The 71,807-nt window shown below is 44.0% G+C and overlaps 1 protein-coding gene and 1 pseudogene across 1 annotated transcript; both read left to right on the plus strand.

Moving 5' to 3' along the window:
• Positions 1 to 18,471: 18,471 nt before the first annotated feature.
• Utp14a (UTP14A small subunit processome component) lies at positions 18,472 to 39,951 on the plus strand. Its single transcript, XM_048439263.3, has 15 exons — positions 18,472 to 18,601; positions 19,767 to 19,842; positions 20,970 to 21,040; positions 21,898 to 21,962; positions 24,562 to 24,704; positions 24,933 to 25,088; positions 31,396 to 31,515; positions 31,613 to 31,707; positions 32,264 to 32,387; positions 32,473 to 32,550; positions 33,364 to 33,751; positions 34,906 to 35,300; positions 36,042 to 36,235; positions 36,349 to 36,448; positions 39,549 to 39,951. The coding sequence occupies exons 1-15, from the start codon at positions 18,576 to 18,578 to the stop codon at positions 39,816 to 39,818; spliced, it is 2,301 nt and encodes a 766-aa protein (XP_048295220.1). The 5' UTR covers positions 18,472 to 18,575; the 3' UTR covers positions 39,819 to 39,951.
• Positions 39,952 to 62,418: 22,467 nt separating this feature from the next.
• Positions 62,419 to 62,519, plus strand: LOC146889267 (U6 spliceosomal RNA; annotated as a pseudogene).
• The last annotated feature ends 9,288 nt before the right edge of the window (positions 62,520 to 71,807 follow it).

The raw sequence follows: 71,807 nt of genomic DNA on the forward strand, positions 1-71,807 counted from the left end.
AAGCAGATTGCAGAACCAAGTGTAGCGCACACCTGTAAAGCCAGCATTCAGGAAGGATGAGGCAGGAATGTAAAGCTACAGGCTGGATGTAGTGAGCACCTACCTTAAAAATCCCTAGTTCCAGGACAGGCTCCAAAGCTACAGAGAAACCCTGTCTCAAAAAAAAAATAATCAAAATTGATTTCAAACTACAGAATATCACCAAGGATCAAATTTGGAATATTCTAAAACTGAAATGGTCAACTCAAGAGAACATAAACTCAAAATTTTCAATACGATTATTTGTTTTCTGTTACTGCTTAACAAATTACTACAAACTCAGTGAATTAAAGCAGCGTGTTATAGCCCAGGGGTGGTGGCACACCCTTAATCCCCACACTCGGGAGACAGAGGCAGGCAGATCTTACTCAAAGTAAGCAAAAGAAATAAAATTAATTACAAATCAACAAAAATTATAAAACTCTAGTCAGTTTCATCAGAATAAAAGAGAAGACACATGTAAGAACGTTAGCATCATCCATTTGGAGCTTTGTGGCATCACCGAAAGCACTTAAATAAAACTCAGATGGCATCACAACAGACTCTATAGACATTTGAAATTAAGGACAATTGATTGATAAATTCATGCTAATGAACATAAAAAAATGAATATAAAACTGACAAATTTAAAAAATACCACAAACTGTCCAAGTTCATTTTAAAAAAATACAAGGGCCAGACTGGTGCGGGAGAATTGTCTGTATTCTGTAAATCATGTTTTAAATAAACGCTGATTGGCCAGGTAGGAAGTATATGTGGGAAAACCAGACAGGAAGTAGAAGAGCTCTCCTGCAAGGAGAGCAGGAGAATTCTGGGAAGGAGGAAGTTGATTCCTCCCACTCCTGCCCAGACACCGAAGAAGATGTGAGCTGCCCTGCTGAGAAAAGTACTGAAACATGTGGCTAGCATAGATAAGAACAATGGGTTAATATAAGCTACAAGAGCAAATAAGTAGCATGAGCTAATGGGCCAATCAGCTTTATAACTTATGGAGATCTCTGTGTGATTTTCTTTGGAGCTTGCCGGTTGTGGGGTACTGGGCAGGACAGAAACCCGAACAAGCAGGCCCCTCATGCTACACCAGACAGTGGTGACCCCCCAAAAAAATCCAAAATCTAATTGGTGTAATTCAGCATATTAACAAACTTTAAAAAAAAAAAAAACTTAGGGCTGGAGAGATTGCTCTGTGGTTGAGGAGTAGCCTTGCTGTTCTTCAGGAAGACCTGAATTCTGTTTCAAGTACCCATCTCAAGTGATTCACAGCCACCTGTGACTCCAGCTTCATGGGAATGTAACACCCTCTTCTGGTTTCTGCAGGATTCTGCACTCACATGTGCACAGGCACTCACATGTGTACAAACACATACACACCCACACACATATATTTGATTTTTCGAGACAGGGTTTCTCTGTGTAGCCTTGGCAGTGCTGGAACTAGCTCTGTAGAGCAGGCTGGCCTCAAACTCACAAAGATCCACCTACCTCTGCCTCCCAAGTGCTGGGATTGAAGGCATGCACCACCATTGCCTGGCCTTGTACACACACACACACACACACACACATATGCCATATAATAAAACGTGGCATATCAAGTTGATATCAAGTTGAGGTAGGACTAAGCCCTTCTCCTTGTATTAAGACTGGGCTAGGCAACCCAGCATTAGGAACAGGTTCCAAAAGCCAGACAAAGCATTAGGAATGGCCCCGCTTCCACTATCAGGAGTCCCACAAGTAGACCAAGTCACACAACCACCACACATATGCAGAGGGCCCAAACTGGTCCCATGCAGGTTCACTAGCCATCAGTTCATACTCTGTAAGATCTCATGAGCAGGCCAGTTGCTTCTGTGGGTTCCCTTGTGATGACCCTGACTCCCCTGTCTTGAACAATCTTTCCCCTCTCTCTTCAACATGATTCACCAGACTCAGCCCAGTGCTTGGCTGGGGGGTCTCTGCAACTGCTTTTCTGGCATCCATGGGAGGCCTACCCCTTTCTGAACAAAGGCAGAGGAGATGTGAGGGGAAGAGAATGGGAGGAGGAAGGAGAGGAAGCTGCAGTCAGGAGGTAAAATAAATGAAAAAAATTAATTAGTAAAAAAATTATATAAAAATCTCTATAGGTACAGAAAAAGCATTTGACAGGTCAAGGTCATTCCTAAGGAGAGATGTGGAGGCAAGGGAAACTTTAGCTGTGCTAGCAGGAGCAACCAGACAAGCCAGCCATGTTACATCCACAGTCAGAAGGCAAAGAGATACGAATACTGGTGTCTGCACTTGCTTTTTTATTCAGTCTAAGACTCAGTTCCATGAGATTGTGCTGAATATATCCAAGGTGAGGCTCCACTCCTCAGTTAAACCTCCCTAGAAACACCTTAACACATCCATCCAGAGATGTGAGCCCTACGTGACTCTAAATTCATCCAAAATGGCAATAAAGATTAACCATTACACTGATAAACCAAATTTAAAAATAACTCCCTACAATTAAATATTACTTAATGCTAAAACACCAAGTGGGTTCCCTAAGAGTAAGAACAAGACATGGATACCCACTTCTACCTCCCTCCTCTATTCAACACTATACTGCATGCAGGTTCTAGCCATACATTAAGGACAAAAAAATAAATAGCATGAAGATTTAAAGGAATAAAGAGTGTTAGGGGTTAGCTTGTTGATGGAATGTTTACTGTGTGCGGTTCTGGCTTTCTGCCCCAGCTTTTCAAAAAGAAAAGAAAAAAAAAAGAAGAGCAGACAAGAGAGACAGGGAGGGAAGGGAGGAAGAGGGGATTGGAAGGGAAAAGAGGGAAGGAAAGAAGGGAAAGGGGAGGAGAGGGAGAGAAGAATAAATCTATTGGTTGTTTTTTTCTTTATAGATAATATGATAATTCATAATAGAATCCTGGCTAGAATATCTAAAAGAAGATAGTAGATCATTGACTGGGTATGGAGGCACAGGCCTTTAATCCCAGCATTTGGGAAGCAGAGACAGATGGACCTCTTTGAGTTCAAGGCCAGCCTGATCTACTAAGTGAGTTCCAGGCTACCAGCCAAGGCTACACAGTGAGACCCTGTTTCATAAGAAAAATAACAAAAACCAGTCAAACAGACAAAAATACTAGACGACCTAATAAGCAACCTTAAGTTATTTCAGGATAAGACAGGCATAGAGCCACACACCTTTTATTACAGCACTCAAGAGGCAAAGGCAAGTACATTCCTCTGAGTTTAAGACAAGATAGCCTATACAATGAATTCCAGATCAACCAGGGCTATATAAGAGTCTGTGTCAGAGAGAAGGTGGGATTTCAGGATAAAAGATTGGTATGCAAATGAAAATTTTGCTTCCATGTATAGAGCAAACAACTGGAAATGTAATTTTTGTTGTTGTTTTTCCAAGACAGGGTTTCTCTGTAGCTTTGGAGCCTGTCCTGGAACTTGCTCAGTAGACCATGCTGACCTCAAACTCACAGAGATCCGCCTGCCTCTGCCTCCCGAGTGCTGGGATTAAAGGCGTGTGCCACCACCATCCGGCCAACAACTGGAAATGTAAATTTTAAAAGCAATATAATTTTAAGCAGTGTAAAAATCATAAAAAATACAAACAAATCTACAAAACCTATACTCTGAAAGAGTAGTGCAATTAAAGAAATATAGGTCAATTCATGGTTCAGATAACTAGATATTGTTTAATGGAAATTGTGTCTTACTTAGATAGGGCTACACAGTGAAACCCTATGTAAAAAACAAAGGAAGAAATTGTGTCCAAATTGATCTAGAAATTCAATAGAATCCTGATGAAAACGACAAAAAGCTTTCTTTTAAAACCTGTACTTAAGTGCAAAAGCGTGAACAGCAAAACAATGGAAAAGCACAACAAAATCCCAGCTACTGGCTTCTAATAGCATTCTGTTACACAAAGGAAAGAGCCAGACAGCCGAACAAAAATGGCTCATTTTAGAGCGGGGACAGGAAATGCACAAGCTCTTATGACAGCTTGTGGGGCCAGAAAATAAGGAAGTGTCCAAACAAGCCAAAAAAGACCACTTTGATGAGAGTTCCTGTCTCAAAGGGACATGAGAATCAGCGGAAAGCATTCCTAGCGATCAAAGGCAAAATAGTTTCAGCAACAAAATAGTGCAGTGTTAGATGATAATCCAACACAGAAAATAGATATTCATGAGTCCAAAGTGTTATAAATTAATAATTGAGTAACAATGGATGCATACCTGCCTGGATGGAGGGGGGAGGGCCTTGGACTTCTCACAGAGCAGGGTATCCTGCCCTCTCTTAGGTCTGGAGGGGGTGGGGGAAGGGTGAGTGGGGGAGCAGGAGGGAAGTGGGAGAAGGGGAGGAAGTGGGAATTTTGATTGGTATTATTTATAAAGTAATAAAAAATTACCAGAAAAAAATAATTGAGTAACAAGATAGGGTACAAAACCTCACATTTTTAAAGAATTCCAACCCCAAATAATTTATAGCAATAGTCAATCCTCACAGAGAGGTAGCATTATTGTCCATTCCTTGAGTACGAACTGTATAGACAGACATCCTTCCAAACAGTACAATATGGAAAATAAGGGGGAAAGAGTCAGTTAACAGTGAATAAAATTTGACAAAGTACTACCCAAGCCAGTGGTTAGGGACTCTATCAGCAGTGAGAAGTCAAGCTGATAACTGTACCTTGGATATAATATTATGAAATGGCGTTCTGCCTCTATAGTCTTTTTAGAAATACTGAAATCTATTCATGAGGAAAACAACAGCCAGGGCAATGCAAGCCAGCAATCCCAGGACTCTGGAAGCTAAAGCAAGAGAGAGAATCACATAGCCAAGGCCAATCTAGACTGCAAAACAAGTTCTAGCCAGCTATACTGCATAGTTAGACTCTATCTCAGAAACCAAAAGAACACAACAGATACATTCCAATAAAGAGATAGTCTACAAAATAACTGGTCAGTACTCCCAAAAGTGTCAAGGTCACTGAAAGCAAGGAAAGTCTGAGAGATTATCGTAAACAAGAGGAATCTAAAGACAGCTGATAAATAAATGTAGTTGGCATTCTGTTAAGAGTCTAAAACAGTGTGCCAATGCCTGTGGTCCCAGCACTTGAGAGGCAGAGGCAGGGGAATCTCTGAGTTTGAGGCCAGTCTGTTCTACATACAGATTTCTAAAACAGCCAGAGCTACATAGTGAGACCCTGTCTCAGAAAAAAACTATAAATAAATAATAAAAAATTAAAATAAAAAATAAAGAAGTGAGGTGTGGTTGTGCATACCTTTAATCCCAGCACTCAGGAGGCAGAGGCAAGTGAATCTCCATGAATTCAAGGCCAGGCTGGTTTACAAAATAAGTTCCAGGACAGCCAGGACTGTTATACAAAGAAACCCTGTCTTGAAAAACCAAAAATCAAAAATAAATAAATTAATAACTAAAAGTGATGTTTAAAGAATCTGGAACAGAAAAAAAGGATAGAAAAGACAAGAAAAGATATTTGCTTTATTCCAATTCAAGCTTGTCCTGGATATCCTAACCAGTGCAACAAGACAAAGAAAAGAAATGACAGTCACTCATTTTGGAATAGAAGAAATGACATGTATGTATGTATGTATGTATTGCTGGAGATTGAATCCAGAGCCTTGGACATGCTAGGCAAACACACTTCTACTGAGCTGTATCCCCAGCCCATTTTAAAATGTATTTTATGGGCTGGGATGATTGCTCAGTGGTTCATACACACTTGTGCTTGCCATACACAATCATGAGAACCTTATTATTCAGATCCCCAAAACCCACATAAATACTGGATATGGCACCTGTAATTCCAGCTTGGGAAGTTGGAGACAGGTCATTGATTCCTCAGAGCAAGCTGACTAGTGAGACTAGTCATATCAAAGGGAGGGCAATAGGCTTGATGGAGGGACCCGGAGTCAATGAATAGGATGAATGAATAAAGAGAATGGTTCCTAGCATCAACCTTGGACTTTCACATGTACTCAAGCATATGTGCACACATCCCCACACACCCATGCAAACATGGGAACACATGTATGTATACTCACTGAAAGAGGGAAATGGGGGGAAAGTATTTTGTTTATTTATTTGTTTGTTTGTTTTTGAGACAAGGTCTCACTGTGTATCGGTGCCTGATCTGAAACTCATTATACAGACCAGGCTGGCCTTGAACTGAGAGATCTGCCTGCCTCCTAAGTGCACCTCTATGCCCAGCAGAAAAAGATGTTTTTATTTTGAGACAGGGTCTCACTAAATTAGCCAAGCTGACATTGAACTTTAGAGATTTCAGGTTTGCACTGCCGGACCTGAAAAACAATGTGTTCACGTGGAGATGACATTGCTATCCACTTGGAAACAGTTATTCTCAGGAGACATCAAAAGAAAATACAAGAACTAATTAGTGAACATAATGATATCACAGGTCACAAGGCAAAAGACTCATTTTTATTATTTTATGTAGAAGTGTGTGTGTGTGTGAGAGAGAGAGAGAGACAGAGACAGAGACAGAGAGACAGAAAGAGAGAGAGATGAGAGAGAAAGAGAGAGAAAGTATAGGTGCCTGTGGAAGCTAGAAGCATCTGATCCTCTGTAGCTGGAATTGCAGATCGTTGTCAGCTGCCTGACTGGGTGCTGGCAACTGAGCCCTAGCTCACCCGAAGAACAGCAAGTGCTTTTAATTGCCGAGCCATATTTCCAGTCCCACTCTCCTTCTTTCGAGACAAGGTTTTACTATGCAGCTCTGGTTGATCTGGCGCTGTGTAGCATGATCTGGTCCGAAATGTTCTGACCTTGAGTCAGTCTTTATATCTCATCCTCAGTGTGCTGGGAGCTCAGCTTATCTTATTCTTTTCAAAACAGCTTGATATGGGATCCACACATCATATACTTTATTTATTTAACATAGACAGTTCAACTGGGCATGGTAGTGGTGCACACCCACAATCCCACCACACCAAAGGCATCATACTGATAGATGGCATATCTGTAATGCCAGCATTTGGGAGATGAAGGCAGGAAGATTAGAATTTCAAAGTCAGATTTGACAACATCCTGAGTTTGAGGCTAGCTTGGACTATGTGAGACACTATCTAGAATAAGTCAATTTCAGGAGAATTGACACTTTTCAATACTTCTCTAATTATTTAATCTTCTTTAAATTCTTTTTAATTTCTCTATATATTGTTTTGTAGAATTATATGTAGACACATATAATTCCACTGTATACAATCCATCCTCAAGGATTTAATGATTTTAGTCTGTTTTAAATGTCAGGTAATGAGATTTCTCTTTTTTTTCCTTTTTTCTTGGTTTTTTTGAGACAAGGTTTTTCTATGTAGCCCTGAAACTTTCTCTGTTGGCAGCACTGGCCTCAGACTCACAGAGATCCGCCTGCCTATGTCTCCCGAGTGCTGGAATTAAAGCCATGCACCCCATCCTTGACTAAAATGTCATTTTTGTGATTCCTAACGATATTCTGCTATAGATCAGTGTCTAAACCAATCATCGTCAGAGAGACTTCCTCCGGAAACTGATGGGAGCAGATACAGAGACCCACAGCCAAAGGGGCAGAGCTCAGGAACCCTGCAGAAGAGAGGGAAGGAGGATTGTAGGAGCCAGAGGGGTTGATAACATCAGAAGAACACAGCCCACAGAATCAGCTAAGTGGGGCTCGAAGGGGCTCACAGAGACTGAAGCAGCAATCATGACGCCTGAATGAGTCTGTGTCATGTTTGGTTGATATCCCTGCGAAGCCTGACCTCTTCTGAAGGGAAACGGAGGAGCAGTGGATCTTGGGGAGTGAGAAGGGGAGGGGAAGGAAGTTGGAGGAGTGGAGGGAGGGAAGGCTGTGGTCGGGATGTATTGTATGAGAAAAGAATAAATAAAAAGAAAAATAGTAAAATTTCATTTGTTTTTGCTCTTGTTTTTATTCTTGATGTTATTAGTCTGTAGAAGAACAATGTTTACAAGCTGTTCTCTAGGGCTTTTCACAGACATTCATATGGACACATGCGCACACATAAACACGCAAAATCAACTAATAAATTAATTTTTAAAAAGGAAAACAAATGCTAGTGAGAATGTGGGGAAAGGACAACCTTTACTTTCTGTTGGTAGGAATGCAAACTGGTCCAACCACTATGGAAATTAATAAGGAGATTCCTCAAAAGATTGAAAGTAGAGCTACCAAATGACCCAGATATTCCACTCTGGGATATGTACCTGAAAGACTCTAAGTCAACATACCACAGAACTAGTTACACAGCCATGTTTACTGATGCAATATTCACAGTAGTGAAGTTATAGAACAAGCATGGATGTCCATCAGTAGATTTAAAAAATGTGTTCTAAGCACAATAGAATTTTATTCAGGTATATAAAAGAGTAAAATCACAGCATTTGCAAAAATGGATGCAACTGGAGATCATTAGGTTAGTGAAGTAATCCAAAAAACTAAATATAGCATGGTTTTCTCATATGTGAGATTTAATTCTTAATTTGTGTGAGGACCAGCGACTGGATAAACAAAATGTAGTATAACTATACAGTGGGAGATTGTTCACTAATAAGAAATGAGGTGCTCAGAGCCAAGATGTCTTCTGGGCCCAAGCTGCTGCTAAGGGCCATGCCTGGGTCTGTGGTCCAACTGCAGCTGGTGTCTGAGTTAATGTCTGTGACCTGTGTCACCTCGGGGGACGTGGAAACCATGCATGATGAAACCAGAAAGCCACGCTGAACCAGCCCCACCCTTCACTGACCAAGGGAGAGATGGCTCTGCCTCTCGCTGGACACTGAAGCATGAGTGGCCCTGACCCTCACAGGAGAGCTGTACCTTGCACTCGGGAGAGAAGGCCCCCACAGACAAGAGGGAACCAACCCCGATGATGCGGGCATAGGGAAGATGGCTCTGCCCCCTCGCCTGAGACAGGTGACCTGAGTGGCCCGAACTGACCAGCTCAGCTATCACCGAGGCCCACAGACAAGCCTTCGGCTGGCCCAGCCTAACATCTATGATCTGCTGGAGTCTGTGAAGTGACTGCTCCTGAGCAATAACACCTGCAGGATCTTCATGGTCCAGGGCAGCCGTGGGCTATCCCAGAGGATTTCCGGCGAGGACTCAGTGATGATGCTGTTCCAGGAAGCAGAGGCCTTGAACCAGACCAGTGACTCACTGCAATGAACATTTGCTAGTAACGCTGATTGGACAAAGCGTACACTATGTGACACACTGCTCCCAATGCCATCAGGATGAGTGGAGAGATGTTTAGAGAGGTGGGAAGGAAGAAGCATAGAGTTTCTGTTTTGTTCTTATTTTTGTTTGCTTGTTTGCTTGCTTGATTTTGTTTTGGTTTGACTTTTAAAATTTCTTTTTGGGGAGCCCTGCAGGGGTGAGGAGAGGATGATGGGGCAGGAGGGGAGCAGAATTGTAGTGCCTGATGTAAAATTTCCAAAGAATAAATAAAGAAATTATGTTTAAAAAATAAAAAAAATACACGAGAAGAAAAAGAGAAAAAAGAAATGAGGTGCTGATACATGCTTATAAAATACATTAACCTTGTAACTGTCAAGTCAAAGAAGCTATATGATTACATTTATATGAAATGTTTAGAAGACAAATCCATAAATAGATACGTGGTTGCCTAAAGTTTGGAAGAACAATGTAAGGTGATGAATATAGGGTCCAAGGTTCTGTTCTCCAGATGATTAAACATACCTCCTGTAACTTACAGCGGTAGAGGTTGTACAATTCTGTGACCATGCAAAGTGAAAAACAAAATACTGCATTGGAGCTGGAGAGATAACTCAGGGATTACGAGCTCTTGCTCCTCTCGCAGAAGACCACGTTCATATCCCTGCACCTATATGGTAGCTCACAACCATCTATAATTCTAGTTGCAAGGGAGCTGACAACCTCTTCTGACCTGCACAGGCACCAGGCATCCATGTGGTGTATATACATACATGCAAAATGTGGTGGTTTGAATAAGTATCGCCACCATAGGCTCATGTGTTTGAATGATTGGCCCAGAGGGAGTGGTACTATTAGGAGGTGTGGCCTTGGTGGAGTAGGTGAGGTCTCCTATGCTCAAGCTATGCCCAGTGTGGAACACATATGTGAAACACAATCTCCTTCTGCTGTCCATGGATCCAGCTGTAGAACTCTCAGCTCCTTCTCCAGCACTATGTCTGCCTTCATGCCACCATGTCCAGACAGGATGATAATGAACTTAACCTTTGAAACTGTAAGCCAATTCCAATTAAATGTTTTCCTTTAAAAGAGTTGGGGTGATCATGGCGTCTCTTCATAACAATAGAAACCCTAACTAAGACATAGGCAAAGCACTTATACACATTAAAAAAACATATAAAAATAAATCTAAAAGAATTTTCCCCTTTAATTGAAAATAAATTCTTTTCTCATATAATATATCCTCATTATAGTTTCACCTCCCTCTACTCCCCGTTCCTCCCCACCTCCCCTGCAATCTGGATCCACCCCATTTCTGTCTCTCATTAGAAAAGAACAGGCCTCTAAGAGATAACAAAACATAAAAAATATAAAATAAAACAAAAATTATCACATCAAAGTTGGACAAGGTAACCCAACAAAAGGAAAAGAACCCAAGAGAAGACACAAGAATCAGAGACCCACTTATTCACAAATTCAGGAATCTTATAAAAGCACTAAATTGAAAGCTATAATATATTGCAGAGGACCTGGTGCAGACCCATGTAAGGCCTGTGCTTCTTGCTTCCATCTCTGTGAGCTCATATGAGTGTTACTCAGTTGATATAGAGGACCTTGTTGTCCTGGGGTCCTCTGTCCCCTCTGGCTCTCACAGTCTTTCCACCTCCCGTTCTGCAAGCCCCTGAGATCTGAAGGGAAGTATTTGATGGAGACACCCCATTTAGAGATATGTGTTTTAAGGTCTCTCTCAGTCTTTGCTTAATGTCTGGCTGTGGGTTCTGCATTTGTTCTCATCTGCTGCAGGAGGAAGCTTCTCTGATGACGGCTGAATAAGGCACTGATCTTTGAGTATAGCAGAATATCATTAGGAGTTATTTTGTCACTTCTTGTTTGAAGAACAGTAGTATTTGGTTTTACTCTAGATCTCTGGGCTATGTTTTCTGGTTCTTAGTCATCCAAGCAGTGTTGGGGATGATTTCCATTTCACAGAGTGGGCCTTAAGTCAAATCAGACACTGGTTGGTTACTCCAACAAGTTTTATACCTTCATTGCCCTAGCCTATGTTTCAGGCAGGATAGACTGTAGATCAAAGTTTTTGTGGCTGGGTAGGAGTTTACATTTCTCTTTTGGTAACCTGCAGAGTGCCTTCCTGTACCAAGGACATTGGAACATAGGGGTGAGGGCTCTATGTAGGCACCAGCTCAATACCTCCATCTTCAATGAGTTGTGTAGCTGCTGTCTTCAGCAATGGGACCTTGATGTCTGTTTGTGTAAAACAACCTGGCAACAAACTGAGTTGTTTGGAGATTTTCATAGGACTACTTTGGCCAGCAACTCAATTGGATGTAACCCAGTCCCGGTACTGAAACTTTCTTTTGATGACAGGAGATGATCAATTGGAGCTCTGTCTCCCTCACTACTTGGAAGCTTCATTAGGATCACCTTCGTTTATTTTAGGAAGTTTCAGGGTTGAAGAGGTGGCTCAGTGGATAAGAGCCCTGGCTGTTCTTCCAGAGGACCTGGGTTCAGTTCCCAGCAACAATAAAGCAGCTCACAACTGTCTGTAACTCCAGTTCCAGGGGATCTGATACCCTCACACATACTTACATGCATTCAAACTCTAAAGAACAAACAACAAAAATTTAAAAATCATTAAAAGATATATAAAATATAAAGGAAGTTTACACTGCATTAGGTTTCCATTCCACCCCTCAAATGCCCCTCAATTCAAGTTGTCTCCCCACACATTCCCTCCCTCAACCCCAGATGTCCTCCCCCTTCAGGCCCATCTGGCTTTTAGAGTCTCCGTTGAGAAGTCGGGTGTCATTTTAATAGGTCTGTTTTTATATGTCACTTGGTCTTTTTCCCTTAGAACTTTAAAATTCTTTCTTTGTTCTGTATGTCTAGTGTTTTGATTATAATGTGTCTAAGGAACTTTCTTTTCTAGCCCAGTCTATTTGGTGTTCTGTATGCTTCTTATATCTTCATAAGCATCTCCGTCTTTATGTTAGGAAACTTTCATTCTATTTTTGTTGAAGATACTTCCTGGAACTTTGAGCTGGGAATCTTCTTTTTTCTATCCCTATTAATCTTAAGTTTGATCTTTACAGAGTGTCCCAGATTTCCTGGATGTTTTGTGTCAGTAGCTTTTAAGATCAACATTTTCTTTGACCAACGCATTCATTTCTTCTCCGTATCTTCAACACCTGAGATTCTCTCTTCTATCTCTTCTATTCTGTCAGTGAAGTTTGCCTCTGTAGTTCCTGTTCAAATTCTTAATTTTTTCATTTCCAGAATTCCCTCAGTTTGGGTTTTTATTATTGATTGTATTCCCATTTTCAGGTCTTGAACAGTTTTATTCGTTTTCTTCCACTGTTTGTGTTTTCCTGGATTTCTTTAACGGATTTATTCATTTCCTCTTAAATGACTTCTATCATATTCATAAAGGCTGGGTTATTTGTTTGTTTGTTTGTTTGTTTATCGAGACAGGGTTTCTCTATAGCTTTGGAGCCTGTCCTGGAACTAGCTCTTGTAGACCAGGCTGGCCTTGAACTCACAGAGATCCACCTGCCTCTGCCTCCCAAATGCTGGGATTAAAGTCATATACCACCATTGCCTAGCTCATAAAGGCTGTCTGCTGTGGTAGAAATGTTAGGCTCTAATGGAGACATATTGTCTTGGCTGTTATTGTGTTTTTACTCTGGCATCTAGGCATCTGGGATTAGGACGATTATAGATATAGATGTTGATATCTGCTTTTATGTTTGTTGGGTAGGTGTTTTGTTCCTTGAGAATGTGATGATTGTGTGCTTCCAGGTAGGAAACTTTCTGTGGATTGATAGGTGTGGCCACTGGAGATTCCAGGTAAAATGTGTTTCTGGGTATTGGGAGCTAACACTTAGGGATGGGGGACAGACTACGGATGTGAAAGCTTTCACAAGAGGGAGGAAAACAGAGTGTTCCACCAGGGTCGGCTTATTTAGTCTCCTTGGAACGGGTGTAGAGAGTGAAGAGGATGAGACTGGGGGATTGTATCTGGAGGAACAGAAGAGAGGGGAAGATCTACAGTCAGCCTACCTGCTTCCCTGGCAGGAGTGGCCTGAGGATTAGGGGAGGGGGCTTTTGTAGTTGGGATCTGCCCACCCCCTCCCCTCCCCTCACCTGCTCAGCTGATGTGTTTCCCTGCTGCTGGTATTGGAGGCTTGGGAAAGGGGCTGTGTTGGAATAAGAAAGGTTGGAGGAGTGATCCACTGAGGATGAGGTCATAAAGGAAAGGGAGACCACAGCAGGTGTTCTGCTACAGAGTTGAGAATGAGACTGGGGGATTGGGTCTGGAGAAACAGGAGAGGTGAAGATCTGCACTCAGCCTACTTCCCTGGCAGGAGCCAATCTAAAATAACGTTTAAAGCATCGAGATGTACACTTAAACAGAATGAGCCACCAGGAGGTGGTGGCGCACGCCTTTAATCCCAGCACTCCGGAGGCAGAGACAGGGGAATCTCTGTGAGTTCAAGGCCAGCCTGGTCTGCAGAGTGAGTTCCAGAACAGCCAAGGTTACACAAAGAAATTCTGTCTTGAAAAATCAAGAAAAAAAAACGCAAAAAAACAAAACAACAACAGGAAAAAAACCAGAATGAACTGATAATCACAATAAGCTGAATTCACAGCAAATTAAAATATCTCAATTGCAAAGCCAGGTGTGGTGGACACGCCTTTAATTCCAGCAAAGGCAGGTGGATCTCTGTGATTTTAAGGCCAGCCTGGTCTACGGAGTGAATTCCAGGATAGCCAGGGCTACACAGAGAAACCCTGTCTCAAAAAACAAACAAACAAACCAACAAACAAAATCCACACAATTATGCTATGTTACAATTCTTGCCTCTGCCTGGGTCTTCTTTGTGAAACATAGTCAAATGAAATTATAAATCTATTTGTGGGGTAGAGGTATACGCACATATTTACACACAATAATTTTTGTTATTTTCACTTGGTTGTGAATTTGCTTCTAGTTTTATTCACTGGCAATCACTTCCATAACTCCTATACCCAACTATACATTTTACCTCTACAATTAAGTGCTTAATTCTTGTGGGAATTTGAGTGAGATGTCCCCCATAGGCTCAGATATCTGAACACCTGGGTCTCCAATGGGAGGTACTATTGGAAGAGTTTTAGGAGGTGCAGCCCTGCTGAAGGAAGCATATCACTGGAATGAGATTTGGGAGTCTTGCAAGTAGTGCAAGCCTTGCCCTACTTCCAATTCACTTGGCTTCTGTTTGCATTAAAAGATGTGAGCTCAAGCTGGGTATGGTGGTTCTTGCTTTTAATATCAACACTCAAGAGGCAGAGGCAGTCAGATCACTGTATGAGGCCATCCTAGCCTACACAGTGAGTTTCAGGCTATCCGGGGCTACATAGCAAGACCCCCATCTTGAGAGCGAGAGGCAATCTTTCAGCTTCCTGTTCCTGTTTTCATTCCTTCCCTTTGTGACATGTTTCCCTGCTAGGATGCATTCTTATCCCTCTGGACCCATAAACCAAAATAAACACTTTCTTCCATAAGTTGCCAGTGACCATGGCATTTTATCATACCCACAGAAAGGCAACTAGCTCTCAAACTACAAAAATACAAGACGAAATTTTTAGTCTCACTCCACTACTGTCTCTGCTCATGCCCTCGCTAGTCTTCTGGAGTTCACAGTAAGTAGCCTACTACCCAGTCACTTGATGAAGTCGGTAATTTTGGCTTAATCTTTCTCTTTCCTCCCACATTCTTTTGGTAGGTCCATCAGTGACTCTGTCCCCATGGCTGCCACCTTCTCTTGCTGTCTGAACAATAGCTTCCTGACTGATCTCTGAATCTTTTTTCTTTTCTGGAGCGGGGGGTCGTTTGGTTTTTCAAGACAGGGTTTTTCTGTATAACAGAGCCCTGGCTGTTCTGGAACTTGAACTCACAGAGATCTGTCTGCCTCTGTCTCCTGAGTGCTAGGATTAAAGGCCACCATGCCCAGCTCTGTCTCTACTTCTGCTCCTGCCCATCTCCAATCCATTCTACACACAGGAGGAAAATGATATTTCTAAAACTTCAAATGTCACTCTCCTGCATAACTAAATATTTGTGACCCATTTTACTTGGCGTAAAATTCAAATTCTTTCATCATCTATGAGGTCATAAATGACCTGAACTCTCTTATTCATAATGATGCAGCCACACTGGCCTTTCTGTTTCTAAAATACTGTAAGGTCTTCTTAACCCTGAGCGACTGTGTGTACATTGTTCATTCTGCCCTGAAAAATTTCCCCTGTTCTTTGCAAAACTGGTTCCTTCTCATCCTTATAGGTTTTAGCTACAACATGGCCTTGCCATTCTTATAAGTCCACATTAGAGGGAACTTGAAGGGCCAGGCATGGTGGTGCATGCCTTTAATCTCAGCATTTGGGAGGCAGAGGCAGGTGGATCTCTGAGTTTGAGGCCAGCCTGGTCTAAAGAGTGAGTTTCAGGACAACCAGAGCTGCACAGAGAATCCCTTTCTCAAAAAAGAAAGTCAATGTTTTCAAAAATGCTCTTATTCATATTATATATAAAATAGCATCTATCCATAAAAACATAATTTGAAGTGTCTTGGGAAGTGACAAGTAATTCAGAGAGGATAGACTAAACTTGCACTTTATTTTTATCTCCTTGATAATAGTCTCTTCACATCTTTTAAGTACATGATTGGATAGAAGACTAGCAACTGAAAAACTGGTTGAAACAATTGTCATTATTATAGCTAACAATTATTGAACCTTTGATGTGTGGCCCGCTACTCTAAGCGTTTTTTATTTATTTTACTGTTTCATGTACATAAGAATTCATTTAGTTTCACAACTACCTAATGTAGTATTATCCCCACTTTTTGAGAAACCTCTCATGTTACTCAGGTTAGCCACAAAACTCTCTATGTCAGCAAGGATGAGCTTCAACTCCTGGTCTTCACACCTTTCCTTTCCAAGTGCTAAAATTATAGGCATGTTCCACCAATGCCTGTCTGACTTTATTATCCCCATTTTAAAAATAAGAAAACAAAGACACTAAGGACCTAAATGGCTTAAGAAGTACCAATCTTGAACAAAAATCAGCAGGTAAAGGTGCTTCCCCCAAACCTGACAACCTGAGTTCAGCTCCTGAAACCCACACAGTGGAAGACGATCCGACTCCCACAAATTGCCCTCTGACTTCCACATACCCCTAACAAACAAGAAATAAGTGTTTAAATATGTTAAAAACTAATTATCAAATTAATACGTGACAGAACTAAATTTCAAACACAGATAATCTAGCTTCAGGATTCATATTCAAAATACTACAATATTTCCCTATTCTATAAGATTACTGCAATACCACAGACCTGAAATTGCGAGAATCTAAATTAACATAAAGACAATAAAGACAGAAAAGTGGGGAGACAATTGAGAGAATCAGGAATTAAAAGTGACTGTGTTGGGGGAAATAACCACGGAAAGGTGAGTCTAAGATGACTCTCAAATGTCTGACTTGATTGGATAGCTTATTGACCAGTTATAGAAACGAAGAAAGAATGTAACAGAATTCTGGTGGGAAATGCAGAAATCAGCGGTCATTTCTATTGTGGCTGTGGGAACAAAGAAGGCAACCAGATACTGGTCTATAGTTTAAGAAAGGCATCTTTCTTAGAAGTGTAGACTTTGAAGTTTACATATTAGTTTTAAAAACAATATACCCCAGGAAGGAATATGGAACAAACAAAGAAGACTGAGAGTAGAATTTTAGGGAATATCATCATTTAGGGAAAAAGTACATTAGATGTATCCAGAAGAGAAAATTGAAGCTGGTCACAGAGCTAAGATACCAGGAGAGAATAGGCAGGGAACTCTGGGATGGAGTTTTAACAACATTGAAATTGTGCTAATAAAGCCCACTGGGAAATAGGATCTATGACGCCAGAGAATATATCTGTTTTGTTCACCAATATATCAACAGCTCCTAAAAGTCTGGCACATAGTCAGTTTTTTTTTAGAAGATGATGAATGAGTAATGAAAAACAAAAAGAACTACCAAATCCCATATCAAATTCTGGGAAGACAAAGACCAAGAAGTATTATTTTACTTAAGAATTTTAGAGCGCCACTGATCCTAAGACGCTCTGGTGGAACAGTTGAGGAAAACAATATGGAAATGACCCAAAAGAAATGGCAAGAATATTTTCAGGCAAGAAGTCTCAGACTGGTAGCGATGTAGCTCAATGAACAAAAGTGATGACCTCAAGCCTGACAATCTAAATTTAATCCCTGAAGTCAAATGGTGGAAGGACAACAAATTGTCCTCTGGTTTTCATATGTGTACGGGGTCATGAGTACGCACACACACAAATGCACTCACATACATACATAGATAAGTTTATAAAAGAGAATTCCTGTGCAGATGTGATGCCACAAGCATATCATTCCAACAGTCGGGACGCTAAGGCAGGATCACCGATTCTTATAGCTAGCCTGAATTTTTATATAGCCTGTCTCAAACAAGAAAAAAAATGTTCGTCAAGAGGTGAGAAACTGTGACTGGACCTTGTGCCTAGTGCCCGTGAGTCAAGCCCTCTGCCAGTGAGCTACAACCAGGATGAAATAACACTGTGTATGTGTGAAGGGGTCTCACCATGTAGCCCCTGATGAAATGAAATGTAAGATATCTTCCTGCCTCTGCCTTTCCAGGGCTAGGAATAATTCAATAACTCTTTCTTGGATGACTTTTTTTTTCCCATAGGAAGAAGGAACAGTGGGCTGCGATCATAGGTACATAGACTCAAAAGAGATTTCCCTTAAGACGGGAGGAAACTTGCTATATTCATGTGCCCTCCATCCTTCTGGCTCAATGTGGACCACTATGCGGGAGTTCAACGGAGCCTGAGGCTGGTCAGTGATCGAGTTTTGTGAAACACAGTTCAACTGGGCACGGACCTGGAGGTTTTGGGGGTGGGTGGCTTTCAGCGGGGCTCAGACACCCTCGACCTCACCTCACTCATCTGGGACAACAAGAAAATCAAGGGTCTGAGAATCGCCATCGCTAATTTGGAGAGCTCCGAAAAGAACGGAGACTGAAAAGTCCCGCCCGCCGTCCTTGCAGCCTGCAGCCAGGCAACCGGGCGTTATGCCAGCCAATCCTAAAGGGACTCAAATTCTTCACCAGCCTCTCCCTGGGCGGAAATGACGCGTCTAGTCGTGCCTGATTGGCGGAAGCAATAATTGCTTTGCGGCAGGCTAGTAACTTGCTCTCTTTTTGGCTTCCGCCCTTGTTCCATGTGAGAGACAGGCTACTGTGATGCACGCGACCAAAGCTGCGAAGGGGTAAGAAGTAAAAGGGAGATCCCGGGTCTGAGGGCTGAGTTTCCTGGATTTAGGGAGGTAGACGCCACCTTGTAACACTCAGTAGTTATCCGTCTCTCAAGACCCTGCCAGTAGTTAAAGTATCTGCTATTCGTCTTTTAAAGCCCCTTAATTTAAGTTGATTTTGCGCCTTTGGTTTTCGGCTCTTTAAGTGCGACGCTGTTAGACCTAATGGTCGATCAGATCTATCTCTTGACAAAGTTATTATTATTCGTTTCCCTTTATTTGTCACGTGCCCATTTTCTGTCTGTACCACGCGCGATCTGCGCAGGCAGTGCCAAATTGTGTGAAAGTCGTCCACAATATTTTCTCCCCAGTGGTATTTCACGTGTTTCCCCTCAGCGTTATAAAATCTAAATGTAGTCCATTTGGTAACGTTTGCCTAGTAAATACCGAGATACTCTGTTAAGTAATAGTAGACTCTTTCTAAATACCAGTCTCCTTAGTTAAACACCCGTACTCGGGTGGTTTCAATTATTCGCCTATCTCCCCAGTGCTGGGTACAAAAATTTTGAATGCACTTATTAAGACATCGGACTGGTAGAAGATGCATAGACTCGCTAATAGAATGTTTAAAAGGTTAATTAGGAAACTGCCTTTACCTCAAAGACCAGCAGTAGCATTGGTGGGAAATGCAGTGTCAATCACTAAGGATTTTTGTTCATTCTTTTTCTTGTGAATTTGAATGGTGTCAGTTACTGTTGCCTTGGAGGTGTTGCCTTACTTCGGTCTAAATGTAAAGTCAAATTGCCAAAGGTGCTCTTACTGTTGCGCTTCTGCACCTCTTTTCGGGCTACTCAGAACTGAAAAAAAAAAAAAAAAAACACAACGGAATGAATTGGTTTAGAACAGCGGTTCTCAACCTTCCTATACCGCGACTGCTTAATTCAATTCCTCATGTTGTCCTGACCCCCAACCATAGTATTATTTTCGTTGCTACTTCATAACTGTAACTTTTCCACAGTTATGAATCGTGATTATCTGTGTTTTCTGATGGTCTTTAGCAACTCCTTTAAAAGGATCGTGCGACGACCTCCAGTGGGTTGAGAACCGCCGGTGGAGACGTTATTTTTAAAAGAAGGGTTATTTCGCGTGCTAATATTTATGTGTTGCCTTTTTAAAACAGCCTTTTGGCTTTGAGCCAGCAGGAAGAACTAGTGGACTTGCCAACCAACTACCCTTTGAGTGCCAGTGAAGATGAGGTGGGTGACAAGCGTTGAACTGATTCAAAATTAGGGCGAACAATGCATTCCTGGAGAGGAAAGGATTGGAGATATATATATATATATGGGTGCGCAGGGGTAGGGGGGAGGGAGGGTAGAACTCCAGCATCTGCTGACTGAATTGTACGCCTAATTTCTTGACAAAATCCTTAAGTCGTTTCCCCTCCTTCTGTCTAAAACAGTAACAGTACCGATATTAACGATAAGGAAAGGTCAGAGGTCATGGTAGTCATCCAAGAACTCAGGAGCCTGAGGCAGGAGGATCTGAGATTTGAGACCAGCCTCGGCTGTTAACCGAGAGCTTGTCTTCTTTTGTTTATAAGGGATTTTATGAAGCTCAGTGGCACACACCTTTAACCCAGCACTTGGGAGGCAGAGGTAGTGAATCTATCTCTATTATTTTGCACGGTCAGCCTGGGGCACATAGTAAGGTCCAATCCTGGCAAGGCTACGTAATGAGACCCTGTCTCAGAAGGGGGTGGGGTAGTTTCTCCTGATAAAAAGCCACTTTGAGAACTGTGGTTATGACTTGAACTGTTGGTCAGTGTTTCTGTATGAAAAAAAACCACTTTTATACAGAAACACTATTTTAAGCTGATTTCATTTCTTTTGGAGGAGGGTTCGAGACAGGGTTTCTCTGCAAACAATAATTAAAATATCAGCAGATTCATTTGCAGTTACTAAGCTGACCAAAAAACACAGGGTGGGGGGCAGTCTCGAGACAAGGTTTCTCTGTAACCACCCTGACTAGCCTCAAACTCACATGGATCCACCAGTGCTGGGTTTAAAGGCATGAAGCATGACTCACCACCGCCTGGTTTAAGATGTTATCTTAAAATCAGTTAGGACGTTCCAAATTACTAAGGCTCTACATTCTTTTTTTTTTTCTTTTTTTTTTTTTTGGTCAGGGATCAATTGAAGGATCTACATTTCTTATAGTGTTTGGATTAATTCCAAATCCAGCTTGGATTAGAGTGGTCATGTAATATCTCATCTGAATCCCCTGTTCTCTGCCAACCAGAACCCAAATTTGTATGTGCTCTTGTTTCCAAGTTGTCTTTCCCCTCCTCGTGTTGTCCTAATGGAGTTTCCTCTTCTGAGTCTAGGGGGACAGTGATGGAGAAAGAAAACATCAAAAACTCCTGGAAGCGATTGGTTCCCTTAGTGGAAAAAATAGGTAACATCTCTGTCAATTTGGACTGCTTATAATTAGGTCCGTCTGTCTGCCTGTCTTCCATCTTTCCTTCCTTCCTTCCTTCCTTCCTTCCTTCCTTCCTTCCTTCCTTCCTTCCTTCCTTCCTTCCTTCCTTCCTTCCTTTGTGTGGGGATATACATATGCCACTTAGCACAAGTGGAGGTTATAGGACAACTTGTAAAAGTTGTTCTTTCCTTCCATATGGGGGATTCAGGGATCACACTCAGTTTGGTTTGGCAGCAATGGCCTTTACCTCTTGAGCCATCTTGCTGGCCCTACTAAGATTTATTGAATAGCTCATGTAATATTAGTACCTGTGTGTAGCAGGTACTAAACTGTATGATTGTTGGCTATTTTCCTTATTGCTGTCAATGTATTAGAACTCGTACATTGGAAGTTTTATTTAATTCACACCTCTAGTCTTTTGAAGCATTGAATACACATTAACCACATTGAAGTTAAAATTTTAACTCCATGGTCAACCATTTATAAGAGCAGGACCTGGATTCAAATTTATGGGTGCTTAAATCTTTTTCATTATATTACATTGTATTTTTTTAAGGGCTGGGGCTATACAAAGAATATGAGATGCGGATTAGACTAAGTCAAAAGTTAGAAACAGTTTGGTTGCTTTGACAAAAGTGGACCATGGGGTGTGGACCATAAAACCACAACTGCCTTTGAAGAAAGAAACATTGTGCTTAAAAATGTAGCTCAGTGGTAGAGCGTGTATGAAACCCTAGACTTCAGCATCTTAGAAACAAAACAATAAATGAAAGTGTTTTGCGTTCCCCATGCAAATGTGTCCATTTCTAGTGAATCCTTTTTCCTAATTTCAGGTGGAAATCGGTTGAAAGATCTGAGGCTAGTTTGAAAGTGTCTGAGTTTAACGTTAGTTCTGAAGGTAAGGAGTTTTTGATATTTTGTTCATTTTTTGTTTCTTTTTTTTTTTTGAGACAAGGTTTCTCTGTGTAACCACCTTGGCTGTCCTGGAACTCTCTCTGTAGACCAGGCTGACCTCAAATTCCTAGAGATCCATCTGCCTCTGCCTCCAGAGTGCTGGAATTAAAGGTGTACGCCACCACTGCCCAGCTCCTGAAGGTAAGTTTATTGGAGCCTTATCAGAGTTGTTTGGTGTTGGTAAACCAATGAGTTTCCATTGTCGTGACTAACAGGAATATGGGTGAGGAGTTACTTATAGGACCTAGCATGACCCCAAATCTGGTGTATTACCGAAAGCCCACTGCAACACTGGTGGGGACTCAAGAATGCTGCACCCCTTGACTTTTTAAGGACCTGACCATGAAAATCTCTGTGGCTGGCTGCTCATAGCTCTTCTCCCCAACAGTTGTTAGTTATTTCTATAGAGCTGTGTCATAGGGGTGGACTTGGATAATCTTGCAAGTTTCTGTGTACCCAGACATGCGACCCTTGTTTTTTTCCTCATGAGCCTTCCCCCTCCGTCATGGGGTGGTTTCAATTCGGAAGCAACTGCCGTATAACAGGCCAACTCTTACTCTCTCTTTCAAGGTGTTCCCTTAGATTTGAAGTGGGGTACAGATAGCCAATTTGGACTAAGCGTTGTGCCACAGCAAGTCACTGGGGTGATTGAGTCTCTGGTCAGCCGCTGTAACAGGAAAGTTTCCTTCTGTGACCAGTTAAGGCTGACAGTGGCCATGATCTCTTAGCACTTCAGGCTTTTGAGTTTCATCTTGTAGTCTTTAGTCTACTATAGGTTGATTTTGATTTTTTTATTTCGGACTTCCTGAACATCAGCATCTTTGCTATGGTTCCCTCCAAAGCAGCATGTCATAGGGCAAAGGGATCAAGACAGAGACTCCTAGGCCTCCTCAGCAAAAAGGAAATGTGGTGGCAGACCCTTACCTGACTGACCTAGGGAGAGGTGTCAGACATTTTTTAACCCCATTGATTTCCTAATCAATAACTAAAGAATGGACACATGTTGAGTCTTGGAAGCTTAGTAGTATCTAAGATTTTATTTCATATACCCTGCCCCCTCAAGAGTCCCTTCTTATCCCGAGTTGGGGGAAGAGGGAAAAATGACAATATTGTGCCTGTTAGAAGTACATGATCTACGAGGTGTGGTGGAATATACCTTTTATTCTCAGCACTCGGGAGGCAGAAGCAGGTGTATCTATGAGTTCAAGGCCAGCCTGGTCTATATAGCAAGTTCCAGGCCAGCTAGGGTTACTTTCTGAGGCCCTGTTTGTCCCCACCAAAAAAAAAATAGGTCTAGTAAGTGGCATAGTTACTGTGTCTAGATACCATTTTATTACCCTTTTCTGAACTTTGGCAGATTCAATGAGTTTGTGCTTTTAGTAATCAACACTAGAACCTCAGAGCAGTTAGCAGTGTACTACCGGTAAGCTAGCTGAATTGATTCAACAGGTTTCTATTGAGCTTCTGCAGTGTATCCACCAAAGCAGCTAAATCAACAGCAGGTGAATATTCTAGATACTAAGTCAGCAATGAGAAATAAGGGGTGATCAGATGGGCTCTACAGTCTAGGAATGATGGGAAGAACTAAAACAGGATGATGCATCAGTGGCCTGTGTCTTTAATCTCAGTACTTGAAAGATGCAAGAAGATCAAAGAGCAGGAATTCAAGGCCAAGCTTGGCTACACAGTTCAAGGTCACCCTGGTCTACGAGAGATCCTATCTTAAAAACAAGACAAAATCTAGGTGGTATAATGACTTAAGGGAATACTTCAGATTGATTGGTCATGAAAGGTCCTTGAAGAGGCAAGGTTGAAGGGAAAGGAAAGTCAACCATACAAAGGTGGGAGAAAGCATTCCTGTCAAAGGAACAGCTTAGGAACACTTAAAGAAAAACTCAGGAAAAGGACTTATATCACTCGAGTATAGTAGAATGTTGTGAGTTAGAGTTAGCTGCAAATGAAGACCGAATCCTATCAGGATGTGTCCTTTGGGTTTATGAGATTCTAGGTACAATTAAGCAGCCTTGAATTATTTTCAGCAGGATTATGACATATTGAAATACATAATTTTAAAAACTTACTGGCTGCCGTGGGACGAATTAATTGCAGTGAGACAAGAGTAGAAGTAAAAAGACAAGGAGAAGGTGCACGGTGGTGGCACACATCTTTAATCCCAGCATTCAGGAGACAGAGACTGGAGGATCTGTGAGTTTGAGAACAGCCTGGTCTGCAGAGCAAGTTCCAGTGCAGCCAGGGCTGTTACACAGAGAAACCCTGCCTTAGCTGCGGGCCGGTGGTGGAGGAGGAAAAAGGTAAATAACTGACTTTTTAAATAACTTTTTCTTCTCCACCCCCTAACATATTTGGAAATGTACAAGATTAGTGACGTCACTATGCCTAAAGGATAAAGGATTGAAATAAGAATAATTTGTACTTATACATTCTTGAGACTATCAACATATTCTATTCAGGCTACTCCCTACCTTATATTGTGAATTTTTTTGTCTCACCTCCAAAACTGACAACTGTTGGCCTTTTCACAGGCTCTGGAGAAAAACTGGCCCTTTCAGATCTGCTTGAGCCTGTTAAGCCTTCCTCCTCATTGACTGCTGTAAAAAAACAACTGAGTAGAGTCAAGTCAAAGAAGACTCTGGAAGTGCCCCTCAACAAAAGAGAGGTTGAACAGGTACATTACATGGAAAGCACCCCCTTATAAAGGGAAGAACTTGAACTGAGAAAGGGAGGAAAAGTAGGGGTGGCTGAACTCTTCAGAAGTGAGCAAGAGGTCAGAGTTTCTGGTTGTTGGGATGGGGATGACAGAGAAAGAAACATTACCTTCTGGTTTCTTGGTAGTCCTTTGAGCTTGATGTGGGATCTCATGGTCCTTTCCTTTTCTGTACTTTGCCTGGTTTAGATCCACAGAGAAGTGGCTTTCAGTAAGACTTCACAGATCCTCTCCAAATGGGATCCTGTTGTTCAGAAGAACCGGGAAGCAGAGCAGCTGGTTTTTCCGCTGGAGAAGGAGCCAGCTTCCTTTGCTCCCATTGAACAAGTGTTTCTTGACTGGAAGGTGAGGGCAACGAAACAAAAACAAACCCTTCAACCAGTCTGAAGGAGTTTAACCCTGAATGTCAGCTTTTGTCATTTTCATTCAGTGATCAGAAAAGAGAGGAGACATTATGTCTTAGCTGTCAGTCAGGAAACAGCCGAGCCATACGGTAGCTCTGCAGTCATTCTGTTTGTGCTTAGGGCATTTAAAACATGAATTTATGAGTTTCAGTGTTAAAACATCTGATCACAAAGATTGGGACATGGTGACACATACCTGTAATCCCAGCACTTGGGAGGTGGGAGCAGAAGAATCAGGAGTTTGAGGCCAACTTGAGCTAGCTACATGAGACTCTGTCTCAAAAACAATTTTAAAAAGTATGTGTGTGCCAAGATAAAAGAAACATACTATGTTTTCTTTTATATAATTTATTTTTGTTTTATGTTCATTGGTGTTGTGCCTGCCTGTGTTTGTGTGATGGTGTCAGATCCCCTGGAACTGAATAGGTGGGAGCTGCCATGTGGGTGCTGGGAATTGAATCCAGGTCCTCTGGAAGAGCAGCCAGTGCTCTTAAATACTGAGCCATCTCTCCAACCCATATTTTCTTTCTTTTTTCATGTTTTTTTCTTATCCCCCAGTTCTATTTTGTTGTGATGCTACCACCCAAAAATTATATTCCCATTTAATGACAAGAACTCCAGTGAGTAACTCATGAAGGGAGGAGGAATACTTTAAAGCATGTTTCCCAAACACTGACCCCTGCCACTATGCATAACCATGGGGGTGTAAGTTGGGTGGGGTTTAATGTACCAATTCTTCTTTATTACTGGGTATTCTTCCCGTTTTAGGGGTTTTGAAATCTTGTAAATGAAATAATGCCTGTAGCAAATGAGGGGGCTTTGGTAGAATGGCAGTTACCCTCTTGGCAAATTGGTCCCTAGAGTCTCTTTTTTACTATATGAACAACCCCTTCAGAGCAGCCAGCCTACTTTCCTAGTATACCAATGGTATACCAACGGTATGGAGTCTCTACTAGAATGGTCTGTCTTAAAGAAAAATGGTCAAAGAAAAGAGTACCTACACCATAGATAGATAGATAGATAGATAGATAGATAGATAGATAGATAGATAGATCTGACTACAAAGGTGTTACATTTCTCTTTGCTTTCTAAAAATCCAGAAATGATAGTGTCTTATGTCAGGAAGTTGAGCTAATTAAAACTGCATTGCTTGCCACCATGACTAAACAAAAAAAGCTCTGTTTTCTGATAGTATTTTTGAAGTCACTACCATTCTCTTTCTAGGATTCTTCCTTTTCTACATGAAAAAGAGATCAGGTATAAAGTGTGGCTGCAGGATGAAGGGAGACTTTAGGAAAAAAATTGAAGAGGTAATAACAATTTACAGGGTTTCAAAAAAAAGTATGAAAGCTATGTAGCAATGTCTCACGCTGCCCCGCCTGCCTTCTACTCAGTTTTACTTCTGTGCCTGCCCCAAAATAACCAGTTTTATAAGTTTTTATTGTTGATTTAGAGTTTTCTTTCTTTCTTTTTTTTTGTTTTTTTTTTTGTTTGTTTGTTTTTTCGAGACAGGGTTTCTCTGTAGCTTTTGAGCCTGTCCTGGAACTAGCTCTTGTAGACCAGGCTGGCCTCGAACTCACAGAGATCCACCTGCCTCTGCTTCCCGAATGCTGGGATTAAAGGTGTGCGCCACCACCACCCGGCTAGAGTTTTATTTCTATATTCATAAATTTTACCCATTTTTTTTTGATGGAGAAAGTGGTTTCCACACTATTTATGCGCCGCACTTTTTCCAAATGATCATATATGAGAGTTAGCAGGAGAGTACCATGTCAATGAAGGAGACCACATTAAGAATGGCCCAGCCTCTTCATCCGTGAGTGGGGCCCAGGTGGTATATTTTGAGAATACTGTGCCATTTATTCTAAGATGTATTCCTGAGAAACTATGCTAGTATGGCACAGAAAGAGAAAAGAAAGAGTTTGGCTAGCAGCTTCCAGTTCTTTCCTTGCAACTTAAGAGTTCAAAGTACCAGAGAGGGTAACAGAACTGCATTTCTGGAGGTGGACATCAAAAAATGCCTGCACTGTAGGAAGTTTCACTTTCTAAAATTGCACTTAACTCTAGCTGAAGAGTTAAGAGAGACAAAGTGGAAGAAAGCGTTTGTAAACTGTACCGTTCTCTATAAAGGATATAAAGTAACCTTTACACCCACCCCACCTCCAACCCCCTCTCTTTTTCTTTTCAGTCACCACCTGCATTTTCCAAAGTGTTCACAATGTATCCTAGCTGTTACATTTTGCTTTGAGGCACCACCTCCTTAGGCTGGCCTTGACCCCTCTTCTCGACCACCCTCTCTGTCCTGGAATGGCGGGCATGTACCACCACGCCTAGTTCCTATACCCGAATTTTAAAGGCTGTGAACAAAGAACAAGTTCCCCTGTTGTACCTAATCTGAACCAAAAGCAGATTTTCTGAAAAGTGAAGTGGCAGGCCGTATGTCATAGCTTTTGCCTTTAATCCTGGCACTCGGGACACGGACAGAGGACTGAGGCCTTGAGACCCATCTCAGGAAAGGGATGTGCCTAGATGAAGCGGTGCATGCCTACAATTCCCGCGTTTGGAAAAATAAGACTGGAGGATTTTCAGTTCAAGGCAAATTCAAGGGAAGGAGGACTGGGCATGATGTCACAGGCTTGTAATCCTAGCTGTTTGGGAGCCTGAGGTAAAAGTTTGAAAGGTCCAGTCAACCAGGACACTTTAGCAACTTTCTGTCTCCAGCTGAAAACTTTTTAAAGTTGGGAATAGAAAAAAATGGCAAAGTTCAGTTGTGTTTTAAGCTTTTTATATATATATATAAATTTTATTTATTATGTATACAGTGCTCTGCCTGCATATGTATCCCTGCAGGCCAGAAGTGGGCACCAAATCTCATTACAGATGGTTGTAACCCACCGCGTGGTTGCTGGGAATTGAACCCAGGACCTTTGGAAGAGCAGGCAGAACTCTTAACCACTGAGCCATTTCTCCAGCCCCCGTGTTTTAAGCTTTTACACAATGAAGCAAACCTACTAAGGACGTGTTTTGGGAAGAGCTGGTCTCCGCTGCTGTTTCTGCTATCTCCCGTTCCCTGTCCTACTGCTGCCTGTCTCAAAGTGCAGTAGTAATGGGCCTCCAAGTTGCCTTATCCTAAGCCCTCCTCGGTTTCAGCCTGTCTGGCAACAGCATGAACAACGGCGTTCTTAGGCACTCTCCCGCCCTTGGCTTCTGCTCTGTACTTCCGCTGCTTGGTTTCTCCAGCTTTTCGTGAGCCTTTCGGATCTTACTCTGTCAACTCTGTGAGTTGGCTGTCACCCTCAATCTCTCCCAAACTCTAGTCTCACAGCCTGTATTTGGGGCATGCCCACACCTCCATGTGAACTGTCCCACCAGACATCACACTTTTAGATTCTCAAGCCTTAACCACCACCTTTATTCAGTTAGCAACCTAACTCCCCACCTGGATCACCTGGGTTGAAAACCTGGCTCCTCTGATCCCTACCCGCTCCCTTAGCTGTCCCCCTCCCTAGCACGTGTGGTAGACTGATCTTATCAAATCTGTTATGGCTCCAGATGCTTGTTCTCTCTTATTTTCAGTTTTGCTGCCCTGGTCAGGATCCACACACTCACCACGCTTTCCATTCTGAACCACAAAATCACTCGGCACGCTCCCTACTTAAAAATCCATCACGGGCCAGGGAGAGGCCTCAGCATTAGGAATGCTAAGTGCCATGCCTGACAACTTGAGTTCTAGCCCCAGGACCCACGTGGTGGAAGAAATTAACTGACTCCCCAAAATTGTCCTGTGACCTCCACCTGTGCCCCATGGCATGAGCGCCTACACCCGTACTCACGTGCTCACACACATAATCAGTGTAAGAATTCAAATCTATTTAAGGCACTCCACTTAAGCAAAATAAGAATGCCTCGTGGTTTTAGCTGTGCTGAGCAGCGCATTGTTCCCTTACATATCACTTACTTCCTGGTACCTGTGTTTTTATGCTCATCTGTCTGGACTTTTCCCACTCTTGAAAGAATTGTGCTTAAGCCTCAAAACCTAAATCTAAGAGTTATTTCCTTCCCTCTCAAACCCACCCACCTCCTAATCAGGATTAACAAACCCTTCATGTGTGCTTACCGTTATAACATTTAACCCATTAATGGGACATTGTTAGTAGCATGTGTATCTCTTTGCTCTGAGCTCTAGGAAGACAGGATCTATCTTAATTAATTGTGTGGTCCTAGCACCCCTCACAAGTGCCTGGAATGTAGCTGAAATCAATAAATGTTGGCAAATTGAATTGGATTTGAAGGGCGATTACAACATTGTAATATAAATCACTTTGTAGCCTGTGATTGATCACTTCTGCAGATACTAAAAATGGAAGAACATGCACCTTTACCATTCGGTAGAATAGGTTTATGGCTAAATCAATAACACCGTGTAACATGTGATGATGTGTATTTATGCGTTTGCTCAGATATTTGTAAGTTTACTACTGACCATGATGCATGTGGCTACTGAAGAAAAACATGCATAATATGTGAGGTTTGGAACTGGCTGTTGCCGAAGGCTGCCTTTGTGCTGTGTCAGGATGGACTATGGCCTGATTGGCCTGATGATTTTAGTCATCCTCACAGTGTCAGTCAAGTAGCAAATGGCATATTTGATTGACATGTGAAATAACTGGTGCAGTTTCTTTCATAGATACCACCTGTCATTCAAAAGGCACTGGAAACTAAGGAGTAGGAGCCAGAGTTAGAAAATGAGTGGAGTTAAGTTTGAATTACAAGAAAGCTTGATAAATATTTGAAAGGGAACACATACCCTGCCGTAAGATAAATTACTAGGCAAAATCTACCTAAGAATGACTGTTCTTGTCTTTTTGGTAATGAATAAAAAGATGAGAGCCAGGCATAGTAGAACAGACCTGGCAGCTCTTGGAAGGCTAAGGCAGAAAGATTGAAGTTTGAGGCTAGCCAGTCCATGCTGTATAGCAAGATTCTAGATCATAAAATCAAAATTGAGGGCTTGAGAATTATAGCTCAGTCATAGAGTACTTTCCTCACATACACAGGCCCCAGATTCAACCCTCAGCACTACCCAAATAAATAGGTACATAAATAAATAAAGTTCTGGGGAACTAGACATATGGTTTAGTGGTTAAGAGCTCTGGCTACCCTTCCAGAGGTCCTGAGTTCTATTCCCAGCAACTAAATGGTGGCTCACAACCATCTGTAATGACATCTGGTGCCCTCTTCTGGCATGCATAAATCTTTTTTTAAAAAAAAGTTCTGGGTTGGTTTTCCAGTTAATATCATCAATGGCAAATAATGCTTAAGATCTAACCTCTCCTTCCCTGTAGAACTATGATAAGACCCTGAGATTCCCAACTATAAGGTAATTAATTGGTGTTTGCTTCAAATATATATATAAAATATCATGGGGTTTTTTTTTTTTTTACTTTTGAGATTCCCAACTATAAGGTAATTAATTGGTGTTGGCTTCAAATATATATATAAAATATCATGGGTTTTTTTTTAACTTTTGTTTTGCTTTATTTGAGTCAGAAGCTTGCTATGTCACACAGCCTGGCCTTGAACTTGCAGCCATCAGCCTGCCTTTGTCTCCCAAGTGTACGGACTATAGGCATGCACCACCGTCACTTTGGCAGTTTTGGACTTTTGAAATTAACATGACAATTTAGTAATGCTCTCTTCCTAGCATTTAACTTGAGACTATCATGCTTAGATCCTTAAGAAAATTGATAACAGAAAATGATCTCCCCAAGTAATATTAAAAAGTCCCTGAGTTCCCTTGTGAAGTTGTCTAAATTATAATTTTTTAGAAGATTCAAGCTGAAGCCAGGCAGTGGTGGCGCACACCTTTAATCTCAGCGCTCAGGAGGCAGAGGTAGGCAGATCTCTGTGAGTTTACGGCCAGCCTAGTCTACAGAGCTAGTTCCAGGATAGTCAGAGCTACACAGAGAGACCCTGTCTCGAAAACAAATCAAGCTGAGTGGAATAGTACCTTCCTGTAATCACAGTACTAGAGAAGTTAAAAGAGGAAGACACTATGACTTCTGGGGCAGCCTGAGCTATAGTGAGTTTCAGGCTAGCCAGATCTAGACAGTAAGATCTTGTCTAAGGGAGGGAGGGAGGGAGAAGAAAACAAATTTTTAAAATTCAGAATAAAATAAAGCTTTGTCTGTTCCTCTGAACAGCTAGATTAGAACCTAAGGTTTGGCATGTTTCATTACCTCCTTAAGGCAAGAACCCCTCTGGAACAGGAAGTTTTTGACCTCCTGCATAAGAACAAACAGCCAGTGACAGACCCTTTACTGACTCCTGTGGAGAAAGCCTCCCTCAAAGCCATGAGCCTGGAAGAGGTAAGTGTTGTAGACTGTTTCGCATACCAGGCAAGCCATGGTTCTCCCAGCATTTGACTTCAAGTCCAGGAGTTACTGTAAATGTCATTCATTGTAGGCTAAGATTCGCCGAGCAGAGCTTCAGAGGGCCCGAGCTCTGCAGTCCTACTATGAAGCCAGGGCTCGAAGGCTGAAGAAAATCAAAAGTAAAAAGTAAGGAAGCCGTGGACCTCATAGAAGCAAGTGGTGTTTGGTTAATTGTGAATCCTTTGGAGAAAACTTTTAACATGATGTTTAGGGTCATGTTGAAGAACTCCCAAGTAGGAATGACGTCACCTTTTCCTAGAGCAATCTCATGTGGTTCTGCCACTTCAGGAATGCCCTCTCCTCTGCCTTTAGCATTTATACTTGACATTGACAAGAAGAGGACTGTTTGGTTACTCTTCTCCTTCCAAAAGACCATGGAGTGGTTCTGCAGAGTGGGCTCTGAATTTCCAGAGCGTGGAATCCAGTAGAACTTTTTTTTGGCCTTTCTGCCTCTCTAGAACTTGTTCTGTACCTTCTTTGAGCTATAGGAACAGGAGAGTCTGCTCTGCAGAAGTCCGAAGGGTTGGAGAGTCCTGGCCATTGTCTCAGGTTCCGTATTGACTGTGGTGGCTGTTCTAGTGCCTGCATAAGGAAACCCTTTGGATCCCGTGGGCACTTTTGCATGTGGCATTCTGCGTTTCAGCCAAGTCTCAGCTCCCATACCTCCTCTCTTACCCTGTAGATACCACAAAATTGTGAAGAAAGGAAAGGCAAAAAAAGCCATAAAAGACTTTGAGCAGCTGAGGAAAGTCGATCCAAATGCTGCATTGGAAGAACTGGAAAAAATTGAGAAAGCCAGAATGATGGTGAGATTGCCTCTTGCTTTTGACACCTTTGCTAACAACTATCCCTGAAAGGCATTAAAGATCTCATTTTGTCCTTCCTTTCTAGGAGCGAATGAGCCTTAAGCATCAGAACAGTGGCAAATGGGCCAAGTCAAAGGCAATTATGGCAAAGTATGACCTGGAGGTAAGAGACAGACCAGACAAAAGGAGATGGAATTGGAGGAAAGAAGAAAATCAGTACACAAGAATGGCAGCAGAAATAGAGTTGGGGGGGAAGTCAAAAGGATTAATGAAAAACCAAGAATATAGAAAGACAGCAGAAAAAAGGTTAAGGCAGAGAGAAAATGACCAGGACAAAGGTGGAAAAGGATGAAAGAAAAATAATATCAAGGCAACCCTAGTAAAAGAGGAAGGAACTTTTTACACTTTTATCTTTGTATTTCACTTGTTGCTTCCTTAAGGATAATTTGTCTTTCTGTTTTATTCTATGGCTACTGTTTATTTTATGTGTACTGTTTAAACAGTAAATGCTAGTAAGAAATGCTAAGTGAGCCAGGCGGTGCACACCTTTAATCCCAGCACTTGGGAGGCAGAGGCAGGTGGCTCTCTGTGAGTTCGAGGCCAGCCTGTTCTACAAAAGCTAGTTCCAGGACAGGCTCCAAAGCTACAGAGAAACCCTGTCTCGAAAAACCAAAAAAAAAAAAAAAAAAGAAAGAAAGAAAAGAGAAAAGAAAAGAAACGCCAAGTGAAATGGAAAAACTGAGTTTGTGGTTTTAATGGGTGAGTACTTACCTAGCATGGTGAAAGCTTGGGTTCTAGCCCAGCATTCTGAAGAAAAAATAAAAATAAAGACAGCAGCTTGAGTTTATTGTTGTTACACATACAACAAACCCAGTGCTAGAAAGGCAAGAATGGAGGTCGCTTTAAGAAATCAGGGGAAAGGTATTGCTATGGTCACTAACGACAAAGCTCCCATGCTGGGAACTCCTTTCTCTAGGCACGCCAAGCTATGCAAGAACAGTTGGCTAAGAACAAGGAACTGACGCAGAAGCTCCAAGTTGTTTCAGAGAGTGAAGAAGAGGGAGGCGCTGAAGAGGAAGAAGCCCTAGTTCCTGATGTAGTGAATGAAGTACAGATGAATGCTGATGGACCCAATCCATGGATGCTCAGGACTTGCAATCGTGATGCAAAAGAGGATGAGGTCCAGGCCGACTCGAAAGAACTGCCTGAGCCTGTGGCCCATGAATTTTCTGATAACGAGGGAAATGAAAAACCAGAGGCAGAGGAAGATGTTTTGTTGAAAGAATTTGAGGAAAGGAGATCCATTAGAAAAAGGTCTAAGCTCAACCAGGATGCTAAGCCAGTGGGTGGCCAAGAAACCAAAGGTGAGCTGTGATGGGGTGGAAGGGACAATTTCGTGTTGCTGTGTCTGGACTGAGAGAAGAAAGGAATGTCCACCCGTACATGCTCTATAGTGATTAACATCTAGAGACTTTCAAGAGGCTATGTGCTAAGCTAGCCTCTTAGCATTACTGGTACCTATAGATTTGCAATCTAGTAAGATGGTAAGTGTCAGAATGCATACATACTTTTAGACAAGAGGTAGACTTGGAGAAATTGTTAAACTGCTCCTAATGTCTGGAGTCTAATTTTTTATTTTTGGGGTTTTTGTCTTGCTTACATAAAGTGAGAAAATGGCATTTTTAGCACTTCATAATGCTAGATTTTATGCGTCTGTATTTGAGTGACACTTCCCCAGAATGAGTAGTTCTGCAGGCTACATGGAAAATGTATTTATTGTAGTGCTGGGAATGGGTTTCTTTTTTTTTTCTTGGTTGTTTGTTTTTCAAGATACTTCTCTGTGATGTCCTTGCTGTCCTGAAACTCAATTTGTAGATCAGGCTGGCCTCAAACTCAGAAATCTGCATGCCTCTGCCTCCTAAGTGCTGGGATCAAAAGCATGTGCCACCACTGCCCAGCTCTCCTCTGTTCCATGATGAGGTTTTCTATAAATAATATTCTTGCTCCAGAGGCTGCTTGAATTTTTTTTCTTAAATACGATCTCATGTAGCCCATGCTGGCCTTAAACTTACTGTGTCCAGGATGACCTTGAACTTCTGATGCTCTTGCCTCTGCCTATGGAGTGCTGGGACTACAAATGTGTGCTGTAGTGACTAGTTTTATACAGTGCTAGAAATTGAACCTGGAGCCTCGTGCTTATTAGGCAATCTTTCTACCAACTGAGCCACACCCCTAACCTATAAAAGTATTTAAAAGCAATGCCAGGCTTTGGGTTTGAGCTCTAGTACCACACTTTAAAATCAACTAAAAAGAATTTCGAGTGATCTTTCCAAGTAGAGTTGACTGTACAGGAAAGTTAAACCCTAGTCCCAGACATTAGCAGTCACCTGGGAAATAGGACCCTGTTTGTCCTTATTAAAGTGTATTTCATGCTACTTGGCACTCAGAAGTTGCTTGGCAAATACTCCTTAACTGGGAAACTTCCAAACTTCTGACAGCTTAATTTTTTTCCCTCCAGATTCTGCAACCAAGGAGGTATTATCTGAACTGAAGGCACTGTCTCAGAAACTCAGTAAGGACAATCGTCTGTCCAAGAAGCCAAAAGAGAGTCCAGCAAAGACAGTTCCCCTGGTCCAGGAAGAGGAACCTGCCCCAGAGGAAGAGGAGCCTCTATTGCTGCAGAGGCCAGAGAGAGTACGAACTCTGGAGGAACTAGAAGAGCTAGGTAAAGAGGACTGTCTTCCTAATAAGGAGCTGCCTGGAGCTGCAGTAGAAGGGGAGCAGGTGAGGAGGAACCCACAAGAAGAATTGAAGGGGAAGAAGAAGGAGAAAATGATCAGTCTACAGAAACTCCTGACTACAAGAACTCCTTCTGTGACGTCAGTGGCCGTTCCCACAACAGTAGAGGAGCAGGTGAGCAGAGCCAGGGTCCTGGGCTTGTACGGGCCAGCGCTAGAACAGAACGAGTCCTTCTTACACACAGCACAGTCTGAAAGTTGGTATTGCTGGGAATACATTTCAGGAGTTAAGAGGTCCAGATTACCGAGGTGCCAGGCAGGCCCCAAGTGTCAGTTTAACAGATGCAGATATATGGACACAGCTGAGCCACACAAGTCAAGCAGCCTAAATTCTGGGCCACTAAAGCTCCCTGGGGTGACTGTCAACCAGGTCCCAATGGAGGAGGTAGTCACTGAAAATTCTGGCTCGATCTCAGGCACGAGAACTCAAAGTTCAGTTCTGAGTTACTGCCATAGTTCCCCGCACTTCCGACCACCAGTGGTCTGCCCTCAGCCCCAACCCCAAATTTAAGTAATTAAAACTAATAAGACCTGTCTGCTTTTCCTGAGATATAAAGCTGCTGGAGCCCACATTCCGGCCACACTTGGAGATTCTGTTTTGACCCTGGCCATCTTTTCTCCCACTCTAAAACTTCCTTATTGAAGGGTTTAAATTGTGTCATGATGATGAGCTAAGGGTTATTCACCCTAGAGAGAAAGAAATTGAAGCGTGATTGCCTGATTGGTTCCTATTGCGAATCGATCATCCTTTCAGCACTTCCCCCTAGGGGGCGCTAAGATGTCACAACCCAGGATTCGGTCTTGTCCTGAAGCACTCGCAAGACAAGTTGCAGTTCTTGCTCTTATTTCTTCCCAGGAAGATGAAGTGGAGAGAGACCAAAAGCAAATGATAAAGGAAGCTTTTGCCGGGGATGATGTCATCAAGGAGTTCCTAAAAGAGAAGAGGGAAACTATCCAGGCCAATAAGCCAAAGGACTTGGACCTGACCTTGCCTGGCTGGGGAGAGTGGGGCGGGATGGACCTGAAGCCCAGCGCCAAAAAAAGACGGCGGTAAGTGGAGGGAAAAGCCTGTCAAAAGAGCACAGTTTCCCCATTCCACCCTGAAGTGTGTTCCCCGCACTTTCGACTAAATCCTGAATACTCCTTTAACTATGGCTTTCCAGGTTTCTTATTAAAGCTCCTGAAGGTCCACCGAGAAAAGACAGGAATTTGCCCAATGTGATTATCAACGAGAAACGCAACATCCATGCGGCAGCTCACCAGGTAAGGTTCCGAGCACTCTCTAGGTGACTAATCTCCACTACCTGCTTCTCTTGCTTGAGAGAACTCTTTTAGTAACTGGTGGGGAGAGGGATCGAGATGCTTTCATTTGGGGTTTGTTGACTTTTGCGTTTTTGAGACAACTTACCCCTGACTGGCCTTGAACTCCAATTGCTCCATGCCAGACACGACCCATACCTCTAATCCCTAACCTCAGCACCTGTTAAAGCCTGTTAAAGCCATATTTGGTGTGGTGGTGACCAACAGATCCAATTTGTCTTTTCCACTGACTGGTTGTGAGAGCAGCTAAGCCAGACAGGCTGTGCTGTTCTGGCTACTGACAAGGCTTAGGCTGAAAAGAGACCTTTGCAAGCAGTAACGGAGCCACCAAGTCACAGTGGAACTTGTATCCCGGATCATTCTGCTCTAAATGAGGCTTGCTAAAGTAAAAATTTACCAGTCTGCTGTACGCTTGGATTTGTAGTCAAGGTAACACTTGGAGACCAGAAGGTTTGAGTCATGTGTCAAGAAAAGTGGCGATGAACCATTCATTATCTGTCCACAAAAGTGAAGAAATTTTCAGTTGAATCATACGCTAATAAGCAAGGGATGAGCTGGATGAGGTGGCATCCGCCCTTAACCCCAGCAAAGGCAGGTGTATCTCTGATCTACAGAGCAAGTTCTAGGGTAGTCAGAGCTACATAGTGAGACCCTGTCTCAAAAGATATAATAATAGTAATAAGGAGCAAGGGATGTTTACAGTCTAGGAAACTAGAGCATAGGCATTGTCCTCTAGAGTATCACGGGCAATACTGAGTGCTGTTGCGTTGAGTTACATAAAGTAGAAAAGTTAGAAAATGGACAGAAGGTCCAGAGAGAAATTGGGCTTCTCTCGGGGTGAGTATGTGACCCCCCCCCCAAAAAAAATGTCATTGAACTGCATAATCTGCATGCTCCCTTCAGTCCTGTGGTTTGCCTCTCATTTGAAATGAGTTATGATTGCCCTTCTAAAAGATAAAAGAACTATGTAATAGGTACAGAACAGAGAGGAGGGCTGGGGGTGGAGCTCGGTTGCTAGACTCCTTGCCTAGCATGCACAAGGCTGTGGGTTCTGTTACTAGCATTGTAACATTGTAGCTAGACATAAAGCATACCTTTAATCTCTAATCTTAGCACTCTGGAGGTGGAGACAGGAAGATCAAAAGTTCAAGGTCATCCTTAGCTACCCAGTGAGTTGGTGAGCAGCCTGGGATACGAGGGCCCTCTCTCAAAAACTCAGGCAACAACAGTCATTCTGTGTGATCTCAATTTCTAAGCCAATCACTGCAGAAACTGTTGCCAATATAATTCCAGCCGAAACTATATAACTAAACAATTGGATATAGAAGGAGAGGGAAGAAACACCCTGATAGGACTGGTGAGGTGATTCAGTGGGTAAAAGCATTTGTTGCCAAGCCTGACAACCTGATTTTAATTTACAGGGGCCCACATTGTAGGAGGAAAGGGCTCCAATGGGCCAAAATTGCAGATGACAGCTAAGAGCGTGCTTCTCAGAAAGGATGGCCTTTCCTTCCCATGTTTATTTACTATTGTCACAGCAAATTAGGAAATGATTTTCCAGGAATCTTTCTTGACTTTTGCTTTGCTTTTTTTTTTTAGGCAGGATCTCATGTATAGCTTAGTCCGAATTTGAATTCACTACGTTCCTGAGCGTGGCCTTGAACATCTGTTCTTCCTGCCACCTCCTCCCAAGTGCTTGAATTATAGATCTATGCCACCACATCTAGTTTATGTGATCCCTGGGGATTGGACCTAGGACTTTATGTGTGCTGGATCAACACAACTGTCTCTTCTTTTTAGCTAGTTCAGGGGTTCTTACTTTTCCTACTGCTATGACCCTTTAATATAGTTCCTCATGTTGTGGTGCCCCCAACCATAAAAGTTTTTTGTGGCAAGTTAATAACTATCATTTTGCTACTGTTATGAAAATATCTGATATGAGAAAACCTATGAGAGGGTCATTTGACCCTCAAAGGGGTTGCGACCCACAGGTTGAGAACCACTGAATTAGCTAGACACCATAGGAGCAAAAGAATTAAATGTGTCAAAACAGGAGAGGACTCCTGAAACTGACCTTATGTTTTCATGCCCTCAGTAGCATACACGGATAGAAGAACATCAACCCAAACGAGACTTTTCCGTAGCCTAACGGGAAAGGAAGCCTTTTTCTTTCAGTACTGACATTGGGAAAGTGTTTACAAACCTGATGCTAGCACTCTGGAGTGGAGAAGAGCATAGGGCAAGGACCAGGAATTCAAGGGTTTTGTTCCTGCATTGTTTATTTTACTTCGGAAAATCACTTCCCCTGTCTAGACATATGATGTTGCCAAGGGAGATGGCTGGTGCTATCAAGTAGGGCCAACCAGCTCTGCATCCTCTGCCATAAGAGGATGAAGCTGAGCTCAAGAACCTGGAGGCATTCAGGATTCAGAAGCATATCTTTGGTTCCCTTAAAACATCAGTCATAAAGAGAAAAGGAAGGTAGATCTCTGAGTTCAGGACAGCCTGGTGTACATAGCAAGTTTCAGGCCAGTCAGGGCTACATTAGTGAGACTCTGTTAAAAAAAAAGTGGGGGAAGGAGAGAATAGAGAGCAGGAAGAGAATAGAAGGGTTAGAATCCTTTGTACATACAGGAGGATGTACAAATACTCCTGGGCTCCTTGAAGTGACAGTGTTGTATAAGTACACACTGGTTAGCAAGCAGCCTTGGAATTACTGTAGCCAGGCAGGACTGGTCTTCTGGGTTTTCAGTCCTGAAACCATTGGCCAAGCCTGAGAGTATGGGTACCAAAAAACTTCAAATAGATTAGCAGTCCTAAGATTATATGGGACTACGGGGTGCTTTGACCTCTCAAGCTTATCTCCCTTGTGATTGTCATATAGAACTGAACTATGGACCAGGCTGACCTTGAACTTGTGACCCTCCTGTCTCAGCCTTGCAAGTGCTGAGATTACAAGCATGAGCCATTATGCCTTCTCTAGGCTCCCTTTAAACAAATACACCTTAGGCCTCATGCCAAATCCCCCTTCTTTCCCTTCCAGGTGCAAGTGCTTCCGTATCCATTCACCCACCATCAGCAATTTGAAAGGACCATCCAGAATCCTATAGGATCCACGTGGAACACGCAGAGAGCTTTCCAAAAGCTGACTGCTCCCAAGGTTGTCACCAAAGCAGGCCATATTATTGAGCCCATAAAAGCAGAGGATGTGGGTTACCAATCTTCCCCAAAGTCTGACCTGTCTGTCATGCAGAGCAGTCCAAAACGACGCTCCAAACATCAGAAACAGCTGAAGAAGAGAAGAGCTCAATAGACTGAATTGTCAGAGGAGTGTCCTGACCATTCCTCTATTTGTCCTATGCTGCAAAATGAATTCCAAAACTGGCTTAATACACTGAATATAGTTAAGCCATATCTTAGAAATAAAGGCATTTTTACCTTTATAACTCGACTCCGTCTGTATTATCTCCCTGTTGAATTAGACACTTTGGATGCCCTACCTTTGTACTTCTCTACTTAGCACTTTGTAACGGGAACTTCACCTTCTTTCCTTACCAAAACTTGTAGCTGGTCATGAAAATGAAGGAAACTTATCCACATTGCTGGTTTCATGCATATCATCCATTAGTCATCATCCACTGTAAATACCATTTTATAATGAGGGATTGATAAAGCACTGTGTGGTTTAACCTCTGGATCTAGAAGCAGCATGTCCAAGCCACAGCTGAATCCTGCCCTTGGCTGGTCATGGAACCAAGCTGAAGTGGGGCCTAACCCCAGGAGTTGAAACTTAAGTCTTTTTGCATCTGAGAGCTTCCCTGCTCATTCGGGTTGCTGTGTAGAGTATCATTTTGGGGAGATGTGGTGGGGAGTTTTGTTTCTCCCAAGAAATAAACATTCTGTCCTGCAGGAAGCTCCTTAAGCATTAAGGTAACAACTCAGAAAAGCTTCTGGAATTCCCTGCAACTGACCAGATTTCACTCAGCCCCCTTCCTGCCAGAGTAAGTAATAAAAACTAGGAGTCCCTCTCAGATGGAAAAAGCCAAGCTGCCATCTCCAGACTCTTAAAATAGATCTGGAAGAGGTCTAGAGCAACTGAGGCACCCAGAAAGGACACTCTCCAGCCTGCAAGCTGTGCAGTGTGCTCCAGGTTCCCATGCCAGGGTGGACTTGGATGATACAGCTGTCTGAGTCATTTCCCTCCTGTAAGTGACCCCGACCCATAATCCTGTAAGTAACCCCAATAAAACTTTTTGATTCTCACCAAGTTGAACTTTGGTGGTAATCCCCTTTGGTCTGTCGTGGGCTCCCTATTTGGGGTGAGTATGTTGAGTCTCCCCAGGAAAAGTTTGTTAGACAACAGAAGTGTGCCAGCCTACATACCTAGAAGACCCAGGTTTGATTCTCCCAGTAACCCCTGAAAGTGGGGTCACGGAGGCATTCTAGGCCTGTAGTGTAATCCCTGACACTCCAGAGGTGGAAGATCAGAATCATTTTTGCATGCCCTCATACCAAGACAGTGACAGACACTTTAGAGGCACACACGCAATTTCAGAAATAAACATGTTTCCTTTCTAACTCACCGAGCCAGTCCCTCACCATTGATTCAAGCAGTATTTGCCATATGGTAGTTAACATTGACTTTTGCCTCATTTTGTATCACAGTACCTGGAAGGCTGTAGGTGTAGCTCAGTGGTAAAGCAAGTGCTTAGCATGACAAAGGTCCTGGACCACACTCCCACAGAGGCTCATCCCTCATAACCTTATAAGTTTGTAACACAGGACATAAACCCTGAGAATGTGCTGATAGTTAGGAACCTTTCTGAGAAAAACACACAGGAGCACACAATTTTACATACAGTTTCAGCTTTGAACATTTATATCACTGGACTTATTGCTACCGTGGTTTTTTGGTTTTTACAACCCATCCTCTCCATCTGGACCTCTTTGACAAGCGTCCTACTCCAAAGCAGTTCTGAAATGTTTAGACCGCAAACACTGGGCGTTTTAGATCCCCCAATACCTTGGTTTTAACAGGCAAAAGATCTCAGTGTAGAGCGGTAAGTCCTGTGTTACACAGTAAATTAATAAAAGTCAGCTTTTTTTTTTCTGAAATTCTGAGTGGTAACTGTGTGGGTTCTTACCAGCAGTTCTCAGGAAGTACCTGGGACTAGCTGTCACGGGAAATTAATATAATGAGTAGTGTTCTCTGCCCAAAGGGCATTTTGTAAGTTATGCACTGGCTTGAGATTGTCCATAATCGGCTCCGCTAGATGACACTTAAATTAGTAGTCAGTGCAGGAGAATGGGGAACCTCCACCTTCCCCTGCCTCCATTTAAGATACCTCAACATTCTTTCACTCTTAACGCACAAAGCTGCTACCTCTGTGCAACCCACTCCCCAAATCGAAGCGCCACCAAAAAGTGGCCAATTCCCGGTCTACTTTCTCGGGACCCTCATGAGCGCTGTTTGCGCTGCAAAGCAGTAGAGTGATGCAAGCCACTCATCCTTCAAAGGAGCGGGCAGAAACGGGAACATGACATAAACGACGCCCACTCCCCGTCTTCCAAGCCCCCAAACGGATTCGATTGTTGTTTCGTGGGGCTTTTTTTTTCCTTTTCTTCCTCCGAACCTCCGAAGTGTTCTTCCTTTTCATTGGTCGAAGCTGCCCCTTGACGCCACCCCGGCTTTGCTTGCTGATTGGTCGGTTCTGGATGTGCCCAAGCCTTTTTCCCAGGGTGTGGCGCCCCCCTCCCGCCCCCAACGGGGTTCTGACCCCTGGCTCCTCCCTTCCCCCCAACCCTCCCTCTCTGTTCCGAATGGTACCGCCCTGGCTCGGCTCCCCCACGGCCAGGCCGCTGCCCTTAGGGCCCCCGGACGGGGCGGGGCACACTGGGGACGGGCAGAAGGCGGTGGTGGCGCCTTCCTGCCGAGCCCGAAGCCACCCCCGCCACCGTATAGCAGTCCTGCTAGGTTCCACTTTCCCCTGAGCAGTTTTCGCACTGCCTTAGTAGCCCCGTCCCGTCTGTTGCAGCCCCCACTGGTCTTTTGGTCATCCCAAAGGGCAGCATTCAATCCCAGCCCTCTGCGCTCCATACACGCCCATCCGCCTCCACCCTTGGGTTCTCGAAAGGTTCCTTTCTCCCAGAGTCTGTGCACCCTTCGCCTCCCGGTCTCTCTTTCTAGCGGACTGTCCATCCATCCCCAGGACCTCCCTCCCTGTGTGTGGCCATTCCTCCCAGCGGCCTCCACTTCGCAGCGTCCCCTCCCCTTCGTGGCCAGCGTGGTGGAGCACTCCTGCCCCCCTTCTCTGTACCCCCGCACTCTCTTATGTTGTCCCTTCACGTCCCACTCTAAGCTCCTCCCACGCCACCCCCCCCACACCCCTCCCTGCTAGGCGTCCCCCGGCACCCCTCCCCTAGCCCCGCTTGTCTATGCCCCTCCCACACACCCGGTCCTTTTGTCTCCTCTTTGGTCTCTAAGTCCCCCGCCCTCGCTCCCCGCGAGCACGCTCTTATCTTCCCCAGGTCCCGGCGCCCCGCCCCTTGGCCGCGCCCCGCCGGCCCCCTCCCTCCCGCAGCCCCATCTCCGCCCTCAGCGCTCCGCCCCCCCCTCCCGCCCCTGGTGGCTCCGGTCCTCCAGTCGGGCCCACCTCCCTAGTTCCCTGGTTCGCTCCTCCCGCCACAGTCGCCGCGGAACCCAGACCCACCCTTCCCGGGCCGGCGACTTGAGCTCCCGCGTGCTCTCCCCACGCATGTACTACTCCCTCCGCCTTGCCTCGCTACCTCGCCCAGGCCCCAAAGCCGTCCTGCCCGGGGCATCACGCAACCCGCCCTCGGGGAAGCCCAGCCCTGCGCGGGCACCTTACGAGCGGACCCACAAGCCAAGAGCGGGAACCCAAACTGGGCGGGCCCGGGCCGCCTCTACATAGCCCGGCCCTCGGAACCCGCCCGGGACCTGGCGCCCGTCGGAAGTGCATAGGGATCGGCTGAGCGCTGCTCCTCTGGCCTGCCCGGAGCGCCTAGCCCAGGGGTGACACTGCATCCAGAATGCCAGGGATGTCTTTACCCAGAACCTCCTCCTGCCTCCCGCCCCAAACCTCTGCCTTCAGTATGCGGTTACCACCTGAGTACTCGCGCTCAACGGGCCGAAGTTGGGACGACGTTCCCCAACACCCCCCTCTCCAGCATTAGGAGCCTTAGTTATTAGTTATGGACAATTTGGCCCCGTCAGTGAGAGCCAGTGATACGCCCTGACCACCCAGGGAGATGGAGAATTCACATCCCAGCCTAGTGCTTGAGGAAGGGGGTACCTCCCTGCCTCGGGTTCTGGCCTTTCAGAGAGACCATGCCTCTGGGCTTTGTATCAACTGTCGGCAGGTGGAGGGATTGGAACTAAACTCTTTCATCTCAGGTGAGGGATGTGTCCTAAGTACAAAATCCAGCCACAGGCCAATAACTACTTAAAAACATGTCTGTTCCATAATGCCCACATTGACGGTATCTCTCGCCCGATCCTCTGCAGCCAAGACCTTATTTACTCACCAGACTGGAAGCTCTTTGAAGAAGGTCCCTGTTCCTTACCCTAGCTCGCTCAATAGATCTCTTGTGATTGGCAGATAACTGGATGTGTTTGTTAACGGCCCGCCTTTTGTGACTTAAGGTTGTACACTGGCCAGGGCCAGGACCAGATCGGGATTACAAGCTTGTGCCAGGCACAGCATGGTGCCCGAACGGTTTTTGAAAGGGCAGCCAGTAGTTTTTGAAACTGATGAACGTAATTATGCAGGAGGCAAATGCCTACCTCTGAGTCCCCAGAACTGTGAATGCACCTGAGTCATGGCCAACTAAGGAAGCTGCTTTCGCTCATCTGCCATCCAAAGCAGAGCCGGTGGGGCCAGGCAAAGCTCCAATCACCGACTGAACACAACGGGTGCTAGGACCATCCACTACTGGGAGTGGGTTTGCAAGAAGACATAAAATCATCAGCTCCAAGTTTACAACTGAAACGGAAAAAAGTAGGTAGTCAGGGTTTTCTCACTGTGAAACAAACTGTCCCATATAAGGGACAAACCTGTAGCTCTCCATCTGCTTGTCCCAAGGTCGTGCTGAACCCCAACCTGTCAGGAGAAGAAGGCTGCAAACAGACTGGCCGCCTTCAACACCAATTACTGAGGAGTGGGGGTTGGAGGGGGCAATGAAAAGACTGCTCCCTCCCATTTCTGGATGTATTCACTCTGTGCTTTGCAGGAGCTCATTTGTAACCTGGTCACTTTGGGTTAGTAAAACTCTCTGCCCACCTCATAACCCCACCCCCCAGTGGGTTTGTGTTTTCTGTGCATCCTCAGCCCTACACTGTCTTCACCCAAACCAGCCTGCTCTAAATGGACACGGTCAGTGATCCAAGCAGAAACTGAAACAGTAACAATCAGACAGTGTCAAGAGACTCCGGCAGAGATGCCTCGGATCGCCCGGCCTCCTCCTCTGCCTTGGCACAGATGTTCTCATTGTCCAGGCAAGAAATACCAAATTCCCTCTTCAAGCTGGAGAGGGGATATTGCAAGGCTTATCCCCAAGGCCCAGCCCAGTTCCTCTGCCCCCTGATTATTCATCAGCTTGAGACTGTCACCATCCCCTTTGCCCCATGCTGGTCAAGATTTTTCTCCCCCTCACCAGAGATTAAGGGCAGTGGGACTGGAGCTGTGTGAGATTACTGAGCTGCTCTGCAGTTCTCTTTAGGGACAGTTAGCACATCAAAATACATATTTGGAAAATGTTCACAATTAACACTAGGGAAAAAACAGTAAACACGGTGTCACTTTGCCAGGCTCAGCAGTTTTGTTTTGTTTTGTTTAAATGCTAATGGCCTCAAATGGGGAGCAGCATCCATCAGTTAAATAAACAAGCCATTAGACTGAGACTAGAAGTGTCAACACATGACTAATCTACTAATTGGGAGAAGCCATACAGGAACAAGGCAGCAAAGCATGCTGGAGGCTGTGTAGTGGACAGCTCAAGCACTTAGCATGTGGGGCTTAGAGCCAAGAAGACCTGAGTTTGAATCCCAACCTCAAACAGTTCATAGCACTGTCTTCCATGAGTTGCTTCATTTCCAGAGCCTCTGTTCCCCATCTGTAGAATGGGCATAAAGGTGGTACCCATCTTACAGGATTGTTAGAGGCTGAACTGAGATGACACTGGTAAGGCTGTTGATGCTGGGCCTGCCATATCATTGGCATTCCATGCCTTGTTGACTCCACCTGATAATGTGATGTAACTTGCAGGCGGTGAGCATGTTGTAAAATGAGAAAGAATTAATTGACTTTTTTGTCTGTAGGGAAGCATCTCTCATATCCAGGTCCCCAGACCTCACCATATATCTGGCAAGGGCAGGCATGCTTTTGGTTGATTCTTACATGTTTGGATTGTTGGCTTGGGAGTTTTGCTTTTAGTTTTGAACAGTATCTTGTACAGGCAGAGTGTCCTCAAGCTCACTATATAGCTAAGGATGGCCTGAACTCCTGATCTTCCTTCTACCACCTAACAAATGCTAATATTTTAGGTCTGTATCACCAAGGCTACCTGGTTTTAACTTCCTTTCTTTGTTTCAAAGTCTCATTACACAGCCCTAATTGGCCTGGAACTTGCTATGTTGAACAGGCTGGCCTCAAACTCACAGAAATCCACCTGCCTCTGCCTCCCAAGTGCTGCAATTCAAAGGTATTCGCCATCACACCCTGGTTGTAACTTCTTAGGAAGATCATTCCTCTAACCTGGAATTCACTCTAGCTCCTGAGGACCCAAAGGTTGTTGAATTCTGGGGTCCTCTCTCCAGTACCTGCCAAAGAAACTTGGAGTAAACTGACCCTCTGGCTGAAGACCATCTTAGAGGCATCCTTGAGATCCTTCCGTAGGCAGGCATCCTATGTAGGGCCCATCCTCATAGTGTTGTAGACTGTTCTTGGTTACCTTATTCTATGGTATGTGGAGACACATGGTGCTCACTGTATTGACAGGGTCCAGAGTATAGAAGGAAAGGGCAGAGATAGGTGCGCAAGACCTCCCAGAACATATAGCAAAGAAGTTGCAGATCTTTGCTGTCCTGTCCCACCCGTTTTTCTTTATAAAAAATACTACTTAAAAATAAGACAACATCTCACCATGTAGCCCTGACTGGTCCAGGACTCACTGTGTTGACCAGACTAGTCTCAAAAGACTCCTCGGCCAGCAGGCGGTGGTGGCACACACCTTTAATTCCAGCGTTTCAGAGGCAGAGACAGTGGATCTCTGTGAGTTCGAGGCCAGCCTGGTCTACAGAGCAAGTGCCAGGACAAGCTCCAAAACTACAGAGAAACCCTGTCTCAAAAAACAAACCAACCAACAAACAAAAGACTTCTCTGCCTCTGCCTCCAAAGTTCTGGAATAAACGGCAAATGCCACCAAGCCTGGTCCTGCCCTTATTTATTTAGGTGTGAAGGGCACACAAGTATCATGGAGCACTGATGGAGAAGACAACTTGCAGCAGTCGGTTCTCTCTTTCCACTATGTGGGTCTTGGGCAGAGGGTTTGGAAGCAAGGACTTTTACCCAAAGAGCTGTCTCCCCAGTACCCCCTTTCCTTTGAAGTTCACTCTCTTCCTGCTCACCTGCCAAGAAGACTTGTTCTCAGCCACAAAGAGTTGCTTTCATAATTAGCCAACCCTGTTGGGGTTTTTTGTTTGTTTTTAAGACAGGGATTCTCTGTGTAGCTTTGGTTGTCCTGGAACCCGATCTGTAGACCAGGCTGGCCTCAAACTCACAGAGATCCACCTGCCTTTGCCTCCTGAGAGCCGGGATTAAGGTTGTGACCCACAACCCCCGGCATGTATGTGTGTGAGTGCACATGTCTCAGCGTGTGTGTGGAGGTCAGAAGACAATTTGAGTCAATTCTTCCCTTCCACCTTGAGCGTTCTGAGGATTGAACTCGGCAATTCTTTATCCACTGAGCCACCTATTTTATCAGCCCTGTGTTCTTCTTGCATGGACATTCACATTGCTTTTTCTCTTCTTTTTTCCATTCTATGAGATCTGGGGATTTCTTCTGTGTGATTAAGAAGTTAAACTGGCTGGGCCATGGTGGCGCACGCCTTTAATCCCAGCACTCAGGAAGCAGAGGCAGGCAGATCTTTGTGAGTTTGATGCCTACCTGGTCTACAGAGCGAGTTCCAGGACTGCCAAAGCTATTACACAGAGAAACGGAAACCCCATCTCAAAAAACAAACAAACAAAAACAACAACAACAACAACAAAACAAAACAAAACAAAAAACAAGAAAAAGAAGAAAGAAAGAAGGAAGGAAGTTAAACTGGTTGGGCTCTGCCTTTCCCTTTTCCCTTGCTGGATCTTGTAGTTCTATGTTAGCAACTATTTTTTGCCTGAAAAAAAAATTCTGTCTAGTGATTCAAGTCTAGAATCCCAGCACTTGGGAGGCTGAGGGAGGAGGACTGGAGAGCTGGCTCAACAGACAAAAGCACTGGCTACCCATATGACAGCTTGTAACTGCCTGTAACTCCAGTTTCAGGGAATCCAACACTTTCACACAAACATTCATATAGGCAAAACACAAATGAATGCAAGTGAAATAAAAGTAAATGAATTATTTAAAAAAAAAACAATAGCAACGAAAGTCTCTGGAAGTACCCAGAAAGAAATTACAATAAATTTGAGCGGATTTGTGGACGAGACCCATAATTTTTAGTAGTTTATTTAGTGGTTGTTTGTTTTTTGCTATTGTTAAAATTTTATCAGTTTGAGGAGTTTGGTAGTTTTTATTTACTTATTGGAGGAGCATGCCCTGGAGAGCAGAGAACAGCTTGCAGGAGTAGGTTCTCTCCTTCCACCATGTATGCTCTGAGGATCAAACTCAGCTGTCAGGCTTGGTAGCAAGCACCTTTATTTGCTGAGTCTTCTTGCCAGCCCAGTCCTGTTTTTTGGTTTTAACTTTTTTCTTTTTTTAAAGATTTGTTTCTTTTCTTTTCTTTTTTTCTTTAGGTTTTTTTTTTTCAAAACGGGGTTTCTCTGTAGCTTTAAAGTTAGCTCTTGTAGACCAGGCTGGCCTCAAACTCACAGAGATCCACCTGCCTCTGCCTCCCAAGTGCTGGAATTAAAGGCATGTGCCACCACCACCCAGCAGATTTGTTTCTTTTATTTCACGTGTATAAATGTGTCACTGTATGTCCGTATGTGCACCGCATGTGTGTGGACCAGATGGTTGTGAGCCTCCATGTGGGTACCTCAGGAACGAAACCCAGGTCCTCTGGAAGGGCAGCAAGTGCTCATAATTGCCAAGCTATCTCTAGCCCCCACTTTTGTGACAAGGTCTCAAGTAGCCCAGGATGGCCCTGCATTCTGAATTCAATATGTAGCTGAGGAAATCCTTGCCATTTGGTCCTTCTGCCTCCACTTCCCCAGTGCTGGAACTACAAGTTTGTATGCTACCATACCTGGTTTAGGAGGTGTCAGAGCTAAAAACCCAGGACTGGGTACAGGTTAGGGAAGCACCCTGTCCACTGAGTAAACATTCCCAGCTTCAGAATCTTCAGTTGCTTCTTTGTAAATTGCGCCTTGAATTCAGAGTCCTGAGTAGACAGACTCTAGTAGACACTCACAGACATTCTTCTCCCCAGCTCCACAACTGGAGTGCTTCCACACTGGCAGTGGGATTAGCTCTCAAACTCCATTCTCCTTCAGCAACCCTTCCACCTAAGCCTTGAGTCAGTCTCCCTCCTGGCTCCACACTTTCACTTTTGCTTTTTCTCAGATTGTCTCACTCTGTAGTCCTGGCTGCTCTCAAAGTCTCAGAGATCCTCCCACCTCAGTTTTCCCTGGGCTAAAATTACAGGCGTGCATGCTGGAGACCTGGCTCTGCGAATAACAAGCAAAGACAGTGAATTCACCCGAGTAAGCTCTCCACGGGGATTAAGGGGTTTATATGTTCTCCCTCTTCCTTCAACACTTCAGTTGCACTTCTCCAAGCCCAAGTTCTGTTCCAGAGTCTCAGCTGTTGGCAACTGAATTGCCTATTTGGACCACCCAAATTAGCCCCTCTACCTTGTTCTCTGCCTTGCTTAAAAGACCACCTAAGCTGCCTACACTGCGGACTGCTGCCCACAGTCCCCAAGGTGAGTTCAGCTTTTCACTCCCTAGTTGTTTATAACATGGTACCCCCCCCCAACACCGAGGACCTCCTTGCCAACTATCTGGCATAACTTTTTTTCAGGTAACTTTTTTGAGGACAAGAAGCATTTCAGAGGATATGGTACCACAGACCTTTAATCCCAGCACTCAGGAGGCAGAGGTAGATGGATCTCTGTGAGTTCTGGGCCAGCTTGGTCTATGTAGTGAGTGTTGGGACAGCCAGGGCTGTTACACAGAGAAACCCTGTCTCAAAAAAACAAAAGAAAAGAAAAAGAAAAAAGAAAGAGGAAGCCACAATTTGATGGAAATCAGAGGGTGTCAAGGTTTACAAGACAGGCTCCTAGGGCTGACAGAGGATAATGGCACCAGAAAGTTGGCATGGTGGCACACACCTTTAATCTCAGCACTCAAGAGGCAGAGGCAGAGGCAGGCAGATCTCTGTGAGTTCAGGGTCAACCTGATCTACATAGCAAATTCCAGGTTCATCACCTAGAAGCAATGAAGAAGTTCTGCATGCTTCTATACTTCGGGTGCGTCACAAGTTACCTTACGTCACAGTCCCCACAACTATGCAGAATAGGTGGTTAGTCTTTGTTTTGTTTTTTCTCAACAGGATTTCTTCATTTAGCCCTGGCTGTCCTGGAACTTGCTCTGTAGACCATGCTGGTCTCAAACTCAGAGCTTTGCCTGCCTCTGCCTCCTGATCACTGGAATCAAATGTGTGGGCCACTGCTGCCTGACAAATAGATACTACTATTGTGCCCATTTTCAGAGGAGAAAAGGGGTCCAGAGAAGTGAAGGGATTTGCCTTGGGTTGTCTAGATAAGGCAATAGAAGACTTGGGATTCAAATCCAAGTCCATTGACCTTCTCCCTATATCCTGAAGTTTCCAAAGGTATGCAAATGAGCCTGCCACCTTCTCTTCTTCCATTTTGCAGCATAAGACATATTTTGTGCATGCTCTTGGAAGTTTGGTATGTATACACACAGACACACACAGTGACCTACATGTTTGCAACGTGATTGTCAAATACTTACACTGATTTTTTTAAAAAAATAATAATTTATTTTTATTTTGTGTTCACTGGTGTTTTGCCTTGTGTGTATGTCTATATGAGGGTATTAGGTCCCCTGGAACTGGAATTACAGACAATTTCACAATTTCAGTTGTGAGCTGTCATGTGGCTACTGAGAATTGAACCTGTGCCCTCTGAAAGAGCAATCAGTACTCTTAACCACTGAGTCATCTCCCCATCCCCTGATTTTTCTCTCTATGAAAATACTCCCAAATCAACTCAACCTGGTGAGAAATAGAAGATGGTTAGGCACAGCCATGTACTTCTCAAAAGGGATGCAGAATTTCTTTTCCCATGCTCCTATCAATAGAGCCTGTTTTATAACTCTACAGTGACCTTGGAACTTGTATCCTCCCTTTCAGGCTAACTGGCTTCTGGCTGGCCGTCTTGTTCTTTGCAACTCTAATTGTCTTATCTGGGTATTTGTTTGTTTTTGTGCCAATATCTCCCAATCTCCAAATCTCCCCCCACGTACACACATGTGGATTCCTGATGTTCTAACAGCCTGCTGTGCCCTCCCCCAGCACTCTCCATACCTAAGTTCTCCAAGTCAGTGTTCCAGTTTCTCTTCCTTCCAGAAGCCTTCCCATACTCTGATCACCTGCCAGCTTTTTGATCTGGTCCGATTTTGCTATGTGTCCTCATAGACCTGTGTGCCTGGACCTCCAGGGTGCTGGGCTTATAGGTATGTCACCACTACACCCAGCTCTGATGTTTCTTTTAATCCAAATCTTGATTCTCTGCTTGCACTCGCTCCCCCAACCGCTTCTCTAGTTGCTTCTTGGGAGCTGTATCTTTGACAACACTAGTCCCTTGAGTTTAAAGTTCTAGGTAGAGAGAAATAAAGGAAAGACTTCATCAAGTCCCTTTCTCTTTTCTATGAACTTCTTGCTCCCTCTAACCTCCACACATAAGTGGTGGCATGAGTGCCTACACAAACGAGCACAGATAAGTAAATAAATGTGGGTTCTTTAAAAATAAAAGGCATAGGCCAAGCTGAGCAGTGGTGGTGCACGCCTTTAATTCCAGCCCTCAGGAGGCAGAGACAGAGGCAGAAGGATCTCTATGAATTTGAGACTAGCCTGGTCTACAGACTGATTCCCAGGACAGCCAGAGATACACAGGGAGATCCTGTCTCAACAAACAAACAAACAAACAAAAAAGGTCAAGACCAATTACCCACCTTCAAATGTTACCACGTAGGTTCAGGGAACTAAAGCCAGATGCTAAGACCTTGTGTGCTGAACCATTTCACTGACCCCATGGTAGCCTCCTTGCTTTAGTGTCTTGTAGTGCAGGCAAAGTGAGAATGCATAGAGCAGAAAATGGTTGAAATGTTTCTGGTTTCAGCCCTAGCTAGGAAGTTAGGGAGGAGTAAGGGAGTTTTACTCCTTTGTCCAGGCATTGGAAAGTGGGTAATGGATAGGTTGGAGCTCTGGCCTTGATCTGGCCACTCTAGCTAAAAGATGCCCTTCTACTTGCCTGTAAGAAAATACCACCTTTGAAAAAAAAAATGGGACACCTAAATACACTCCTGAAGGCTCAGAGCCCACTTCAGAAAAAGGGACTGAAAGAATGTCAGACAGAGTATCTTCGTGGTAGTGGCACATGCCTTTAATCCTAGCACTCTGGACACACAGTCAGGGCTCTGTGAGTTCGAGGCCAGCCTGGTCTATAGAGGAAGTTCCAGGACAGCCAGGGCTGTTACACAGAGAAACCCTGTCTCAAAAGAAACCAAACCAAAAAAGAAAGAAAGAAAGAAAGAAAGAAAGAAAGAAAGAAAGAAAGAAAGAAAGAAGAAAAAAAAGAAAAGAAAAGTATACCTTTTCTAGGAGTGGGCGTTCATGCCTGTAATTGCAGAACTCTAAAGCCTGCAGCAGGACAATTGATTCAATTCGATTTTGAGACCAGCATGGGTCTAAGCCAGTTTGGGCTACAGATTAAGATATCCTCCCCACCAAATATGACCCTGAACTGGAGATACTGCCACACACTTCTTATCCCAGGACTTGAGGAATGGAGGCACCGAGACCAGGAGTTCAAGGCCAGCTTCATCTATATAAGCAAGTTCACTACCAGTTTAAAGTATATGATCTGTCTCAAAAAACAAACGAAAGTACCACCTTTGATCCTTAAAGAGGGGAAATTACTGATCCAACTCATATTCTGCTCCCTATCTAACTACCCCACACACTTCTTTTGAGTTAGGACCTTATTATTTTATACTGGCTGAACGAGTATTCACCACTAAGCTCAGGTTGGCCTTGAATTTGAAATACTTCTGTCTTAAACTTTTTGGGATTACAGGTGAGTACCATCACACCAAGCTCCCTGTTTCCTTCCAACCATCAATATTTATAATATGAGAGTAAGGAGATAGAAAAAAAGACTTACTACACATCTCAGATGAGGGATTACTCAGGGCCAGGTTCTGGAGATGGGTCTGTCTATGTACTTGAGGCCTAGAGTAAGTTGAAAGTTCAGTCTGTTATTAAGACCAGGATTAGAAGTCAGGGTGGCTGTCAAGTCCCTGTGGACATACTACTCAAGGTAGCAGTTATTTGGCTAGGAATATGACTCAGTAGAGTGCAGCCTAGCATAGAAGAGGTCCTGGGTTCTATCCTTAAAGTGACAAAATATCAGGACCTGTGTTCACTTGGAATCTGTTGTTCTGTAAGACCGTGAAAAGTTCATGAAATCAGCCTCAGGGCCCAACTTCGATTCCGGACTCTGGTACTACTTTTCTCCTGCAGCACTAAGCAACTCATTTCCCCTCTCCGAATCAGAGGCCTCATGTAAACAATGCTAAAAAGAAGCCTTAATCTCTAGGGCCCATAATAAAATGTAAGAAAAGAATTGGGAAAATCTAAAGTAGCGAAATGAAATGAGATACTAGTTTCCTCTGTCAAAAGACGTTCTAGAAAGGATTGAGGATCTGGCTCTGCTGGTAGAATGCTGAAGTCCTGAGTTCAATCCCCAACACAGAATAATCCAAGTGTAGTAAATCATGCTTATAATCCCAGCATGGAGATGGAGGCAGGAGGATCAGAAATTCAAAGTCATCCTCAATTATGTAGTAAATTTAAGGCCAACATGGGCTACATGAGTTCCTCTTTCAAAAATGAACATATTTATTTATGTATATGTATATATATGTGTGTGTGTGTGTGTATGTACACATTAGTATGACCATCACATGCTCATTGTAGAAGTTTTTAAAATGCAGGGAACTATAACAATCATAAGACTCTTTTGTAATCCTATCAACATAAAGCTAACTACTATTTACATTTTAGTATTTTATTTGTATCTTTACATATTTATTTTTTCTTATTTTTAATTTGGCATTTATTGAATACATGAAAAAATTACTGATAGCATGTTAAGGATAGCACACTGCTTTCAACATTTTTCTTAATTTTAAATGTTTTTATTACATTTATTTAGTTTGTGAGCACGTGTGTATGCATGTATACACGGTCTGTGTGTGTGTATGTGTGTGTGTGTGTGTGTGTGTGGTGTATGTGTGTATGTATGTGTAGATCAGAGGACAATTTGTGGGAGCTGGTTCCCTTATTCTGCTGTGGGTATTGAACTTAGGTCAACAGCCTTGGTGGCAAGTGACTTCATTCACTGAGCCATATTGACAGCTCTTACTATTTTTTTAAATTTATTTATTTATATTATGTACATTGGTGTCTTGCCTACATGTATGTCTGTGTGAGGGCGTTGGAGGCCCTGTAACTGGAGTTGTGAACTGCCATATGGGTGCTTAGAATTGAACTCAGGTTCTCTGGAAGAGCAGCCAGTGCTCTTAGCCTTAACCGCTGGAGCTATTTCTCCACTTCCAATAGTTCTTATTTGATTGATTGATCGATCGATTGGTTGATTGATTGAGGAGTGAGTTAGTGAGTGACTGTGTATGTTTGAGTGTGTGCACCATGGTGCACTTGCAGAGGTCAGAGTGCAAATTGCTGGAGTCGATGTCTTCCTCTTACCATGTGGGTTCCAGGGATCAGAATGGAACTCAGGTTCCTAGGCTTGGTCGCAAGTACTTTTACCCACTCAGTCATCTTGCTGGCTCTATGTTTTATTCCTTAACACAGAATCTTGCTATGCTTTATCTCGAGCTGGCCTCAACTTCGCAATCCTCCTGTCTCACCCTCCCAAGTACTAGACTTTTAGATGTATACCACCACATCCAGTTTACTGTATTTTAAATGAAAATGGAATAATGTTGTACATAATTACTTTTTTCTGCTGTTTGTGTTTTGTTTGGTTTTTGAGACAGGCTTTCTCTGAAACTTTGGAGCCTATCCTGGAACTCACTCTGTAGACCAGGCTGGCCTTGAATTCACAGAGATCTGCCTGCCTCTGCCTTCTGAATGTTAGGATTAAAGGCATGTGCCACCACTGCCAGGCTATTCTGACATTCTTTCTTGAAAAATGAAAAGAAAAAGAAAAAGAGGAAGGAAGGAAGGCAGAAAGAAGGAAAGAAAAGAAAGAAAGGAAGGAAGGAAGGAAGAAAGAGGAAAAGGATTTTCCTAAACTCTCAGATACTGAGATATAAGTGAAACAAATAAATATTAAAATATATAGCTCAGTATTTAAAATTGCACTTCTTGGGCTGTGAGTGCAGTTCAGTTTTTAGAGTCCTGCCCTGGCATGGATGAAGCTCTGGATTCTGTCCCTAACACTGTATGAACTGGGGATGGTATTTCATGCTTGCAACCCCAGCACTTGAGAGGCAGAGACAGGCAGATCAAGAGTTGAAGGTCATCGTGGGTACACAGCAAGTGTAAGATCAGTCTGGATTACAGGACAGCCTATCTCAAAAAGCCAAAAGAGAAAAGAAGGGAAGAACGGAGGATAGATTTCTGTAGTCCTGTGGATTTTTTTTCTAGTTTATTATCCATTTGTTTTTGTTTCATTTTTTCAACTTTGTCGTTATCATGTGATTGTGTGTATGCACTAGAATATATGTGTGTGGAGGTCAAAGAACAACTTTGTGGAGTCAGGTCTCTTCTTCCACCTTTACATGGGTTCCAAGGATTAAACTTGGGTCATTAGGCTTTTAAATGAAGTGTTCTTACTTTCTGAGTCATCTCACTGGACTCCTTTTGATTTTTTTTTTTTTTTGAGACAGGGTCTTGCCACACACCTAAAGCTGGTCTCAAATTCTCTGTGTAGCCCAGATCATCCTTGAATTCAAGATAATCCTCCTGCTTCAGCGTTCCTAATGTCGGGATTACAGACACGTGCCGCCACTTGCAGGTCATTGGCTATTAGAATTTATTATATGCCAGGCATCGTGGCATGCAACTTTACTTTCAGCACTCGGGAGGCAGAGGCAGATGGATCTCTGTGAGTCTGAAGCCAGCATGGTCTACAAAGTGAGTTCTAGAACAGCCAGAACTGAACCATCTCGAAAAACCAAAAACTTTTAAAAATCTTACTATAAATGGCCAATTTGTGTCCTTAGACTGGTTTTCTTTTTCTTGTGAACTTGTAAGACTTTCTATTTTTTTTTTAATTAAGACATTCTGGGCCAGAGAGATGGTTCAAAGGCTTAAGAGCTCTTCTTCTAAGAGAATCAGAATTCAGTTCCTAGCACCCATGTCAAGTGACTCATAATGGTATATGAATCCAGCTCTATCCAATATCCAATACCCTCCTCTTGACTCCTGTGGGGACATACAAACATACACAAATACGTTTTAAGAAAAGATGCTTTAGAGCAAGAAAGATATTCAGTGAGTAGGAGTATGTACAGTATTTGAAGAGGTCCTGAGTCTGGTTCCCACCACCCACATCAGGTGGCACACAACCATCCACCTGTATGAACTCCAGCTTCAGGTAGATATGATGCTTTCACAGACACTCATATTCATGTGTGCATGCCCACACATGCATCATACACATAACTTAAAAATTAAGAAAGTTAGCCAAATCTATGTCGACCTTCATTGTTCCTTCATTTACCTTTATGCCTGAAACAACTTTCCCTGCTTCCAAGATCAGATCAGAAGCTTATTCATCTATGTTCTTCTAGTTTGTCTATGGCCTTATTTGAGGCCCATTTTATTTTTCGTTTTTCAATACAGGGTTTCTCTGGGTAACTTTGGCTGTCCTAGAACTCAATCTATAGCCCAGGCTATCCTTGATCTCAGAGATCCACCACGTGAGGTCATTCTTGATCACTTTAGGACATAATTGACAACAACAAGCTAAGCTTTTATTTGAGACCGGATCACAAATAGCTCAGATGGGGTTTGAATTCAGCAGTCAGATAAGGATGACCTTGAACATCTGATCTTCCTGTCTCCACCTCCTAAGTGAGGGGATTACAGGCATGCCCCCACCCTATCTGGTTTATGGGGTGTTAGGGATCAAACTTAAGACTTAGCGATGATAAGCAAACACTCCAGACTCAGTTACATCTCCAGTTCAAGAACAGCCTTTAAAGTCAAAAGAAGCTGGAACCAAGTCTCAGCTTCATCCTTTACTTATTTACTAGCTGTGTGATCAAAGGCATCTTCAACTTTGTCTAGAAAATGGAGATACCAAGGCCTGTGAGACAGCTGGGAAGGTATAGAGGTACTTGCTACCAAGCCTGATCTGAGTTCAATTCTGGGGACTCATGTGGCAAAAGAAAATTGACTCACAAAAGGTGTCCTTTGGTCTTCACATGTGTGTGCTGGTACACCTCCATATGCAAATAAAGAAATAAACGTAATTTTAAAGGGGAGATTTATGAGCTGAGCATAGTGGTACAGACCTGTAATCCCAACACTGGGGAGGCAGAGTCAAGAAGATCACTTTTTATTTCTCTTTTCTTCTTTTTTTTTGTTATTTTATTTTGTTTTATTTTTCAGGACAGGATTTTTACATGCAAACAGCCCTGGCCATCCTGGAACTTTCTCCGTAGACCAGGCTGGCCTTGAACTCAGAAATTTACCAGGCTTTGCCCTTCTAGTGCTACAATTAAAGACACACACCACTGCTGCCCAGTAAGGATCAGTTTCTCAAGACATTCTCAGCTCCATAGTGTTTTCACAGCAGCCTGGGCTATACATGAGACCCTGTATCAAACTCACACCACCCAATTAAGAAACCTTGTCTCGAAAAAAAAATACTAATAGTTTCCAACCTATAGCATTGGGCTTTTTTGTTGTTGGTGTTTTTGTTTTGGTTTTTTATAAGTTTTTTGAGACAGGATTTCTCTGTAGCTTTGGAGCCTGCCCTGGAACTAGCTCTTGTAGCCCAGGCTGGCCTCAAACTCACAGAGATCCCCTTGCCTCTGCCTCCCGAATGCTGGGATTAAAGGTGTGCGCCACCACCGCCCAATTTATAGCATTGTTTTAATGACTAAATTTAAATGATGAAGTAGAGTAGCCAGCCAGATCCCTCAGACATACTTAGTGTTCAGGAAACATCAACAAGCTAGACCTGATTGGGTTGATATGTCTACAATCTGACCACTTAAAAAATTGAGGCAAGACAATCTAGAGTTAGTTCAAGGCCGACTCCTTTGTTTAAAAAAAAAAAGGAAGCAAGTGGCTCTAGCATGGTGGCACACACCTTTAATCCCAACACTTGAGAGGCAGGCAGATCTCTGTGAGTTTAAGTTTGAGGCCAGCCTGGTCTACATACTGAGTTCCAGGACAGTCAGGGCTACATAGTGAAACCTTGTTTCAAAAAAGACAAAATAAAAATGTCAGCAGCTATATTTAACAGTTTGAGGGGTTTTTAATATTTATTTGCATTATTTTTGATTAATTAATTAAGTGTGTGTGTGTAAACTAGGTTTGGTAATTCATGCCTTTTTTTTCTCCAAACATCCTTTAAGTAATTCATGCCTTTAATTCCAGCCTAGAGACAGAGGAAAGTGGATCTCTCTGAGTTTGAGGCTGGCCTGGTCTAAAAATCGAGTTCCAGGACAGTCAGGATTACACAAAGAAACCCTGTCTCAAAAAAAAAAATATATTGGCATAAGAACAGACCGAAGGCCCAGTGGAATTGAATAGAAGACCCGGATATCAATCCACATATCTTCGAACACCTGATCTTTGATAAAGAAGCAAAAAATATCAAATGGAAAAAAGAAAGCATATTTAACAAGTAGTGCTGGCATAACTGGATATCAACATGTAGAAAAATGAAAATAGACCCATATCTATCACCATGCACAAAACTCAAGGCCAAATGGATCAAAGACCTCACAACATAAAGCCAGCCACACTGAACCTTATAGAAGAGAAAGTGGGAAGTACACTTGAACACATTGGCACAGGATACCACTTCTTAAATATAACCCCAGCAGCACAGACACTGAGAGAAACAATTAATAAATGGGACCTCCTGAAACTGAAAAGCTTCTGTAAAGCAAAGGACACGGTCAACAAGACAAAACAACAGCCTACAGAATGGGAAAAGATCTTCACTAATTCCACATCAGACAGAGGTCTGATCTCCAAAATATACAAAGAACTCAAGAAATTGGACACCAAAAGATCACATAATCCAATAAAAAATGGAGTACAGACCTAAACAGAGAACTCTCACCAGAAGAATCTAAAATGGCTGAAAGACACTTAAGAAAATGTTCAACATCCCTAGTCATTAGAGAAATGCAAATCAAAACAACTCTGAGATTCCATCTTACACCTGTAAGAATGGCCAAGATCAAAAACACTGATGACAACTTATGCTCTAGAGGATGTGGGGTAAAGGGAACACTTCTGCATTGCTGGTGGAAATGCTGGTACAACCCCTTTGGATATCAATGTGGCGATTTCTCAGAAAATTAGGAAACAACCTTCCTCAAGACCCAGTAATACTACTTTTGGATATATATCCAAAGGATGCTCAATCATGCCACAAAGACATGTGCTGTGTTCACAGCAGTTTTGTTTGTCATAGCCAGAACCCAGAAACAACCTAAATGTCCCTCTACCAAAGAATGGATAAGGAAAATGTGGTACATTTACACAATGGAATGCTACACAGCAGAAAAAAATAATGACAGCTTGAATTTTGCAGGAAAATGGATGGAGCTAGAAAACGTTATTTGAGTGAGGTAACCCAGACCTTTTCTGTAAAAGCAATTATCACATGTACTCACTCATAGGTGGTTTTTAAACATAAAGCAAAGAAAGACAACCTACAAACCATAATCCCAGAGATCTTAGACAACAATGCGGACACTAAGAGAGACTTACACAGATCTAATCTACATGGGAAGTAGAAAGTAGAAAAGGACAAGATCTCCTGAGTAAATTGGGAGCATGGGGATCTTGGGGGAGGGGAGAGGCAGCGAGGGGAGCAGAGAAAAATGTAGAGCTCAATTAATATCAATTTGAAAAAAGGAAAAAAAAACAAAAAAAAAGAAAAAAGAAAGTATATTGGGGTGTTGTTGGGGGGGTGATATGTGTATATGAGGTGCCCTCATAAGTGGCCTTAGATTCCACTGGAGCAGGAGTTACGTGTAGTTGTGAGCCACCTAATGTGGGTGCTGAGAACCAAACTCAGGTCATGTGCAAGAGCTGTTTGTGCTCTTAACCACTGAGCCATAACTCCAGCACTGACATTCCTGGTTTTCATTGTTCAGTATCCCAACGGCCTGGTAAAGTAAACCCACTGATGCCGGGCAGTGGTGGCACACGCCTTTAATCCCAGCACTCGGGAAGCAGAGGTAGGTGGATCTCTGTGAGTTCGGGGCCAGCCTGGTGTACAAGAGCTAGTTCCAGGACAGCCTCTAAAGCTACAGAGAAACCCTGTCTCGAAAACAACAACAACAACAACAACAAAGTAAACCCGCTAGGTCAGGAACATCTCACCCAGACCTTGCCTAGCTCGATGGGAGAGCTCCCTCTGGACTTTGGGACTTTAGCACTACTGTGCTTCAGAGGAGTATAGCAATGAATCCTGGAGGTATCTGCGTCCAGGTGTACAAAATAGCAACAAGTCTCTGGCGGAAACACTAATGTCATGGCATCCTAAGTAAGTTAGGCATGTGACATGGACCTGACTGTTCCCTAATCCCTTTTCCTGAGGGTGAATCTATATGGCTTTTGTTTGATTGGGTGGTTGGTTGGTTGACTTTGTTTTTGAGATGGGATCTCAAACTTACTTTGTAGAGGAAGACAACCTTGAACTTCTTATTTTCCTGCTTCCAGATCTTGCTGGAATTAGAGGTGTGTGCCACCACGCCCAGTTTTCTCTGGAGATGGTGATAGAACACAGGACTTCATACATATTAGGGGAGTACTCTACTAATTGAGCTATTTCTCGGCCTTGATTCCTCACATTTTCAGTCCCCATGAGATCCCAGATAGCTTTCAGCAGAAAGTTTGTGTGCTTCCGTGAGGATTAGATGCTGTAGCTAGCAGCGAAGAGCTTGACCAGCTCAGCAGCAGGGCGCATGATTCGTCTGTGTCCCGCCTTAGGCTCAGTCCCCGGAACCGGAACACAGCACTAACCGGCTATCATTATGCCACTTTCTGCTTTTATTTGGTGATGGCATGAGGTGATGGCTAACTTGTTTTCCTCAAATATTCACATATCCCCAAACCATTCATTAAATACTACATTCTTCTCCACTGATTTCAAATGGGTGAAATTTCCCCCTAAAATTAACTCTCGCTCCTAGGATTGTCCCTTTGACCCCGTTCCTCCTAGAACTCCAGTGGGTCATTCTTCTTCTCTCCTGTCCTGGAGCCCAGACCTGCCTGCTCCAGACAAAAGCTTCTGGCTAAGGACTAGCTACAGTCTCCTTCAGCCTGAAGCGAGAAGGCTGCCATCCAGAACAGGCCTTCTGAGCTTCATGCCCCCTCCCCCCCGAGTAAACCATCTATCTACTTGGTGGTTCTTGTCACAGATTGGAGAAATTTTTGTTTACCTAAAGAAGAAAGAAACAGCCCAAGGAAAGCCCTTGCTTTCTTCTCCATCCCCTCACTGGCTCCTATTTTTTTTACACTTGTCACCATTCAGTATCCTTCCTCCTGACCTGGCCTCGAAGCCCTGACAGCAACTATAGTGTTTGCTTACCTCCCGGCCTACTGTTTCGGCGAGAGAAAAACTGAGTGGCACACAGTTGCCTCTCTGTCATTCTGAAGATAGGGGCAGGAGGATCTCGAGTTCCAGGACAGCTTGGAGTTAATGGAAAGATGCTGACCCTTCCCTCACCTACACACCAAAAACTGAGTTTACAGGCTGGAGTTGCAGGCCAGCTGGTAGGGTACTTGCCGGGCATGAATGGAGCCGTGGGTTCCATCTCTAGCATCGTCTGAAAGAAGGCACGGTGGTGCACACCTGTAGCCCTAGAACTTGGAAGAGAGGAAGAGGCAGGAGGATCAGACTATCGGCGAGATCTCTGATTACATATAGAGAGATCTGGCGGATGTGAGATTCATGAGAGCTTTCTCAAGAACAAACACGTAAGTGTTGCCCTAGCAATGGAGGTGTTATCTCTGACTGGTAGAGGAGAAACATAACTAGCCCCCAAGGACTTCTTAAGGAAGCTTCCATTTGAGCATGGGCTCTGAAGACAGGTTAGAGCCTGGGAACAGGAAGCATGAACTGAAAGAGGGGATGGTCCTCTGAGGCTAAAGTCATCAGGCTCCTGAAGATTTGAATGTGCCTGAGTTTTCATTAAGTGTAAGGACAACGTTCGGCAGCACCTGTCCCCAAATTGGAATATGGAAATTAGCGTGACCCCTGTGCAAGAATGACAAGCAAATTTGTGAGACATTTGGTATTTTTATTACTTTGTATGCTAGGTTAAAATTTAACTTTTCAAAGTGTAAGGACAGACATCTGTGGAAATGCCTAAGTAAAAGGAGAGATCCCAATCAATGTCTTGGGAAATAATTGGGTATGAATGTGAAGGATGGGAAACAGGTGGTTCTGTAATTGTCTTTGGCAAGGACTTCTGTCATTAAGGGCATTGCTGAGGTGGTCATGGGTAAAGAACAAAGGAAACGGTAGGCCTGGGAGCTTTGAAAAAGCAACAGGAATCTACACAATGAATAATTATGTGTTCACCAAGATAATGTTTTCAAATACCAAGGAAGTTACTATTGCAATTTTAGGTTAAAAAGTAAAGAATAAAATTATGTATTAAGTCTTTTTTGGGGGGAGGGGGGTTGAGACAAGGTTTCTCTGTAGCTTTGGTGCCTGTCCTGGAACTAGCTCTTGGAGACCAGGCTGGCCTCAAACTTACAGAGATCCATGTACCTCTGCCTCCCGAGTGCTGGGATTAAAGGCATGTGCCACCACTGCCCAGCATAAAATTATGTATTAAGTTTAATCACAAACTATCTAACTAAGGAAAACATGCAATTTAAAAAAATCACTGGGGGCCAGGGATGTAGCTCAGTTGGTAAAGTGTTTGCCCAGCATGCATGAAGCCCTGGCTCAATTCCCAGCACTATATTTAAAAAGAGAGTGATATAAGATAGCGGTGATTCTAGTAGTGAGAAGATAGAGGCAGGAGGATCAGAAGTTAAAGGTCATCCTTGGCTACATAGTGAATTCCAGACCACACTGTCCTATATGAGACTCTGCCTCCCCCACCTCTCTAAAAAGGAAAAAGACTGGACGTAGTGGTGCACACCAATAATCTCAGAACTAGGGAGGCTAGCGCAAGAGGAATGGAGAGTTTGGAGGTAGCCTGGGCTACATATTAAGACTCAAAAATAAAATTAAACAAAACAAAAACTGGAAGAAAGTTCACTAAAACGTTAATAGCAGTTGATTGTCTCTGAGCAGTGGCTATGTAATAACATACCCACAGAAAATCAAGAGAACTAGGTTCTGTGTTTGATTTTTTTTTGGTATAAATTATCAACGCATCTGTGCATAAGGATCCTACATGTGTCATTAGTATTTTTACTTTACAAATGAGAAAACGGAGTCTCCCTAACTAAAATCCACACAGCTAGCTGAGTGTGATGGCTTATGCCTCTACTTTCTAGCATTTTGGAGGCTGAGGCAGGGTTATTGCCATTAATTCGAGGCCAGCCTAGACTGTATGAGTTCCAGGTCAACATGGTGGCGCACGCCTTTAATCCCAACACTTGGGAGGCAGAGGCAGGTGGATCTCTATGAGTTTGAGGCTAGCCTGGTCTATAGTTCTAGTTTCAGGACAAGCTCCAAAGTTATACAGAGAAATCCTACCTCAAACAACAACAAACTACTTTTGAGACAGGGTCTCACTGTGCAGTCCTGCTGGCCTATAACTTGCTCTGTAGACTAGACTGACCTTGACTCACAGATATCGATCTGCCTGCCTCTTCTTGAGATTTAAAGGTCTGTGCTGTCATACACCAGGTTTCAATGTCTGTCTTTCTTTTCTTTTTTCTCTTTCTTTCTCTCTCTCTCTCTTTCTGTTGTTTTTTTTGGGGGGGGGGGGTGAGGGGGCTGGATGGTTTCTCTGTGTAGCCCTGGCTGTCCAGGACCTTGCTCTGTAGATCAGGATGGCCTCAAACCCAAAGTTCCTCCTGCCCCGCCCCCTTCCCCACCAAGTGCTGGGATTAAAGGAATGCCCCACCATTGCCTGCCTCAATGTCTTTCTTAGTGGAGCAGAAGTTCCTGGTGAGAAAGGAATCTATGCCCAGTCCTGAGTACAAAGGAATTCTCACCGATGAACAGTGTGAAGAATAAAAAACAGATAGGACAACTGGAGTAACAACTACAAACGTTTGATTGTGGTGAGGGGATTGCCTCTCCACTAGAACATGGGAAAGGATGCCATTGGGACTGCAGCTTAGTTTGGAATTTGGTTCCATTGCCCTGAGAAATCCAGCCAGCCACTTCTCAAAAAAACCCGACATCTCTAGCCTTGTGGATGATATTTTATAAGTCAAGACCTAAAGCTGATAGCTGTCATGTCCTCCCCTGTAATGAAATATACACGTTTGTAAGACCCCAACTTCTAGGGCAGTTGGGGGTTGGCCAGAAGAAAGGCTGTAAGGATTCTTGGAGACCTTAGTAAAACCCCTGTGGATAAATAGAGAGTAGAACTCTCTAACTAATCAAGCCATCAGATAAAGTAATTCATATGATTAGGATGTTAACAAGAGAAGAGCAAGACACCCAAGGAATATCTTGGCCTGTTCATAAGGACCTAGAGTCTAAATTTAGAGACTTTGTCTGGTTGTTCAATCCCAGCAAGGAATGTTAAGGCCATGTGTGTGATGTGAGAGGAGGGCAATGCCAGGGCAGAGATTTTAGTGCCTTTGGGCCATACTCACTGAGTGGGTGGTCACCTCCTATCCTTGTGGGGCAGGGGTACTGGGGACAGACAGGATATTGACTTCATTTCCTCCTGGCCCTCACTTCCTCAATGGAAAAAGCAGGCTGAGCAACGTTTTCATTGAATTGGTAGCACTTTGGAAAATTATAGCCAATTCCCGGTAATCAGCACCAACGAGGGGCCAGCAGTGGGGTCTGCAATTAGATAAAGAAAACTAGCAATGTTTACAGTTCAATTTGTTTTGAAATGACAGATTTCCCTTTATAACTGTGGTCCAACAAAGGTTCAACTCAAAGTGGTTGGTCTTTGCTCCGGTCCCTCTGCTCAGGACAATTCCTCATTTCCCTCTAGCCTCTGGACTCCAGAACTCTACTTAAGCACAAATGCTCACATGCTACCGCCTACTAAAAACCTTCCCGTTCTCTGTTACTTCTCCGTTCTAGTAATCTCTCAGGCATTTGGTATAGCCTCTTTCACAGTCAGCTTTTTTTACCTGTCTGTGACCTGTCTCTTTTCACAATTAAAACAGGCTGCATGTTTTGTCCATTCATCAAGTCCCTTGCACTTAGCATTCTGCCTAGCACGGTTAGACTCCTATCCAAACCTTCGCTTATTGTTGCTCAGTGAACCCTGGATCTCATTTCAGTGGACTTGGGGGTACTCTAAGGTCAGGGGGGATTCCAGACTCCAAGAACCCAGAGGACCGCCCCCTTCCCGGGCGCGCGCCGCACAGATAACAGAGAATTGCTCGCATTTTGCAAGCTAAAAAGGACTGGTATTTACCGGCCCCAATTACAGACCATTTTGTTGTTCTGGGAGTGGGACGTGTCAAACCTAGTCCAGTAGACAGTGTGATCCAGAGGAAGAAAGGGCTTCTTAGGCGGGCGAACAGACCCTGCAGTCCCCATTTGGTCACTGGGCCCCCTAAGTGTGAGACCAGAGAGTCTAGGTGAGGAAGAAGGGAAAAGAGGGAGAAGGCCCGCGGCATGGAGCCCCTCCTTTCACCTCTGGTCCATGCCTCCATGTCGGCCTCCTTCTGGGCTCTTGGGCTCTTTGTTGGTCTGTCTGTCCCCTTTTTTTCTCCTCCTCCTCCGTTCTCTCTCTCTCTCTCTCTCCCTCTCCCTCTCTCTCTCTCTCTCTCTCTCTCTCTCTCTCTCTCTCTCTCTCTCTGTTCACGTGACCGCCTGCTTTCAAGGTTCCTATCACCTCTTTCTGAGGCAGCACCTTTCGGCTGGTAACAAGAGATAGTCGGGTCTCGGAGGCAGGATGGGTTTCCTTCCTCCGCTTTTTTTCCTCCGTGCGTTCTCCCGGAGGCTCCTTGCTGCTTGATCTCCGGCCCTCCACCTCTCCAGCCTCCCCCAGCCCCCATAGTGCTCTCGCCCTCTCCTTTCCCCTCCCCCGCGGGCCCTCCCTAGGCAGTCAGCCCCCTTTGGGAAGAGGGCTTCTGCGCAGGGAACAGATGAAAGGGCCTGCACCGACTCCGGAGCACCCCTTTGCAGCGACCTACCACGTGGGCCCTCCCTCCTCACAACGGGCAGCCTTCTCGTTCTCCTTTCCAGCCAGAGGACAGAAGTTCAGCCCCTCTGGCAACCTTTCTGGCCCGGTTCGCGCCAAATGCTCTGCCTTGGGTGCCAAGTCTCCAGGTGCTTCGAATACCAAAGAATGTATAGGGCACTGGTCCGGGAGATGTTCCTGAGTGCAGAAGCAGCTCACTTGGTTCCTCAGGCTGGAAAATATCCAGCTTAAGGGAGGAGACTCCGGCTCCAGTTTCAGAAAGCTCTCAGTCCTGGGTGGGGAGACTTGGGGAGGGGTATGTGACAATATCTCCAGCCTCAGGAGCCCTGAGTCTGATGGGAGATACGTACTCTCTCCACTTGGCAGTCCTAACCGAATAAGGATGAACTCAAAAGTGAGATGACTGAATACCCATTTCTGTAATCCCAGATCTCTGGAGGCTAAGACAGGCAGACAGAGAGTTCCAGGCCATGCTGAGCTACATAACAAGACTCTGTGTATAATTAATAATAATAATAATAATAATAATAATAATAATAATAATAATAATGTGGGATAAAAATACCATGTAAAGACAGAGCTGGACCTATATATGTATTGGTGACGTCTTGGCAGAACCATACGTTGTGGTCCCTTGACATTATGCCCAGTCCTTTCTGAGGTAGCCTTCATGCTACCACTAGCAACATCACTTGAACCCACTACCGCAATTTGGAACCAAAAGTGAGCCCCCATTATGCAGATGGGTAAATTTCAAAGAAAGGCTATTGAAGATCAAATAAATCAGGCAAAAACATTTCCACAGCTGCTTCTGTGCAAATGTAAGCTCTTAGCTTAGAGGCTACTACCAGAGTGCTTACCAGGCACTACATACCAGTAGTGAACATCTTAGATACTATGGTGGGGACTATTTATCTGAGACACACACAGCTGGCCACTTAATGCTATTTTAGTCAATAAAGCTAAGTCTCCTCAGGGGATATTGCCTGTAGCCACAGCCACACTTACTTTGCATTGGGGCATAGCCCTGGCCAATCCCATATCAAATAGCCCAAATGCTGCGTGGGGAGGAGTGTCAGAAGGAATTCCATCTCTCCAGGATCTTGGGGAAATGACTTGACTTGTGAAGTGCCCCGAGCCAGATGTGTACCAAATAGAATAGTACTTGTTTGCAACAAAAACTAATAAAAATGGTCACCACGGCTACTATTTTCTGAGCTCTTCCAAAATGCCAAGTGTATAGCACATATTATATTAAATCAAACAACACTTTCATATGGTAGATACTACTATTATCCCTCTTTGGCAAATAAAGAAACCATGGCTCAGAGAAGGCAATTTAAAGAGGTTGCATGGTTGGCTAACAGCAAAGCTGAGTTTGGAATCCAGGTCCAGCCAATGCCCAGCTCCAGGTGTTTAACCATTATACTAGCCAATCTATTTCTTGCATGAAATGATTCTAAGACTCTCCTAGATGGAACATTGTGAGTTGGGGCATTTTCTGGAAACTGGTCATTTAAAATGTGTTCCATGGAGGAGGGCACAGGGAGCAAAATGATCTGCTTGGCTCTTTAAATGTCACAGATCCTCTAATGAAAGTCCAGACACTTACATTCCTAACATCGAAAGGAAAGAAGACATTCCACCTGCCATGGTCCAGAGAAATCATCCCACTTCTGGTCTCTGTCTTCTGGGTAGTAGTGAGGTTTGTAGGATGCCAGGCCCCTGGGTGAGCTTATGGGAGGCAGTATTGTAGGGGTGGGCTTGATAATAGACCCCCACTGCCCTACCCCCAGTCTTCCCCAAAGGGAGGACAAATAGGCCCATTGATTGGAAGCTCTCCCAAAGGGCATTAGAGTAATGACTCTGGACTGTGTGATGCCCACACCCCCTTTGACCTCCTGACTGACCCCTGCCCTGGGAAGTTCCAAAGGCCACAAATCTCAGTTGCTTGTGGGCCATGTGGTTTGTGGCTACTTGTAGTTTTGGAGGGGTTGGGGAAACAAAGTGGCTAGGGGACACTGCTTCAAGCTGTGCTGAACTTTCCAAGAGAACTAGCAAAGGAAAAGCAGGGTCCCTTCCAAAACCTGCCAAGACACACTGCTGATATGGGCTCCATCATTTATTTTTGAAAGCTACAGGGCTCTGTGCTTATTTGCATCAATGTTTGCACAGTCTGCCATATATTGGGTTGGAAGAAGGGTACCAAGGCCCAGAATGTACATAATAAATTTGTAACTAGGCAGTTTAGTCCTGCTTCTGAATGGGTACTTTAACCAACCAAGCAAACGTGGCCACTCACCCGATGTGTTTACATTTAAAAGTCCCTCAAAGTACAAAGCCCAACATCAAGGTTTTGTGGCAGTAGAAAGATCTTACCCCTAAAAGAGTCCTTCCAAGCCAGGTGTGTGATGGCTGGGTAGTTAAGGCAGCATTTTGACCAAGAAAACTTGAAGGTTTAAACTCCTAATTTCTAACATTAGAAAAAGAAACGTACACCGAGTGCCTTCTATAGGCCAGCTTGTGGTCACTAAACTGAGATGTCAAGACCATCTCCATCATTTGAATACTTATGACCTAACACAGTTGACGGAAACAATAAAAATATGCCACTAAAACTAAAGTAACAGAGCCATTTGAAGGAACCTAAAGGGACTTGGTGTGGAATATGGCTGCTTAATCTGATCCTAAACATCAACTCCACTTCTATTTCTAAACCACGTTTTAATCTCTATTTACTATCTCCCCGTGTGAGTTCAGCACATGATTAAGTCCTCTGGATGGCCTCAGTTTCTTAACTTTCAAAATGGGAGCAAGTTTGCAGAGTAAGGTTGCTTCCAGTGAAAACCTGGAGCTGGAGGAGCTCAAGTTCAAGGCCACTGTGGGCTCCGTGGTGGATCCCGGACCAGCCCTCATTACAAAGCAAGACTCTACCTCTGTAAATAATAAATAAGTAGATAAATAAAGAAATGGGGGCAGTAATCTGTGAAGCAGGCCCCTGTATGTCTTGTGTACCCTGTCTCTCAATTCGCCTGGCTTCATATTTAACATAGAGCCCTGAAGTGAGTTGAGGGAGCGCATAACACCGATTTTCTCAAGATTCCAAGTAAACATGGTGCAGAGCTAACGAGTAAGGAAAGTTGAGATTGCGAAGGCGACAGGAGTTACAAGGGACCAGGGAACTGAGCTGTCCTTTCCGACCTCTTCCCTCATTGATTGGCATCGCCTTCGTTACTCTAAGGCGTCCAATGGAGCATTTGCCTGCACTTTTTTCTGTTATTACATTCCAAAGCCACTTTGGGGGAGAAGATTGCCAGCTGCACTGTTTCGTCTTCGTTGAGTGAGGGTAGATTTCCTTTTATCGGCCCTAAACTATTCCCTTTGGAGCTTCAGCGGAGTTAGAGAGCTCCGGTCCTGGATAGGGCCAAGCAGGCTACGCTGCCCCTTCAGGATTTCCTGCACTTGGCAAGGCGAGGTCGGCTCGAACTTCGGCCTGCGAAGAAAGCAACTCTGCTTCCCTTTAAAAAGCAGAAACTCCCAGTCCACGCCCACGCCCACGCCCCTCGGGCTACCCCCACCCCTCTGAGGCTCCTCCCACAGTCCTCGGTGTTGGGGGCCTCCCAGCCACCTGCCCGTTGCCTGTCCCAGGAGCAAATCGTGGCCGCGGGAGAAGGAAGCGGAGCTCGCGCCCACACCGGCTGGGCGCCGGCTGCTGCTTGCAGCTCGCCTACTCCAGCCTTCTGCGCTTACCCAGCATGCACTTCCAGGCCCTGAGCTATCTCGGAGCCGCAGCCCTTGGGGTCAGAGCGGCCTGAAGAAACAGGAAGTTTGGGACGGTCTTAGTCCTGGGGCCCGGAGTCCGAAATGGCAGGCATTTTACTCCGTTGCCGCCTGTCTCCCCTACCCCACACCACCCCTCCCCGCCCTCTCCCTCTGGCGCGCTTCCCTGGGGTCCGTTTTGGGGGCTGGCCTGAACTCCAAAAATCCAGATGTGTTAGGGGGTCATTCAAGGAACAATCCCAGGGTTCTCTTGGCGGTAGCATCCTTAGGCTTTACAGATCCAGGGATGTACTGGAGGAGAGAATGCTCTGGTCCTGATAAAGTGGTAGTCCCGAGGGTGGGGAAGGGGAAAGGCAATAGATTTGGGTGAAGATAGGGACTGGAGATTCGTTTTCCACACTCCATCTCTTGGGTGAATAGGACAATGGTTAGAACTTGCAACAGAATCCAGAGCTCGTTCCTTCTGCCCTCCTTCCAATTAGAATTAGTTTCTCCTTACCTGTCCTCCGTACTAACTAGAGCCTCTCCAGCCCATCGGGGACTATCTCACAATTCAGCACTGCTGTTCACTAGGAGCGCCTGCCAAGATAGAGGGGACACCTAAAGCAGCCCTATTCTTAGTGCAGAGAACACAAAAGACATGCCCATTGAAGGTGATCCCCGTCCACACACTATTTGGCCTCCCTCTCAGTCCCCACCCCTACCTCCCTATTGGCTAAACCAGTGACACAAGCAATCTCAATTGTCAATCTCCCCTCCACCCCGCCCCAAGCTGAGCTTCTCTCTGACATATAGCTGAGAGAGGTATGGGTAGCAGTGGCTCCCAGTGAGCTGTTTTGATACCAGCATGCCATTTGGTCAGTCCCTTTCTGGTTGTGCAGACAGGCCATTTGTGCAGACACACGGGTTCTCTTCCCACAGCCTCATCCTTCCATCCGGGGACGTTTTCCTTGCTCACTAGAAGTTTCCAAGTTCTCCTGGATGATTTCCAGTCTGAATCTACCTAACTTTGTTGAGAGGAGGGGGCCAGGGTGTGGCAAAGGCGCAAGTCTTCATAGTTTGAATGTAGGGATGTGAAGGTAGTAACTCAGGGGGTTGTAGAACAGTTGTAAAGCGAGACTGTCACAGGCACAGTTTCTGCCCCAGACACCCCTGGGCAAAATTAATTGGTCCTTTCTCTGTGTTTCCATAACGCAATCTTTATACCTCTATTACCACATTGTATTGTAATTATTTGTTTATGTGTTTGTCTGCCCCATAGAAAGTGAACTCCTGGAGGGCAGAAACCATAACTTATTTATCTATATCTCTGCAGTTCCCTGCTAGAGAATTCCTAGATCGCTGAAGCGCTGTTGAATAAATGAACTAGAAGTGGAAGGGATTCCATTAGATGGCAGACTCTTGTTTATCTCTCCTATTCTTTGATGCAACTTAAGCATGCATCCATGGGTACACTCACGGATGTAAATGCACAAACCCAGCTGGTACAGTCTGGTGTC

Source organism: Myodes glareolus, chromosome X (genome assembly GCF_982192425.1).
Source record: "Myodes glareolus chromosome X, mMyoGla1.1, whole genome shotgun sequence".
In the NCBI taxonomy this organism is placed as follows: Eukaryota; Metazoa; Chordata; class Mammalia; order Rodentia; family Cricetidae; genus Myodes; species Myodes glareolus.

What these genes read in the sequence shown, in the direction of transcription:
- Utp14a (XM_048439263.3), top strand. Translation starts at nt 18,576, where the DNA reads ATGCACGCGACCAAAGCTGCGAAGGG. An exon ending in ACAAAAGAGAGGTTGAACAG is followed by an intron (nt 24,705 to 24,932) that starts GTACATTACATG and finishes TGCCTGGTTTAG; the next exon opens with ATCCACAGAGAAGTGGCTTT. An exon ending in AGCGCCAAAAAAAGACGGCG is followed by an intron (nt 36,236 to 36,348) that starts GTAAGTGGAGGG and finishes ATGGCTTTCCAG; the next exon opens with GTTTCTTATTAAAGCTCCTG.